We start from the raw sequence: 72089 nt of genomic DNA, 5'->3' as shown, positions 1-72089 counted from the left end.
GAGTAGAAGCCTTGAAAACTGATGAAGGAAAAAAAAGGGAAAGGGAAGGAAAACAGAGTAGAGAAAAGAAAAGGAAAAAATGAGGCATGTTTATAGTTTACAGAGAATTTTTATGACCATTTTCAAGTTAAGCCTTAATAGAGTCTGATAAGGGAAGATCCTCTGGAGAAGGAATGGCAACTCGCTCCAATATTCTTGCCTGGGAAATCCCACTGGCAGAGGAGCCTGGTGGGCTACAGTCCATAGGGTCACCAAGAATGGAACACGACTGAGTGACTAAACAGTAACAGAGTCGTATATATAATATAGGAATAATATTTCTATTTCATAGATGATGAAATTATGATTCAGAGAGATTAAGTAACTTGTTGAATTTCTCATATATAACTCATGGAAGATCCAGAATTAGACTCCAAGGATTCTAAATCCATTATACCTTAATTGGAAAAGAAGAAAAATAATTATGGAAATGCAGATAAGAGAAAATACTATTGTATTTTCTAAACTGAGAGGACAAGACAATGTGGCTCGGTCATTCATTTTTTTAAATTTAGATTTCTCCATAAACACCCTTGCCAAGTTGTCACTGAGTCCCTCCTTTCCAATTTTTGTCTCACTATACTCTTCCTGTCTATTATTGTTAAACGTTCCAGACAGTTATACAATGAGAGCTGTTATCCTGCATTCCTTATTCTATTTCTGTCAGTGCACTTATACATTTCATGAACTTTCAAAGCAACTTTGAGAACACTGTGATCTGAAATTGAATTATTCACATGTGAAGCTAAAAAGACGTTTTCACACTGGTTTCTGTTATTTAGTGCTGAAAACATTTTTTATGTCTTTTTTTATGAAAACACAGGTTCCTACATATATAATTTATAGGTGTCCAGTTTCATAGTTTTAGTATTCACCCATCACCCAAGCCTATCAAAACATCTTTGTGTATTTGGACTGTCATCAAAAATACACAATGCACTGTATTCTTTCCAGCATGCCCTTCCTTTAATCATAAGGTGTTGTATAGTGTCCACATTTTCATCTATATCCATATGGAAGATATTGGTAAAAGAAACTGCCTAAAATGGCAGTAAGTTTTTCTTTACTAAAATATTTGGATATATTATGTATCCTATTTCTGATCTAAGTAGGGAAGATATATGGATCAACTTTTATAATTCTTTCAATTTAACTAAATTTGAGTATTCTAGCTAGCATTGCACAAATGTACATACAAAAAATTCTTAAAACCTATGGATAAAGTAAATCACTGAAAATAAAGAATATTTCATAACATTCTGGAGAGGTTTTTTTTGTATTCTCTAAAAGAGATTCAGAAATAACAAATTTCATGAACTATCTGAAATAGGATATTTTTTGCTTCTGAAGCAACCATATGAAATCAGATGAACTTAATTTAACATCCTAAACAGTTTTTTTTAATATGCAAAGGGAAAGCAACTTTTAAGAGTAAAATCAAGACTAACATGTGTGATGAGTCAGAAATGAATCAGAAAAACAGATTATTAACTTTGAGGGATCCATCATACACACATCCTTCAGCTTTTTTTCTTCATTCCCTCAGGGAATAATAAGATATCTAAAATTTTATGATAAAATAAATCATAAAAGTTTATTTAGACCATGCCTTTTTTAGGGTTAGATTTTATTTTCATTGAAGTTTTGAATAAAAAGAATACGTTCTATTGATTCTATTGATTCAAGAGCAGAAAGGGGAAAGTTTTCAAATCAGAGAAGAGAAATTATAACACACAATAAAACAAAATTAGCAAATGTTTAGACATTGAAAAGACCCTCATTCCTATAATGCTAAATTATTCTCTTAATTCAACATGGTGGATGGTAGTGCTATTCAATGAAATATGGAACTAAGTGAATTATAGAATGAAAATCTATTTTTAAGGTAAATAATAGAATTGTTCCTGTATCTATTGACTTTGAGGAACCTATGGACCAAGCAATTGATGATGTCCAAAGTGGAGTTGAATGCATGACTCTGAAACCAAAGAGAAGTTCAGTGCTAAAGATGTAACCAAAAAATGGAAGATTGCTCCTTGCATTTAGGAAAATATAGATGAGTACAAAATATAGAACACAAGAGAGGAACTGGGAACACTTGAGAAGTCTAGGGAATTATGAATCCTGTCTTCATTCCTTCCCCTCACCACTCCTCACATTATTATCTGATTCCAATGTACTGTTAAAAATCAGTAAATTAAATAAATAATAACTAATAATCAGCCTTTATATCATTAACATATTTAATCCTCTTAACAACCATCTGTAGTAGTTGTATTATTATTCCCCATTTACAGAAGAGTAAACGGAATAATAATTTGCCACATTACTTACGATTGAAAATGAAAGTGTCTCAGAAGAGTAAACTGCATAATAGAAGATTAAATAATTTGCCACATTACGTATGATTACCAGATAGTAATTTCTGACACTCTCTCTCCCCGCCAAAATAGATCTGGTGATGTGTTTGCTAAGCATGAGTCACCTGATTACAGTTGGTCTATACTTATTTCTGAGTTTTTAAAAGTCTCAGTCCAGGTTTCATGTTGGTGAAAAAGAAGCCTCATACAGTTGTAAGGCTGTAAAGTGAGTCAGACAATAAAATGGATAGAAAAAGGACTATCAGGCTCAGTGTTTACTCTGTGTATAATAGCATTGAAGTGAATACCAGGAAATGACATGCCAAGCAATGTCAGTCATTTGAATGACTCTCCAGGGACAAGAACACTGTAAATATATTAAAGTGGTTATTTTTAATTTCTTCTCTCAAAATTCATGAGAACAGTTAGGCCAGCGAACAATTTAACAATCCAGGAGCCCAAATCGTAATGTTCTAATGAATAATTCTATGGCACAATTCCTTAACTGTATACATGTCTTTATTATCATCATACAAAGGAGAGCCACAGAGCAGACATATATTATAACTAATGCAGAGTAAATCCTACACGGCTAAATCTGGAAGGAGACAAAAAGACGAACTCAGTTTGTGTCTCAAATCGTAAATGAAAAAATAAAGGTCAAGAGAGGACAAACGCCCAATGTCTTAGATTCAGGATTAGAATTTAGGTCCAGGGTATGTTGTGGTTAATCTGAATCAGTTCTACTTAATCCCTTGACATCATTTTCAGCATGTCATGTCGGGGGGATGGGAAGGGAGATACACACAGACATACAAACACAGACACATATTTTTTCTGGGAAAATGTCCATAAGTATTCTTGGGTTCTTAAAAGGGGTTACAGCCATCAAAATGATGAGGAATCACTACTTAGACTAAACTAGAAAAATGACACACAATGTCTATGACTGAGCAGGGTAAGAACTAAGGTGAAACAAATATATTTGTGTTTATATTCCATGACAAAAGAGTGAAAATGTCTTAGCGTCTACTTAGAGCAAATGGGGAAAAAATAGAATAAGGAAGTTACATAGCAGAAAGGGCAGAGAGGAGTGAGAAAGTGATAGGAAAAGATATAGGGAAAAAGAGAGGAAACTATATGTTATAATAAACATGTAGGCTTATACCATCATAAAAACAGTGTTGTGATCCAGGTCAGTACAGTTTTACACTTCTCTGTTCTTCTGGTGCCTCTTATGGATGCTTTTATGGTCACCTTGTCAAGAAAGGATACAAACTGGCTTGATCCTGGGCTTTTTAGGCTTGTGGTGTTGCTGTGTTTCTGTCCTTGAGCTGGTCAGGGTCTGTGCAAATAGATTCCCAATCTAGAGCTCATTGAGTCATTGATCTTTTCTCTAGGTTCTAAAGCCTCCCTCAAGAGTGGGTATCAGAAGCTTAAATAGAACTGGCATCTCTAAGGGACCAGATTTCATGAAGTCTGTTTTAAGTCCATAAGGCTTACAGATAACATCAGATTTTTTCCTAATTAGTTTAAGGAATCTAATACTTTTTTTTTTTTTTTAATAAGACGTAGCCAATTGGTCTCTGTATTGAAGATGATGAAACTTTTGCCAAGGACCATTCTGGAAGAGCTACCAGATATGCTGGAAAACATTCAACTTATTATCTATGAAAAGTAAAGACCTAATGCTACATTAAAGTTTTCATTCCTGACATTTAAAGTCTCAATGGTTGGTTCTTCCTCAGAACAATTATAGTACCTCAGAACAATTATAGCTCATGATTGCTGCGTGGTACTTAAAGTGTAAGATTTTGAATCATAACATCTGGGTTTAAATCCTGACCACACAATGACTGGTGTGTGAGAATAGACAAGTTACTCAAATTGTCTGATGATCACCAAATTTCTTTATCTGTAAACCTGGGATGATAATACCTTTCACATTATAGATTTATGAATTTCACATGAGATAATGTATGTGCAAATTTGGTTTTGAATCATAAATCTTTCTGTAAATATTAAGAATTAGCACTATTTTAATTATTTTCACTTAAATAGTATGATTAAAAGTGGCTGGAATAATGTGTTAAAAGAACCTAGACTATTGACTTTTTAATAACAAATTTCTTGAGATATAATTCACACATCATAAAACCTATCATTTTAAAGTATACCGTTCAGTGATTTCACAGTTTTGCCACCAATACCACAATCCAATTTTAGAACATTTCTATCACATTAGAAAGATCCCTCATGCCTACTTGCAGGCATTGCTTCTTCCCATCCCTCACTCTAGGACACCATAATGTGCTTTTCTGCTGTTATGGACTTGTCTTTTGTGCACAGTTCATGTAAATACAATCATACACACAGATGCCTTTTGCATCTGCCTTCTTTCATGTGGCATAATGTTTTCAAGGTTCATCTACTTCATAGCACCTACCAGCACTTCATTCCTTTCATAGCCAAATAATTGTGCACGGTGTAGATATAGTACATTTTTTACTCGTTCATTACTTTATGGGTATATGGGTTGTTTCTGGGGTTATTAAGTTTACTGCCTCAGGAATGCAGATAACCTCAGATATGCAAGTGACACCACCCTTATGGCACCTTTATGGCAGAAAGCAAAGAAGAACTAAAGAGGCTCTTGATCAAAGTGAAAGAGAAAAGTGAAAAAATTGGCTTAAAACTCAACTTTCAGAAAACTAAGATTATGGCATCTGGTCCCATCACTTCATGGCAAATAGATGGGGAAACAATGGAAACAGTGAGAGACTTTATTTTGGGGGGCTCCAAAATCACTGCAGATGGTGACTGCAGCCATGAAATTAAAAAGCAATTGCTCATTGGAAGAAAAGCTATGACCAACCTAGACAGCATATTAAAAAGTAGAGACATTACTTTGCCAACAAAGGTCCATCTAGTCAAAGCTATGGTTTTCCCAGTAGTTGTGTATGGATGTGAGAGTTGGATTATCAAGAAAGCTGAGTGCTGAAGAATTGATGCTTTTGAACTTGGTGTTGGAGAAGACTCTTGAGAGTCCCTTGGACTGCAAGGAGATCCAACCAGTCAATCCTAAAGGAAATCAGTCCTAAATATTCATTGGAAGGACTGATGTTGAAGCTGAAGCTCCAATAATTTGGCCACCTGATGTGAAGAACTGACTCATTGGAAAAGACCCTGGGAAAGATTAAAGGCGGGAAAAGGGAACAACAGAGGATAAGATGGTTGGATGGCATCACTGACTCGATGGACATGAGTTTGTGTAAGCTCTGGAAGTTGGTGGTGGACAGGGAAGCCTGGTGTGCTCCAGTCCATGTGGTTGCAAAGAGTTGGACATGACTAAGCAACTGAACTGAAACTGAACTGAACTGGGTTGTTCCTACTTCAGATTATTATTAATAGTGCTCTTATGAAAATTTATATATAAGTTTCTGTTTGACCATATGTTTCCAAATCTCTTGTGTATATGCCCAGAGGTGAAATGCTGAATCTAGATTGTTGGTACTTCAACTTGAATTATATACAAACAGAAAAAAATATTCTTGTTGACTGCACTTTTTCTTAAGTATTGTTATCTCTAATTTGAAATTAGATGTGAAGGGTTGCTTTCAACCTTTATATAGAAACGAGCAAAATAAATGCAAAAAAATACTATAAAACGTATAAAATCCTAAATGCACTGATTTGATCTAAATGATATATGTTGTTTTATGTGAAATCAAATAATTGATACTGAATTTAATCAAAGAAATATATTTATATTTCTGAGTTTTATGCTTCATTTGTCAACCTGATTTTATTTTTTCTTAACTTTTAATTTTATATTGCTGTATAGCCTATTAACAATGTTGCAATATTTTCAGGAGAACTACGAAGGGACTCAGACATACATAAACATATGTCCATTCTCCCCCAAGCCCCTCTTCCACCCAGGCTGCAACATAGCATTAGGCAGAGTTCCCTATGCTATATGGTAGGTCCATGTTGGATATCATTTTAAATTTAGCAGTGTGTACCTGTCTATGCTATAAAGAGCAATATTGCATAGGGACCTGGAATGCTAGGTCCATGAATCAAGGCAAATTGGAAGTGGTCAAACAGGAGATGGCAAGAGTGAACGTTGACATTCTAGGAATCCGTGAACTAAAATGGACTGGAATGGGTGAATTTAACTCAGATGACCATTATAACTACTACTGTGGGCAGGAATCCCTTAGAAGAAATGGAGTAGCCATCATGGTCAACAAAAGAGTCCAAAATGCAATCTCAAAAATGACAGAATGATCTCTGTTCGTTTCCAAGGCAAACCATTCAATATCACCATAATGCAAGTCTATGCCCCAACAAGGAATGCTGAAGAAGCTGAAGTTGAATGGTTCTGTGAAGACCTACAAGACCTTTTAGAACTAACATCCAAAAAAGAGATGTCCTTTTCATTATAGGGGACTGGAATGCAAAAGTAGGAAGTCAAGAAACACCTGGAGTAACAGGCAAATTTGGCCTTGGAATACAGAATGAAGCAGGGCAAAAACTAATAGAGTTTTGCCAAGAAAACGCACTGGTCATAGCAAACACCCTGTTCCAACAACACAAGAGAAGACTCTACACATAGACATCACCAGATGGTCAACACGGAAATCAGACTGATTATATTCTTTGCAGCCAAAGATGGAGAAGCTCTATACAGTCAACAAAAACAAGACTAGGAGCTGACTGTGGCTCAGATCATGAACTCCTTATTGCCAAATTGAGACTTAAATTGAAGAAAGTAGGGAAAACCACTAGATCATTCAGGTATGACCTAAATCAAATCCCTTATGATTATACAGTAGAAGTGAGAAATAGATTTAAGGGCCTAGATCTGATAGACAGTGCCCGATGAACTATGGAATGAGGTTCCTGACATTGTACAGGAGACAGGGATCAAGAGCATCCCCATGGAAAATAAATGCAAAAAAGCAAAATGGCTGTCTGAGGAGGACTTACAAACAGCTGTGAAAAGAAGAGAAGCGAAAAGCAAAGGAGAAAAGGAAAGATATAAGCATTTGAATGCAGAGTTCCAAAGAATAGCAAGAAGAGATAAGAAAGCCTTCTTCAGCAATCAGTGCAAAGAAATAGAGGAAAACAGCAGAATGGGAAAGACTAGAGATCTCTTCAAGAAAATTAGAGATACCAAGGGAACATTTCATGCAAAGATGGGCTCGATAAAGGACAGAAATGGTATGGACCTAACAGAAGCAGAAGATATTAAGAAGAGGTGGCAAGAATACACAGAACTGTACAAAAAAGATCTTCATGACCAAGATAATCACAATGGTATAATCACTCACCTAGAGCCAGACATCTTGGAATGTGAAGTCAAGTGGGCCTTAGAAAGCATCACTATGAACAAAGCTAGTGGAGGTGATGGAATTCCAGTTGAGCTATTTCAAATCCTGAAAGATGATGCTGTGAAAGTGCTGTACTCAATATGCCAACAAATTTGGAAAACTCAGCAGTGGCCACAGGACTGGAATAGGTCAGTTTTCATTCCAATCCCAAAGAAAGGCAATGCCAAAGAATGCTAACTACCACACAATTGCACTCATCTCACACACTAGTAAAGTAATGCTCAAAATTCTCCAAGCCAGGCTTCAGCAGTACGTGACTGCAAACTTCCAGATGTTCCAGCTGGTTTTAGAAAAGGCAAAGGAACCAGAGATCAAATTGCCAACATCCGCTGGATCATGGAAAAGGCAAGAGAGTTCCAGAAAAACATCTATTTCTGCTTTACTGACTATGCCAAAGCCTTTGACTGTGTGGATCACAATAAACTGTGGAAAATTCTGAAAGAGATAGGAATACTAGAACACCTGACTTGCCTCTTGAGAAACCTATATGCAGGTCAGGAAGCAACAGTTAGAACTGGGTATGGAACAACAGACTGGTTCCAAATAGGAAAAGGAGTATGTCAAGACTGTATATTGTCACCCTGCTTATTGAACTTATATGCAGAGTATATCATGAGAAACGCTGGGCTGGAAGAAGCGCAAGCTGGAATCAAGATTGCCAAGAGAAATATCAATAACCTCAGATATGCAAACAACACCACCCTTATGGCAGAAAGTGAAGAGGAACTAAAAAGCCTCTTGATGAAAGTGAAAAAGGAGCATGAAAAAGTTGGCTTAAAGCTCAACATTCAAAAAACGAAGATCATGGCATCCGGTCCCATCACTTCATTGAAATAGATGGGGAAACAGTGGAAACAGTGGAAACAGTGTCAGACTTTATTTTTCTGGGCTCCAAAATCACTGCAGATGGTGACTGCAGCCATGAAATTAAAAGATGCTTACTCCTTGGAAGGAAAGTTATGACCAACCTGGATAGCATATTGAAAAGCAGAGACATTACTTTGCCAACAAAGGTTCATCTAGTCAAGGCAATGGTTTTTCCAGTGGCCATGTATGGATGTGAGAGTTGGACTGTGAAGAAAGCTGAGCACCAAAGAATTGATGCTTTTGAACTGTGGTTTTGGAGAAGACTCTTGAGAGTCCCTTGGACTGCAAGGAGATCCAACCAGTCCATTCTGAAGGAGATCAGCCCTGGGATTTCTTTGGAAGCAATGATGCTAAAGCTGAAACCCCAGTACTTTGGCCACCTCATGTGAAGAGTTGACTCATTGGAAAAGACTCTGATGCTGGGAGGGATTGGGGGCAGGAGGAGAAAGGGACAACAGATGAGATGGCTGATGGCATCACTGACTCGATGGATGTGAGTCTGAGTGAATTCTGGGAGTTGGTGATGGACAGGAAGGCCTGGTGTGCTGCGATTCATGGGGTCGTAAAGAGTCGGACACGACTGAGCCACTGAACTGAATTGAACCTGTCCATCCTAAACTATTCACAGTATATTCAATCATCCTACCAGCTAATTAATTTTAAAGGGATTATAGCAATTAGATTTTGGAGGAAATCTAAAGGGGTCTCCAGTTTATGATGAGGGGAGTCTCCACGGGATGATGATATTGGATGTTAATGTTAGATAACAATGTTGTTGGGTGACCATGGTAGGAATGGGTTACTTCCAGCAGACGTCGGGGCAGATAGAGTTGACCAAACACCATCACAGGTCACAGTACATATCAGAGGAGGCCACAGAAAGGTGTATCCAAGTGGAAAAATGGACATCCCTCTTTACCAATGCTGTAGCCTTGTAGTGGCAGAGCTCAGAATCAACCATGGGGAAATGAAGGATGAGGGTAGAAAGTTAAAAATTGACTAAGTTTGTAACTTGAATGTAACAATTTTGTAACTTGAATATAGTAAGTGTAACTTGAATCTCCTTGACTTCAATGTAACTAGGATATTTTTCCTACCAACCATTTGGCAGAAATGGAGGTGCAAGATAAAAATAAGCTATGCTATGCTATGCTAAGTCACTTCAGTCATGTCCGACTCTGTGTGACCCCATAGACAGCAGCCCACCAGGCTCCCCCGTCCCTGGGATTCTCCAGGCAAGAACACTGGAGCGGGTTGCCATTTCCTTCTCCAATGCATGAAAGTGAAAAGTGAAAGTGAAGTCACTCAGTCGTGTCACTTTTCAAAAATAAGCTAGGTATGAGAAAATAAAGGAAGTTACATTTTGTGCATCTGAGTTTGTCCCATGGGAACAACAGTTGCCCACTATATATCTTCTTTGTATGTTTGCATGAGTGCTCAGTTGTGTCTGACTCTGCAACCCAATGGACTGTAGCCTCCCAGGCTACTCTGTCCATGGCATTTCCCAGGTTATAATACTGGAGTGGGTTGCCCTTTCCTCCTCCAGAGGATCTTCCTGAGCCAAGGATCGAACATATGTCTCTTGCGTCTCCTCCATTAACAGGCGGGTTCTTTACCACTGAGCCACCTAAGAAACCTACTTACATGTTTGAAATGACCTTAAATTGTGACTCCCCAAGAGATACATAGTGATGTAAGTTATATACATGTATCTGGATGTGGTCGGGGACCTGATAATATGATGGCTAGGAATAGAATTACGGGTGGAAAATAATAGGCCTAATTATGTTCAATGGACTTTGAAAATTAGTCAGCCAGTGCAATTTTACTTGCAACATTTTCTCTGACCGTCAAGCTTACACCTCATTTCAAAGGGCTCAGCAAACCAGCTTTGGTCAGTCGCTGACTTACAGGGTCCTCTGGAAGGTTTCCATGGAAACCAAATGCAGAGCAGAAGGAGAGCATGGATAGCCTAACAATTAATTTCAAGCCTGCTGTTTCTCTTTTTCCTGACCATATAGCCAATGTTTTTAGCACGGCTTTTGCCAAATGAATATAAATAATACCATGCTACAAACATTTTAAATACTATAAAATACTATATTAACAGTATACAATAAAAATAGAACATGTTACTATATATATACACGTATGAATTATACATATATGTATAGTATACATTGTATGTACATACCATATTATACATAATAATAGCTGCTACATTATAAACATATAACATAATATTAAGGATTATATATTACTGATTTTTTGGGGGGGGACTAAAAAGGGAAAAAAAAAAACTAATGACTTTTCTATTTCTCTTGACATTTCTATGCCTTAACCACTCCTAGATTTTCCTCTTATGGCCATCCCCATTCTCAAATTTTTAAATCCTCCCAGCCAGCAATACACATTTCATATGTGATCTATTTTAGGCTCACCCTGGTATTCCCAGACCAAATAAATGTCTCTCATTTGAACCCACTTCATATTTTAATTACATTTTTGACAGATAATACTTAATTTGTTTCATAATTAATTACATAAAGACCTCTGCCTAAATCAGCTTTTCTTTCTCTGTAGCATCGAGTTAAGTGACTTAACAGTGACTCAATGAATGTTTGCTAAATTAATACATCAGTTAATTAAAATAAGAGGAAATCAACTTAGACTTCAGATCCCTTGGAGAATAGAACTCCCAGTTTAGTGCCCTCATTTCTGAGCACTCAGTAAGATACACAGACCTCTTTCCTCTTTTCTAGGAGAGGTATTTATACGAGGGATCTCTGAGGTCCCTTCCACCTCAACAGTTCTATTTGATAATCATGATCTAAAAATAAGATCTAACTATGTTGCATTTAGACTATCTTTTCATGTGGACCCTAGTCTAAATTTCTCTCTTTACTTCTGCTCATCATTTGCCTCCCAATAGATAGACTTAGCTCTATAAATAATAAACTGGCCAGAGAGTTGAGGACCAGGCTATGTAAAGGCATCACTTACTAAAGTATATACAATTCAATATTAAAAATAGTGATAGACTTTCAGCTGTGCTCAGACCCTGTGCTGAACCACTGCATGGGACACAAAGATGGGCTTAGTGGTACAAGATATATGAGACATACAGTACCTATTCTCAAGAATTCACCAGCTATGAGGTGGAGAAGACAAGTATAAAGATAAATATAAAAACTATGGAGGAGGATTCAGGAGGACACATGTATGCCTATGGCCAATTCATGTCACTCTATGGCAAAAAACCATCACAATATTGTAAAGTAATTATCCTCCAATTAAAATAAATAAATAAATTTTTAAAACTTATTCTAAACAGACAAACTCAGTATAAGATTTAGATCCTAATTTAGATACCAATCCATCCTTTTAAGTGAAACTGCATTGGAGAACAGAGTCCCTAACTTTTTTGTCACTTGTTCCATGTTATTTTATGTATGTTGTTTGGGCTCTCTGGATTCAGTTGCCTCATTATATATAAAATGAAATCACTGTTTTCATTTTATATTGAAATTTTCATTTATATTGGTTAAATTATAAAATTCATTTATAATTATAAAATTATAAAATTCATTTATAAAATGAATTTATAAAATGAAATTATAAAATTCATTTATATTGGTTAAATTAATTTATAATTTATAAATTATATAAATTTATAAAATTAAATTATAAAATTCATTTATATTGGTTAAATTAATTTATAATTCACAAATTATATATAATTTTCATTTATATTGATATGATCTTTAAGGTCTCATAAATTTCTATCTTCCTATATCTTACAGGACTTAAGAATGTAGCTCTTTGTTTTCATAGAAATGGTTTGTTTATTGGCATCCCTAAAGGACTTTTATATTCACTTTAAAAATAATGAATTTCATTCTGTTGGTATATTATCAGAATTATTGTCAGTTCCATTGATTGTATCATGTGTGTGTGTGCATGGGTTTTGTGTGTGTGTGTGTGTGCGTATTTAAGGAAATTAAATATTCCTTAGCTCTCTCAAAATAACTAAGAATGTAAAATACTTCTAAATTTTGGGTATCAAAACTGCAGGCAATAACATGAGATACAAATTTTCATAGCACCTACTGATGGAAAGAACTAGCAAGTATCGGATTGATTTAAGCCATGAGAACTGTCAGGGTTGATAAACTGAACCTTCTGCATTCTATCTTAAAATTCACTCTGAGTGTCAGATTGCTCACCCTGGCCCTGCTGTTTGGTCTAACTGCCTTACTTTAATTCTGCTTTTTATTAGGTGCTGGGCAAAGCCAGCTCTGAGCCCTGGAATGTGATTGAAAGATTCCAATGGTGCTTCTTTGAGATAAGAAGATTCCACGTTCAGAATATGTAGCCATTTGAAACTGAATTATTTTAACTGCTTTGTCTAGACCATTTAATTGCATCATAACTGGCAAGTGACATTTTTATCACTAACTCTCACAAAAAGGTAATCTCATAGAAGCTCTCTCTTTTAATGCAATAATTTAGGAAGAAATCAGTCTCACCTTAGAAATGCTAGAAAAACTGAGGTGAATGAAATTTTGCCTGAGCGTGTGTGGAAAGTAGGCTGTATGTTGTGTGTGTGTATGCACACATATACACGTGTATGTTACACTCACACTTAGTTCTTCCCTGGAATACTAATTGCAGAGAAAACCCAAACCATAAATCTAACAAGCCTTCTTGTACTTCCAGTATCAATTCCCAGTCTTACTAATCCACTTGGCCCTGATATGCAGCTCTGAAGTGAGAACTAAAAATTAGAGGGTAAAAATAAAAGCCAGAGTCATAATGAGCAGGAGAAGCATCTCATAAGAGTGAGTACCTTTGAGATTAATTAACTAGAGAATTCTCTTCACAATGATTCCCTTAGAGAAATCTTACAGCTTGGCGTAAGTGGTAAGAAAAGTTTTATAAATGTGTTTCTTATCTGGAACTTTCGATTACCTCCTTTGGGAAACAAAGACCATTTCTGAGTCTCAAACAGTGATGTTAATAGGAATGAATATAGAAAGTGCATGCTTTTATCAGCAGCACAAATCATACGTTGGATATGGGAGGCATTAGAACAGATCTGGGCTTGAAAGTCTCGGTTTTCTAGGACTATGGGGACAAAATACTGAACCACAAATTGGGTGGCATGAAAAACAGACATTTATTTTCTCCCAGTTCTGGAGTCTCGGAGTCTAAGATCAAGGAGACAGAAGGGTTGGTTTCCTCTGGGAGGACAAGGGCCCCTTTTCACGCTCTGTCCTTGATGACTTGCCCACGGCCACCCTCTTGCACATTCTCATGCCGACATTCTTCCGACTGTATCCCTGGTGTCTCTTTGTGTCTGCAGATTACCTCTTATAAGGACATCAGTCATGTTGAATTGGGGTCCACCCTAAGAGCCTCATTTTAATTTAATTACTGCTTTAAAGGTCCTATCTCCAAATTACAGCCACATTCTGAGGTATGGGGTCTGGCAGGGTACAGTTAAGACTCCAACATGTGAATCTGGGGGGAAAACACAATTCAGTCTATAACAGAGAGTAAGACAAACATAGGGCTGGACGGCAGCCAAGGTACACAGGACATGTATGGTTTTGAACAAGTTTCCCATGCTCAATCTCATATTTCTAAACTAGAATACAAAAATACAGTAATAACAAGTATTTAGCTCATAGGGTCATTGAGTGAGTGAAAGTCGCTCAGTCGTGTCCGACTTTTTGCGACCCCATGGACTATAGAGTCCATGGAATTCTCTAGGCCAGAGTAGTGGAGTGGGTAGCCTTTCCCTTCTCCAGGGGATCTTCCCAACCCAGGGATTGAACCCAGGTCTCCCACATTGCAGGTGGATTCTTTACCAACTGAGCCATTAGGGAAGCCCAAGAATACTGGAGTGGGTAGCCTATCCCTTTTCCAGGGGATCTTCCCATCTCAGGAACTGAACCAGGGTCTCCTGCATTGCAGGCAGATAGGATCATTACAAAAATAAAATGATATAAGAATGCAAATAAACTAGTATGTGCTTAGTACATGATAAATGCTCTATAAGTCTCCATTTATCACATTTTCTTGGTCTCTCCATTCCTGGTGTAGCTTCAGTTTATCTTTTTCTGTCTACAGTTATAATTTAACTATTGTATGTCTGTTTTCTCCAGCAGGCTATGACATCATTTAGGTAAGATCATCTGTGTCTTCTTTATCTTTGCCTTGCCCACTCCTAGCAGAGTTATCTATCAAATGACATCTGAATGAGTGAAAATGAAAAGGAATTTGATTCCATCTTTTATCATTACAAATTGTGCTAGGTTGACCCTCTGAGCTGTTACAACCAGGAAACTGAGGAATGGGAAGAGATCATGTAGACTCAGAGAGGCTTAGAAGGGTTGGAGGCTTAGAAGAGAGGCTGGAGTGGGTTGCCATTTCCTCCTCCAGGGGATCTTCCTGACCCAGGGATTGAACCCACATCTCTTATGTATCCTGCATTAGAACGCAGATTGTTTACCACTGCACCACCTAGAAAGATTTGGGATATATTAAATTTAGAGTCATTTGAAGTGTATTTGAACCTTCCCCTTTAGACTCTTGTTTACTGAGCAACAAAAAAATAAAAAGGTTTTTAAGAGTTTAAGAGAAGAGACCAACAAGAGTTTGTCTCTGATCCAGGAGTGATTGCTAGCTCACACCAGTGCCTGGAGGTACAGACACAACAGTGCTAGTCTGGTCTGGAAGTTTCCATGGCTGCTGTCTGATTTTGAGAAGTACAGAGGCAGGAATAAAGACTGCTCTCTGTCTCTGCCCCCTTCTCATCTATCACCCTTTTTCCAGTTTCCTTCCATCCCTACATCTCTGTTAGAATAAACTTCATAGTCACTAGATTCCCCAAGTGTGATAGTAATGCTAAATGAGTTCAGCTGTGAAAACAAACTGTATTGAAATAGCACATTTTTCAACCTTTCCATATTTCAGCCAAAGCAAAAAGAAATGTACGCATGGGGACCAAACTCAAATTCTTTCCATAAACAGAGAAGTCAAAGGTACAAAACAATGACATCTAGGATGCCACATTGCCTCCTGGCTGTGCTGAGGAATACAAAACCAAGTCCAGATTTTCTGAAACAGCATCACAGTGCAGTCACGGCTCTGTGGATTCTCCCCATCTGCCCTTCCCAGATTCCCCTTCACATGCTGCACATTTCCAACCAGGACTGCTTCCCAGCTGAGCCCAGCAGACAGGGTTTGTAGATGAGAAGTACACTAGTCCCTCTGCCTCACTCGTGAGAGACCTGCCTCAGGTCCCAGCCTCATATCCTTCTCTTCATGCAATGACTTTTTAGGGTGCTACTTGGGCTTCCCTGGTAGCTCAGATGGTAAAGAATCCACCTACATTATAGGAAACCTGGGTTCAATTCCTGGGTCAGGAAGATCCCCTGGAGAAGGGAATGGCTACCCACACCAGTATTCTTGTCTGGAGAATTTCATGGACAGAGGAGCCTGGTGAGCTATAGACCATGGGGTCACAAAGAATCTGACACGACTGAGTGACTAACACTATGAACTATACTTGTAGCCTTGGGGATGTAAGTCTCTCTTTTTTTTTTTTCAACAACTCCTAGACCAATAAAATGAGGACTTATTCAATGAAGACACTGGTGGAATCAAACACTGCGGCCAAGATGAAGAAGCACCAGGGCAAAGGGGGAAAGAAGAGGAGGAGGGGCTGCAAGAGGATGACGGAAACAGATCTTGAGAAGCTGAAGAAGCAAAAGGTGATCTCCCTCCTTCCCTTATCAGCAGCATAATAACACACACATCCCAGGGTCAGAAAGCCAGCCCTCGAGTCTTCTTTCTGCCATTCGCTCCGTATGTGTCCTTGCATACACGCGTGCATGCTAAGTCACTTCAGTTTGTCCAACTCTTTATGACCCCATGGACTGTAACCCACCAGGCTCCTCTGTCTATGGGATTCTCCAGGCAAGAATACTTGAGAGGGTTGCGGTGCCCTCCTTCAGGGGATCTTCCTGACCCAAGGATTGAACTCCCGTCTCTTATATCCCCTGTATTGACTGGCAGGTTCTTTACCGCTACGGCCACCTGGAAGCCCTGTGTGTCTTTAACAAGCCATTTTATCACTTCCAGTCTTAGTCCCCACATCGCAAAATGGATGTAATCATAATAGTATCTGTCCTCTCAAAGATGTTTGTGAATATTACCATACAGTAATATTCCATAAACTATGAAGTGCAGTTGAAGTAGTAGCTACTGATTTCTCTACCTCTGCTCAGGGAGGAAGTCCAGCTGATATAGGACCTTCCTCAGAGATGACTTCACCTCTTTATTCCTGAGGCTGTAGATGAGTGGGTTGAGCATGGGGGTGACCAGGTTATTCAGGATCTGAACAGTTGCATCCATCCAGGGGCTTGGGGTTGGCCGTAGGTAGATGAGGACCACTGGCATGTAGAAAAGCAGGATGGCAGTGAGGTGGGCGCTGCAGGTGGAGAAGGCGTGCTTTCGGCCGTCTGCAGAGCGGATCTGCAGGATGGAGCAGACTATGCGGCTGTAGGAGGTGAGGATGAGAAGGAAGCAGCTGAGGGGCATGAGGCCCACACTGATGAACCCCACCATCTCCAGGGCTGAGGTGTCTGCACAAGCCAGCTTCAGCATGACCGGGATATCACAGAAGAAATAATCCACTTCATTGGGGCCACAGTAGGGCAACTGGAAGGTGAGCGTAGTTAGAAAGGTGGCCTGAATACAGCCAAAAAATGAGGTGCCCATGGCCAGGATGGCACACGCTCTGTGACTCATGATTATTGTGTAGCGCAGAGGGTAACATATGGCAACAAAGCGGTCATAGGCCATTACCGTGTACAGGAAACACTCGGTACAACCCAGGAAGTGGTAGAAGAAGAGCTGGGACACACAACCTGTGTAGGAGATGGCTCGGCTGTTCCCTGCAAGGTAGAAGAGCATCTTGGGGGAACTCACAGAGGGGAAAAACATGTCACACACAGACAGTTTACACAGGAAGAAGTACATGGGAGTGTGCAACCGAGTGGAGGAGACAATTGCCAGTAAGATGAGCAGGTTCCCCGTAAGGGTGAAGATGTAGAAGGACAGAAACAGGACAAAGAGCATGGTCTCCAGGTCCTCTGTGTGCGGGATGCCCAGCAGAATAAACTCAGTCACCACCGAGGCGTTTCTCATAGCTGTGATGAAGTCAGACCTTGAAAAGGGATCAGGAACACTGAGGTCTCAACACCAATATCAAATTATTAAGCTTTTTGCCAATGAGCACATTGGCTGTGTTTTTAACAAGCAACAACCTGCTTTCCTATGAATGGCAGGTTAAAAATATGTATTAAATATATCATATATTAAAATATCATATATTAAAAATATCATGTATTAAGAAAAGGCTATTTTACAGCCAGTCTATCAATCTCTTGGAAGAAATGTCTTGAGAGGCTGATTGTTGTTTATGACAAGACCAGAAGTTCTGAGATATATTCAAATCATTTTCAGGTCAAGTTAGAAGCCACTTTACAGTTGTTTAATTCATGGATTCACTCTTTTCAGGCACATTTATATTTTTAAATCTCACAATATCTTTGAGAGGCAAACTCCCACTATGCATTACCCTCTGAAAAATAATCAGGAAAAAATTGTGTTAGGAATCAGAACATTTAATTTTAATTCTGGCTTTGCCACTTATTAGCTATAGGAGTTCAAACAATTTATACAATATCTTCCATAGACATAGTTTTGTCATACACAAAATGAAAATAATAATAACCTTAGCAAAAACATCAACAACAAAGATACTCTGGTGTCACAGTAAAGTTAATGCAATTTCTATGAAAGTATCTGGGTAAAACATAAATCTTAATGAAAAGTGTATTTTTATGTTTCTTAAATATATGTTTAAACACCTTTCTTCAATGTTGGCATTCTAAAATTGTTTGCAAATACATGTTTTATGAAATAATATTATTAAATAGACTTACATCACATCCTCTTCAGATTACATCCTTCCAGACTTGGGAGGTACAATGTCCCCAACTCTATCAGGAGATGCTGCTCTGGTTCTTCTAGTCCTTTTAACATTTTCTGAGTGGACTTAGAAATATTAAGTCCCAAGGTGACTTTGGAATATTAAGTAAAAGAAAGAATAGCAGCAAGTAGAGTACCAAATACTACAACAACTTATGGTTCTATAATACTGTTTGATTTTTAAAGTCCATTTGAGGAAAAAGAAGCCTCAAGGACCAGGAAGGTCCCTTTATGTGGTCCCCAAGTGTGTGGGGATGGGGCAGAAGTTAATGATAAGACATGGGCATGGGCAGAGGTTGAGACACTCACATAGTCCACCTGAGAATGGAGTCACATTCTCCGGTGTTATAACAGGACCTCATGTTTACTGCCTCTGAGCAGAGAACAGAGTGCTCCAGCCAAACACACTTTAGTTCTCCCACTTATAAAGAATTGAGTCTCTTAGGGTTTGTGCATTCGAGACCTGTACACACTCCTGCTTCCAGGAGTGCTTCCTTGGAAGTTGATTCAGATCCCCTGAAGCTCTATTTGGGAATGAGTGATAGCTCTGAGGGAGCAATTAGTCCGTCGATCTTATTCATCATCCAGCTATGAAATAATAGTAGTGCGATCATCAGAAAGGAATTCTCTGAAGTGGGAAATGTCTGTGTTCCTCCAGGAGTATTTGCATGGTAGCATGAGTTCCAATTCTAAGCTTAGATCACCTGCAATGCTATCTCTTTTTTTGGTTGTCTTTTACACCTTCAAACTTTTCCTTGTGATATCCTTTGTCTACTGTTTTTGAAATTATCTGTACATCCTTGCAACTGTGCAGTTATCTCTAATAAACATCACTTTTCCAGGTAGAAACTTCATCAGTTATTATTTTCTTTATTTATACTATTATTATTTGTCCTTCAGGTCAATACTCCTAAAGACAAATATACATTCATGGAGGGTGATCAGTGTAAATAAAGGGGTTGGCTGAAAACCTTCTCCAAAAAAAAAAAAAAAAAATGATTGACTAAATAGCTAACGTTCAGTTAAAAATTCACAGTAAGGAGAGGGAGGAGCCAAGATGGCAGAGGAGTAGGACGGGGAAAACACTTTCTCCCCCACAAATTCATCAAAAGAACATTTAAACATCGAGTAAATTCCACAAAACAACTTCTAAAGGCCGGCAGAGGACATCAGGCACCCAGAAAAGCAACCCAAGTCTTCAAAAGGAGGTAGGAAAAAATATAAAAGACAAAAAAAAGAGACAAAAGAGGGAGGGACGGAGTTCCGTCCCGGGAAGGGAGTCCTCTCCCAGGAAAGGAGTCTTAAAAAGAGACGTTTCCGAACACCAGGAAACCTTCTCACTGCCGAATCTGTGCCGAGCTTTGGAAGCACAGAGGGCAACATAACAGGGAGGAAAAATAAATAAACAATTAAAACCCGCAGATTGCGAGCCCTACGGTAACTCCCCACAGCGGAAAAGCAGCGCAGACGCCTGCATCCGCCATTAGCAAGCGGGGGCTGGGCAGGGAGGCGCGGCGCGGGCTGCATCGCTTAGGGTAAGGCCCTGGCCTGAATACCCTGAGTGCTATCTGAGAGAAATAATTTGGGCTAGTAAACCAGACCGTGGGACATCTACCACACAAAAAGCCAGCCCTAACCTAAGAAACCGCCAGGCCTGCGCAAGGAACAAAGGACTGAACAGAGATAGCCGGCTGCAGACCTTCCCCCTCTGGTGACAGGCAGCCAGAACCGGAAGGGGGTAATCGCAGACCCAGAGAGACATTATCTATAAAACTGTAAGCAGGCTTCTTTGCTAACTAAAACGTCTTGGCGGTCTGGACAGTCAACATCTGCCTGAGAAGGTGCGCCGGTTGTATACCTAGATAAACGAGCCGCGGGGAGGCGATAAGTCGCAGCAGTGGTGCTCGCCAAACACCTCATCACCTGAGCTGCTTGGACCTGGGAAGGGCACAAAACGCAGGCCCAACAGAGTCTGCGCCTCTGAGGACTACCGGAGTGCCTGAACCTGAGCGGCTTGGACCTAGGAGGTACAGGCAGCACAGGTCCAGCCACGGATGGTTCCTGGCAGAGCAACCTAGAGCCTGAGAAGTGTGGGCAGGGAGGCTACATGCGCTGTGAGCAGGGGCAGACCCAGTGTGGCTGAGGCACTGCGAGTGCACGCCAGTGTTATTTGCAGCATCCCTCCCTCCCTCCCAACAGCGTGACTGAACAAGTGAGCCTAAAAAAAAAAAAAAAAGTATCCTCCACCATCCCCTTTGTGTCAGGGCAGAAACCAGACACTGAAGAGACCAGCAAACAGAAGAAGCTATAACAGAGGGAACCGCCTTGGAAGCTACAGGCAATAGATTAAAACCCTGTGGTTACTACCGACTACATAGGAAGGGGCCTATAGATCTTGAGAAATATAAGTCGGACCAAGGAACTAGCCAAAAATGAACTGAACCCACAATACTCACAACAAAACCAGAGAAAGACCTAGATATATTTTTACTATTTTTACGATCATTCTTTCTTTTTTTTTAATTAAAAAAAAAATTTAAGTCCTCTATTATTCCTTTAATTTTCACTTTTATAACCTATTACTTTGCAAAAAAAAAAGCCCTATTTTTTTTTACAGCAAACTTCATATATATATTTCTTATAACTTTTTGACCTTGTTTTTTTTTTTCCTTCTTCTTCTTCTCTTTAACATTGTATTTTTGAAATTCCAAACTCTACTCTAGATTTTTAATTTTAGCTTTTTGGTATTGGTTATCAATTTTGTACCTATAGTTTTTTTTTTATAATTTCTGTGACTTTTTTGTTTGTTTGTTTCTCTTCTTCTTTTATATAACATTGTATATCTGAAATTCCAAACTCTACTCTAGATTTTTAACTTTTGCTTTTTGGTATTAGTCATCAATTTTGTACCTATATTCTCTTTATAATTTTCGCAACCTTGTTTGTTTTTGTTTGTTCGTTTTTTCTCTCTTTCTTTTCCTTCTTCTTTCCTTTAACATCGTATTTTTGAAATTCCAAACTCTACTCTAGATTTAAAATTTTTGCTTTTATGTATTTGTTACCAATTTTATACCTTTAAGAACCCAATCTTCAGTACCCATTTTTCACTAGGGAGCGAGATTGCTGGCTTGACTGCTCTCTCTCCCTTTGGACTCTCCTTTTTCTCCACCAGGTCACCGGTGTCTCCTCCCTAACCCCTCTCTACTCTACCAAACTCTGTGAATTTCTGTGTGTTCCAGATGGGGAGAACACTTAGGGAACCGATTACTGGCTGGATCTGTCTCCCTCCTTTTCATTCCCCCCTTTTATCCTCCTGGCCACCTCTGTCTCCTTCCTCCTTCTTCTCTTCTCTGTATAACTCCGTGAACATTTCTGAGTGGTCCAGTTGTGGAGTGCACATAAGGAAGTGATTACTGGCTAGCCCACTCTCTCCTCTATTGATTCCACCTCATCTCATTCACGTCATCTCTAAATCCCTCCTCCCTCTTCTCTTCTCCATGTAATGCTGTGAACCTCTCTGGGTGACCCTCAAGGTAGAGAAACTGTTCATCTTTAATGTAGATGTTTTATCAATGGTGCTGTATAGAAGGAGAAGTTTTGAAACTACTGTAAAAATAAGACCAATAACTGGAAGCAGGAGGCTTAAGTCCAAACCCTGACTCCAGGAAACTCCTGACTCCAAGGAACATTAATTGACAGGAGCTCATCAAACACCTCCATACCTACACTGAAACCAAGCACCACACAAGGGCCAACAAGTTCCAGGGCAAGACATACCAAGCAAATTCTCCAGCAACAAAGGAACACAGCCCTGAGCTCCAAGATACAGGCTGCCCAAAGTCACCCCAAAGCCATAGACATCTCATAACTCATTACTGGACACTTCATTGCACTCCAGAGAGAAGAAATACAGCTCCACCCACCAGAACACCGAAACAAGCTTCCCCAACCAAGAAACCTTGACAAACCACCTGTACAAACCCACACACAGCGAGGAAATGCCACAATAAAGAGAACACCACAAACTGCCAGAATACAGAAAGGACACCCCAAAATCAGCAACTTAAACAAGATGAAGAGACAGAGGAATACCCAGCAGATAAAGGAACAGGATAAATGCCCACCAAACCAAACAAAAGAGGAAGAGCTAGGGAATCTACCTGATAAAGAATTCTGAATAATGATAGTGAAATTGATCCAAAATCTTGAAATCAAAATGGAATCACAGATAAATAGCCTGGAGACAAGGATTGAGAAGATGCAAGAAAGGTTTAACAAGGACCTAGAAGAAATAAAAAAGAGTCAAAATATAATGAATAATGCAATAAATGAAATTAAAAACACTCTGGAGGCAACAAATAGTAGAATAACAGAGGCAGAAAATAGGATTAGTGAATTAGAAGATAGAATGGTAGAAATAAATGAATCAGAGAGGATAAAAGAAAAACGACTTAAAAGAAATGAGGACAATCTCAGAGACCTCCAGGACAATATTAAATGCTACAACATTCGAATCATAGGGGTCCCAGAAGAAGAAGACAAAAAGAAAGACCATGAGAAAATACTTGAGGAGATAATAGTTGAAAACTTCCCTAAAATGGGGAAGGAAATAATCACCCAAGTCCAAGAAACCCAGAGAGTCCCAAACAGGATAAACCCAAGGCAAAACACCCCAAGACACATATTAATCAAATTAACAAAGATCAAACACAAAGAACAAATATTAAAAGCAGCAAGGGAAAAACAACAAATAACACACAAGGGAATTCCCATAAGGATAACAGCTGATCTTTCAATAGAAACTCTTCAAGCCAGGAGGGAATGGCAAGACATACTTAAAATGATGAAAGAAAATAACCTACAGCCCAGATTATTGTACCCAGCAAGGATGTCATTCAAGTATGAAGGAGAAATCAAAAGCTTTTCAGACAAGCAAAAGCTGAGAGAATTCTGCACCACCAAACCAGCTCTCCAACAAATACTAAAGGATATTCTCTAGACAGGAAACACAAAAACGGTTTATAAAATCAAACCCAAAACAATAAAGTAAATGGCAACGGGATCATACTTATCAGTAACTACCTTAAACGTAAATGGGTTGAATGCCCCAACCAAAAGACAAAGACTGGCTGAATGGATACAAAAACAAGACCCGTATATATGTTGTCTGCAAGAGACCCACCTCAAAACAGGGGACACATACAGACTGAAAGTGAAGGACTGGAAAAAGATTTTCCATGCATATAGGGACCAAAAGAAAGCAGGCATAGCAATATTCATATCAGATAAAATAGACTTTAAAACAAAGGCTGTGAAAAGAGACAAAGATGGTCACTACATAATGATCAAAGGGTCAATCCAAGAAGAAGATATAACAATTATAAATATATATGCACCCAACACGGGAGCACCACAATATGTAAGACAAATGCTAACAACTATGAAAGGAGAAATTAACAATAACACAATAATAGTGGGAGAATTTAATACCCCACTCACACCTATGGATAGATCAACTAAACAGAAAATTAACAAGGAAACACAAACTTTAAATGATACAATAGACCAGTTAGACCTAATTGATATCTATAGGACATTTCATCCCAAAACAATGAATTTCACCTTTTTCTCAAGTGCACATGGAACCTTCTCCAGGATAGATCACATCCTGGGCCATAAAGCTAGCCTTGGTAAATTCAAAAAAATAGAAATCATTCCAAGCATCTTTTCTGACCACAATGCAGTAAGATTAGATCTCAATTACAAGAGAAAAACTATTAAAAATTCCAATGTATGGAGGCTGAACAACACACTGCTGAATAACCAACAAATCACAGAAGAAATCAAAAAAGAAATCAAAATCTGCATAGAAACAAATGAAAATGAAAACACAACAACCCAAAACCTGTGGGACATGGTAAAAGCAGTCCTAAGGGGAAAGTTCATAGCAATACAGGCACACCTCAAGAAACAAGAAAAAAGTCAAATAAACAACCTAACTCTACACCTAAAGCAACTAGAAAAGGAAGAAATGAAGAACCCCAGGGTTAGTAGAAGGAAAGAAATCTTAAAAATTAGAGCAGAAATAAATGCAAAAGAAACAAAAGAGACCATAGCAAAAATCAACAAAACCAAAAGCTGGTTCTTTGAAAGGATAAATAAAATTGACAAACCATTAGCCAGACTCATCAAGAAACAAAGGGAGAAAAATCAAATCAATAAAATTAGAAATGAAAATGGAGAGATCACAACAGACAACACTGCAATGCAACAACAATGCAAAGGATCATAAGAGACTACTATCAACAATTATATGCCAATAAGATGGACAACGTGGAAGAAATGGACAAATTCTTAGAAATGTACAACTTTCCAAAACTGGACCAGGAAGAAATAGAAAATCTTAACAGACCCATCACAAGCACGGAAATTGAAACTGTAATCAAAAATCTTCCAGCAAACAAAAGCCCAGGTCCAGACGGCTTCACAGCTGAATTCTACCAAACATTTAGAGAGGAGCTAACACCTATCCTGCTCAAACTCTTCCAGAAAATTGCAGAGGATGGTAAACTTCCAAACTCATTCTATGAGGCCATCACCACCCTAATACCAAAACCTGACAAAGATCCCACAAAAAAAGAAAACTACAGGCCAATATCACTGATGAACATAGATGCAAAAAGCCTTAACAAAATTCTAGCAATCAGAATCCAACAACAGATTAAAAAGATCATACACCATGACCAAGTGGGCTTTATCCCAGGGATGCAAGGATTCTTCAATATCTGCAAATCAATCAATGTAATACACCACATTAACAAATTGAAAAATAAAAACCATATGATTATCTCAATAGATGCAGAGAAAGCCTTTGACAAAATTCAACATCCATTTATGATAAAAAAAAAAAAAACTCTCCAGAAAGCAGGAATAGAAGGAACATACCTCAACATAATCAAAGCTATATATGACAAACCCATAGCAAACATTATCCTCAATGGTGAAAAATTGAAAGCATTTCCTCTAAAGTCAGGAACAAGACAAGGGTGCCCACTTTCACCATTACTATTCAACATAGTTCTGGAAGTTTTGGCCACAGCAATCAGAGCAGAAAAAGAAATAAAAGGAATCCAAATTGGAAAAGAAGAAGTAAAACTCGCACTATTTGAAGATGACATGATCCTCTACATAGAAAACACTAAAGACTCCACCAGAAAATTACTAGAACTAATCAATGACTATAGTAAAGTTGCAGGATATAAAATCAACACACAGAAATCCCTTGCATTCCTATACACTAATAATGAGAAAACAGAAAGAGAAATTAAGAAAACAATTCCATTCACCATTGCAACAGAAAGAATAAAATACTTAGCAATACATCTACCTAAAGAAACTAAAGACCTATATAGAAAACTATAAAACACTGGTGAAAGAAATCAAAGAGGACACTAACAGATGGAGAAATATACCATGTTCATGGATTGGAAGAATCAATATAGTGAAAATGAGTATACTACCCAAAGCAATTTATAGATTCAATGCAATCCCTATCAAGCTACCAATGGTATTCTTCACAGAGCTAGAACAAATAATTTCCCAATTTGTATGGAGATACAAAAAACCTCGAATAGCCAAAGCTATCTTGAGAAAGAAGAATGGAACTGGAGGAATCAACCTACCTGACTTCAGGCTCTACTACAAAGCCACAGTCATCAAGACAGTATGGTACTGGCACAAAGACAGAAATATAGATCAATGGAACAAAATAGAAAGCCCAGAGATAAATCCATGCACATATGGACACCTTATCTTTGACAAAGGAGGCAAGAATACACAACGGATTAAAGACAATCTCTTTAACAAGTAGTGCTGGGAAATCTGGTCAATCACTTGTAAAAGAATGAAACTAGAACACTTTCTAACACCATACACTAAAATAAACTCAAAATGGATTAAAGATCTAAACGTAAGACCAGAAACTATAAAACTCCTAGAGGAGAACATAGGCAAAACACTCTCCGACATACATCACAACAGGATCCTCTATGACCCACCTCCCAGAATATTGGAAATAAAAGCAAAAATAAACAAATGGGACCTAATTAAACTTAAAAGCTTCTGCACATCAAAGGAAACTATTAGCAAGGTGAAAAGGCAGCCTTCAGAATGGAGAAAATAATAGCAAATGAAGCAACTGACAAACAACTAATCTCAAAAATATACAAGCAACTCCTACAGCTCAACTCCAGAAAAATAAATGACCCAATCAAAAAATGGGCCAAAGAACTAAATAGACATTTCTCCAAAGAAGACATACAGATGGCTAACAAACACATGAAAAGATGCTCAACATCACTCATTATCAGAGAAATGCAAATCAAAACCACTATGAGGTACCATTTCACACCAGTCAGAATGGTTGTGATCCAAAAGTCTACAAGCAATAAATGCTGGAGAGGGTGCGGAGAAAAAGGAACCCTCTTACACTGTTGGTGGGAATGCAAACTAGTACAGCCACTATGGAGAACAGTGTGGAGATTCCTTAAAAAACTGGAAATAGAACTGCCTTATGATCCAGCAATCCCACTGCTGGGCATACACATTGAGGAAACCAGAAGGGAAAGAGACACGTGTACTCCAATGTTCATCGCAGCACTGTTGATAATAGCCAGGACATGGAAGCAACCTAGATGTCCATCAGCAGATGAATGGATAAGAAAGCTGTGGTACATATACACAATGGAGTACTACTCAGCCATTAAAAAGAACACATTTGAATCAGTTCTAATGAGGTGGACGAAACTGGAGACTATTACACAGAGTGAAGTAAGCCAGAAAGAAAAACACCAATACAGTATACTAACGCATATATATGAAATTTAGAAAGATGGTAACAATAACCCGGTGTACGAGACAGCAAAAGAGACACTGTTGTATAGAACAGTCTAATGGACTCTGTTGGAGTGGGAGAGGGTAGGAAGATTTGGGAGAATGGCATTGAAACATGTGTAATATCATGTATGAAACGAGTTGCCAGTCCAGGTTCAATGTACGATACTGGATGCTTGAGGCTGGTGCACTGGGACGACCCAGAGGGATGGTGTGGGGAGGGAGGAGGGAGGAGGGTTCAGGATGGGGAGCACATGTATACCTGTGGCGGATTCGTTTTGATGTTTGGCAAAACTAATACAGTGTTTCAGGTTTAAAAATAAAATAAAATTAAAAAAAAAATTCACAGTAAGCATTTGCCACATGCTAAAGAAAAGTGAAAGTGTTAGTTGTTCAATCATGTCTGACTCTTTGCAACCCCATGAACTGTAGCCAGCCAGGCTCTTCTGTGCATGGAATTCTCCAGGCAAGAAGACTGGAGTGTGCTGCCATTTACTTCTCTAGGAGGTCTTCCTGACCTAGGGATTGAACCCGGGTTTCCTGCATTGACAGGCAAATTTACTGTCTGAGCCATCATGGAAGCTCTGACACATTCTAAGTGTTACGCTAATTCTTAAAATTTATTATTACATTTAATCTCCCAAAGAAACCACATAACAAAGAAACTGAAAAGCAGATTAAATAACTGATCACACAACTAAAAACTGACTGCACTGAGACTGTAATTTTAAAGCCAGTGTTTTTAAGCTCAACACTATGATGAACTCCAGAGATTGGAATTTTGTACCCAGACAGATTTGTGAGAATGGCATTGAAACATGTATAATATTATATAAGAAATGAATCGCCAGTCCAGGTTTGATGCAGGATACAGGATGCTTGGGGCTGGTGCACTGGGATGACCCAGAGGGATGGTACAGGGAGGGAGGTGGGAGGGCGGTTCAGGATGGGGAACACGCGTACACCCGTGTCAGATTCATGTTGATGTAGACATTACTTTGCCAACAAAGGTCCATTTAGTCAAGGCTATGGTTTTTCTAGTGGTCATGTATGGATGCGAGAGTTGGACTGTGAAGAAAGCCGAGCGCTGAAGAATTGATGCTTTTGAACTGTGGTGTTGGAGAAGACTCTTGAGAGTCCCTTGGACTGCAAGGAGATCCAACCAGTCCATTGTAAAGGAGATCAGCCCTAGATGTTCTTTGGAAGGAATGATGTTAAAGCTGAAACTCCAGTACTTTGGCCACCTCATGCGAAGAGTTGACTCATTGGAAAAAACTCTGATGCTGGGAGGGATTGGGGGCAGGAGGAGAAGGGGACGACAGAGGATGAGATGGCTGGATGGCATCACCGACTCAATGGACATGAGTTTGAGTAAACTCCGGGAAATGATGATGGACAGGAAGGCCTGGCGTGCTGCAATTCATGGGATCGCAAAGAGTCGGACATGACTGAGCGACTGAACTGAACTGACTGATGGCAAAACCAATACAATATTGTAAAGTAATTAGCCTCTAATTAAAATAAATAAATTTAAATTAAAAAAAAGGCTTCCAGGGCTGATAGATAAACTTTGTATGCACTCTTTCTTGTGATGATTCAGGAATCATGGGCATATCTGGTAGAAAGACAGATTTATTTTCAATGCAAAGGTTTAATTATTAGAAATTATACATCAATGAAGTAAACAATCCTTATGATATAGTTATTTCCTTGTCTGGAAATATCCAAGAAAAATGTAAAACAAATCATCTTTCAGTTATGTCGTTAAGGCTTTTCTGAATTTGAATTAATCAGTCAGTTCAGTCGCTCAGTTGTGTCCCACTCCTTGAGACCCCATGAATCACAGCACACCAGGCCTCCCTGTCCATCACCAACTCCTGGAGTTCACTCAGACTCACATCCATCGAGTCAGTGATGCCATCCAGCCATCTCATCCTCTGTTGTCACCTTCTCCTCCTGCCCACAATCCCTCCCAGCATCAGAGTCTTTTCCAATGAGTCAACTCTTTGCATGAGGTGGCCAAAGTACTGGAGTTTCATCTTTAGCATCATTTCTTCCAAAGAAATCCCAGGGCTGATCTCCTTCAGAATGGACTGGTTGGATCTCCTTGCAGTTCAAGGGACTCTAAAGAGTCTTCTCCAACACCACAGTTCAAAAGCATCAATTCTTCGGCGCTCAGCTTTCTTCACAGTCCAGCTCTCACATCCATACATGACCACTGGAAAAACCATAGCCTTGACTAGATGGACCTTTGTTGGCACTTGAGTTCAAGTTCTTACTAATTTTGAAATTATTTTTTTTATACTGGAAAGTTTATGTCCCTTGAATTGGTAATGTTATCTAACCATCTCATCCTCTGCCGCCCTCCTTTCTTTTTGTCTTCTTCTTTCCCAGCATCAGGGTCTTTTCCAATGAGTCAACTCTTTGCATCAGTAGCCAAAGTATTGGAGCTTCAATTTCAGAATCCATCCTTCCAATGAATATTCAGAATTGATTTCCTTTAGGAAGGACTGGTTTGAATTCCTTGCTGCCCAAGGGACTCTCAAGAGTCTTCTCCAGCACCACAATTCAAAATCATCGATTCTTTGGCACTCAACCATCTTGATGATCCAACTCTCATATCCATACATGACTACTGGAAAGACCATAGCTTTAACTATGTGGACTTTTATCAGCAAAATAATGTCTCTGCTTTTTAATATGCTGTCTAGGTTTGCCATAGCTTTCCTTTCAAGAATCAATAATCTTTTAATTTCATGGCTGCAGTCACCAGCCATGATTTTGGAGCTTCCACACCCCGAGAAAAGAAAATCTGTCACTGCTTCAACCTTTTCCCCTTCTATTTGTCATGAAGTGATGGGACTGGAGGCCCTGATCTTAGTTTTCTGAATGTTGAGTTTTAAGCCAGCTTTTCACTCTCCTCTTTTACCCTCATCGAGACTCTTTAGTGCCTTTGTGAATATACCACAGTTTTAATAATAACTAATATTTATTGTGCATTTCCTATATGCCAGATCTGCTGAGTGCTCTCCATTAAGTAAACAATATTATTTCCCTCATTTCTAGTAGAAAATTTAGTCTCAAAGAGTTTAAGTGACTTACCTAATGTAATCGAGTCAATTAATGGATCCAGAATGATATGACTCTTCCCTTTGAGTTATAAAGAAAAAAATAATTCAATCCTGAAGGAAATCAGTCCTGAATATTCATTGGAAGGACTGATGCTGTTGAAGCTACAGTACTTTGGCCACCTGATGCAAAGAGCCGACTCATTAGAAAAGACCCTGATGCTGGAAAAGATTGAAGGCAGGAGGAGAAGGGGATGGTAGAGGATGAGATGGTTGGATGGCATCACCAACTCGATGGACATGAGCTGAAACAAGCTCCAGGAGATGGTGAAGGACATCACCATCTCCTTGCATGCTGCAGTCCATGGTGTCACAGAGAGTCGGACAGGACTGGGCAACTGAACAACAACAGCAATTCTGATTTTCATAACTAATATCACCTTACATTTGTGGTGGGTGAGGTTTTTCAATGCAATTTCATGTTTTTAAAGTTAATTTTCTCAGTAACTATGTAAGGTAGTTCTTATTAACTGCATTTTACAAGTAAAGCCATTGGACTCAGCACCTGTGACTTTCCTAAAGTTAGACATCAGAACACAGTAATGTCCAAGCTTAGCCCTCTTTCACTGCATTATCACTGCTTCCCAAGATGACCCCGTGCAGAAAGCAGCTGGCCCTGTGCGAGAGAATTAATAATAGATTCACTTGAGGGTTTTGGAGGAGTGTTGTGTATGCTCTTAGTGTATGCCTTATTACCATTTTTATCGTGTATTCTATGGCAAGATGATATGAGAGAGAGAAAGAGAAGAAAACCTGTTCAGAATATGTCTTGTTTCATAGGAATCGAGTCTCAGAAATTTCAGTAGGTATTTCTCAAGGGAGCTGTCTTGCTATAATTTATTTGTAGGAAATCTTGCCTTATTTGGATCACTCTTGTTTTAATCAGAAAAAAGGCCCTGCCTTGTTTAATGCCTTTTTTCCTATACTCTGAAATTCAAGTAAGTCACTAGCACATTCTTGCAACAACTGATTTCTCAACTAATTACTCAGCAGAACTTTCTGATTATAAATAGCAGGGCTAAGTCCAGGCATTCTCGGTCCAGTGACAGGTGCTTTATTGTTTGTTGGTAGGGATGGGGTCTGGCATGAGTAACCAAGTGAAAGTTTCTTCTTTCATCTGCAAAAACTCAGCAGTGAAGAAGTGGACTGTGAGCCAAAACGGAAGAGTAAGATATGGCTACTTACTGGGTCATAAATTTCTTAATCTGTTTTCCCCCTCCTTTATTTTTCTTTTTTTCCTTCTGGTAAGAAAGTGTTCATTTGCTTTACTGGGCTTCCTAACAATTTAATGGTTTCTATGGAAGAATTGGAACCCAGTTAATGGAGGAATTAAGTTAATAAATATAGGAATGAAACATACTTTCTGCATTTTTGTTGGGGAGAGATGGGTATGACAGAAATATCAGGGACTTGAATCCCAGGAAACTCTCTTGAGTGGCTTGGCATCCTTAGTTATTACCAGTTCTTAAGCAATTCCTCACATTTCTTTGTGGTCCCCATTCCCATGATGAGAGCCGGTCAACTGCTGGGATATGGTTCAGGTACCCTCAGCAGGCTACAGTACTGAAACAGCCCCTGTGTGTGATGGAGCAGACCAGGTGCTAGCAGAAAGATGACTGATCTAGCAGGTTTGAGATATAGCCCAGTCTGTCAAGCAAACTACAGTATCCAGTTTCCATGGCACAAGCAGACAAGTAGGCCATGGTTCAGAAAGAACAAAACTTTCAGTAACAGCTACCCTGAAAGATACAGTAGAGCATCCTTACAAAAGAAAAAAAAATATGTATAAAAAAGATGCATCTTTGTGTCACATATATGTAAATATATGTGTGTGTAACTATATATATTCAGGGTTTAATTTCTTAGCTTTTTATGTTTATATTCATTCCTGTTTTGCTCTCATTCATTCTAACAATATTAAATCCTGTCTTCATTCACATATTTGTATTTCTAGCCCAGTTTTCCCCCCTTGAATTCTAGACTTGTTACTGAATATCTCCGTGTAGGGGTCTGGATGTTAGGCATCTCAAACTCACTGTAACCAAAGAGGCACTCTTGTTTTTCCATTCCAAGCTTTCCCACAACTGTCTCTAGCTTAGTAAATAAAACGCTACAAAAAACAAAGACAGAGAAAATCTTGAAAAAAGTCAGAGTCAAGCAAAACACTTTATCCACTAAGGAAAAAGCGTAAGAATTACATTTCTTGCCAAATATTATACAACCAAGGAAAAAGTAGAGTGAAATATTTAAAGTGTTGAAATAGTTAAGCACAGCATATTGAATTCAATAGCCAGTAAAACTATCCTTCAGAAGTGAAGGAGAAATAAATACTCTCAGACAAACCAAATCTGAGGAAATCTATTTCCAGGATAACTATTCTGCTAGAAATGTTAAAGGAATTCTTCAGAAAGAAGGAAAATAATGTAGGTCAGAAACTCAGATCTACATAAAGACAGAGTGTCAGAGAAGGAATAAATAAAGGTGAAAATAATCTTTTATTTTTCTTAATCTAAAAGATAACTTTTTAAAGTAATACTAATGCATTGGATAATTATAAAGAAATGAACAACAATGCCACAATGAATGAGATGAAAGAATTATGAAAACTCTCTAACTCATCAAGGTACCAGAACTACATGTAAAGTAAGATAGTGCTATTTGAAGGTGGACCTAATTCGTTTTAAATATATATTGCAAATTCTAGGGAAACAACTAAAAATACATATAAAGAAATACAACTGATATGTTGAGAGTGGAGATAAAATGAAATCACATATAATGCTTAATTAAAACCAAAAGAAGTGGGAAAATGTTTAAAAACAGATGTAAGAAATAGAAAGCAAACTTAGTAAATATTAAGCCAATTATATCACTGATTACAAAATGCACTAACTAAAACTCAAAGATGGTCAGAGTAGCTAAAAACACAAGTGAAGTCATTCAGTCTTGTCTGACTCTTTGTGACCGCATGGACTGTAGCATACCAGGCTCTTCTGTCCATGGGATTTTCCAGGCAAGAATACTGGAGTGGGTTGCCAATGGTTAAGACTCCATGCTCCTAATGCCGAGGGCACAGGTTCACACTAAGATCCTGCATGCTATACAGTGTGGCCCAAAAAAAAAGTGTGTGTGTGTGTGTGTACCACTAGAAACCCAATTTTATTATAAAGACTTATGTTAAAAGTTGGAGAAGGCAATGGCACCCCACTCCAGTACTCTTGCCTGGAAAATCCCATGGATGGAGGAGCCTGGTGGGCTGCAGTCCATGAGGTCCTGAAGAGTCAGACACGACTGAGCGACTTCACTTTCACCTTTCACTTTCATGCATTGGAGAAGGAAATGGCAACCCACTCCAGTATTCTTGCCTGGAGAATCCCAGGGACCGGGGAGCCTGTTGGGCTGCCGTCTATGGGATCGCACAGAGTCGGACACGACTGAAGTGACTTAGCAGCAGCAGCAGCATGTTAAAAGTAAAGGAATAGAGAAAGTTATATATCAGGCTAACACTAATCAAAAGAAAGCTGGATTAACTGTATTCATTTTAAACAAAGCAGATTTCAGAAAAAGGAAAATAATCAGAGATAAAGGTGCATATTACAACATAATCATTATGTATTTTTATGTACATAGTGTACATCATTACATAATGATAAAAGGTGCATATTACATAATGATAAAATCCAAAATGTGTATGGGCCTAATAAGAGAACATCAGAATGCATGAGGTAAAAACTGATAGAACTGAAAGGAAAAACAATATATGGGGCATTGCATGGAGTTTTTCTTCTTGTCAATCAGATACTTCAAGCAGATGGACTGATTTTAAGGGAGCCATGGCTGAGTTGGGAGAGAAACAACAGATGCTAAATAATCTCCAACATGACTGTGTTGTTGTTGCTAAGTCGCTTCAGTTGTGTCCAACTCTGTGTGACCCCATAGACAGCAGCCCACCAGGCTCCCCCGTCCCTGGGATCCTCCAGGCAAGAACACTGGAGTGGGTTGCCATTTCCTTCTCCAATGCATGAAAGTGAAAAGTGAAAGTGAAGTCGCTCAGTCGTGTCTGACTCTTAGCGACCCCATGGACTGCAACCCACCAGGCTCCTCCATCCATGGGATTTTCCAGGCAAGAGTGCCAGAGTGGGGTGCCATTGCCTTCTCCAAGAGGATCTTCCCGACCTAGGGATCCATCCCGGGCCTCCTGTATTAGCAGGAGGATTCTTTACCATCTGAGCCACCAGGGAAGCCCTTGGTGAAAATAGCAATGGGTTTACTAATAAGTCTCTGTAGAACAGCGTACCCTGCCCTGAAGGCACTGGACTCAGTCTGAGTGGGAGAATCTTGAGGCCATCTTATCTGCCTTCCTTCTGGCCAAGTCTGCAGCAGCCAGGAAACAACTACAGGAACAGGGTGAGGAAAATCAATATGAGAGCAGCTTCCTTCCCAGGCTCCTTGCCCAGATCATCAGTTCCTGACAGCACAGATGGTGTTTGATATTTTTCTAAAACATGAAGCACCAGCCTTGAAAGCGGGCTTCAGGGCAGGTGATGAAATATCTTTTTTGGTTCTGAAGATAGACACTTGTTTAGATCTGAGGAATTGATAGTTGGTACAACATTCTATAACACAAGAGCACAACTAGAAAAATAAAAGCATGGGCATTTATAATTTATACTTTAAAACGGGAGTTGATTCTGCAATTTAAAGAAGACATAAGTAAGATTATCCTTTGTTTTTTGATTTTTGCTCGGTTGCTCAGTCCTGGCTGACTCTTTGCAACCCCATGGACTATAGCCCAGCAGGCTCCTCTATCCATGGGATCTTTCAGACAAGAATACTGGAGTGGGTTGTCATATCCTTCTTCTGTTTTTTTGTTTTAGAAGTTCCTAAGTCTCAAGTCTGGAAGCTGAGGGTGACAAAAGAGAGACGAACAATGAATGGAATAGTCAACGTCCTGCATGATAAATGTTAAGGACTGTCATTTTGTGGAAGAGGGTAATTGTGCAAGAGTCATGGTCCTTAAGAACCTGTCTTTTCTGTCATTACATTGATAGGGACTATCTAGATCAGGGGTCTCCAGCTTCTGGGAACTAATGCTTGATGATCTGAGGTAGAGCTGATATAATAATAATAGAAATAAAGTGCACAATAAATGTGCTTGAATTATCCTGAAACCAACTATCTCCGTTCCCATCACCCCAGGTCCATGGAAAAATTCTTCCACAAAACTGGTCCTTGGTGCCCAAAAGTTGGGGGACCTCTGATCTAGATGACAAACTTGAATGCAAGCCTATTTTATGAAAAGACTAAGCCCTTATTTCTCTAAGTTCAATGTGTGTACAAATCACCTGGTGAACTTGTGAAAATGCAGATTTTGATACTGTAGTTTCTGGGGTTGCTTAAAATTCTGCATCTCTAGCAAGCTTCTCGGGGATGTCAGAGCCATATTGTGTGGGTTGCACTCAGCCATAGTAAACTTGGAAGAAAGTCTTGGGAGGTGAGTCACCACTGGCAAATCTTCCCAATGCTAGTTCATGCAAGAGCCAAACAGGACTCAGCTCTAGGTCATTCTCCACCTAAGTGAACAGACATTGTGGTCTTGCTCAGAATGCTTGACTATTCAAGATGAAAGTAATAATAGAATTCTAGTTTAATCCCTTAGTTATAGGATGGGAATTCTAAGATCCTGAAGGTAAAATCATTTGTCCCTCCTCACATGACTATTTAAATGTATGGTCAGGATTCCAAAAGTGGTTTTCTGGCCAGTGCTCTTCACCTGCGTCATATAAGATAGGAAGCCAGGGACTCCCCTCGTGGTCCAGTGGTTAAGAATCCACTTGTGGTGCAGGGGACGCAGGTTCAATCCCTGGTCAGAGAACTAAGATCCCATATGCCTCAGGGCAACTGAGCCCACGCACCACAACTAGAAAGTCTATGTGCTGGAACAAAGATTACACATGACACAGTAAAGACATGCATACCACAGCTAACACCCAATGCAACCAAAAAAAAAAAAATATATATATATATGTGTGTGTGTATGTGTGTGTATATTTCTCATTAAAAAAATGATAGGAAACCAGCCTACAACAGAAGATAGGAGGGAAGGACACAGCGTAAACAGTAGAGGCACCAGAAAAGTTGGCTGGAAAAAACAAGGGATAATAAAAACTGATGCAGGTTCAGTGAGTAACTCTATAAATAAAGACCAAATACAACAGAGTGCAGGGTAGAGATGGCCATTTTAATATTGATATGATAGCATTTTAGAAGGCAACACATCAAAAAGAGTTATTTCCACAAGGATAGAGTATACGGGACGTAAGTTTCAGAAACACAAGGAGCTTCTTTCTTCCTCATGGGGTGAGTGGTCTAGGTTGAGGTCTCAGAGAAAACTGCCCTTCAACTTGTTTTTTCCTATATTATATGGGGTCAGATCTGGACTTAGAAGCCTCATGAGTTCAGACTAGGACTAAGGAGTCCATTAGTGCTTTCTTACTAAGATGTTTAAGGATTAAAGAAAAACAGGTCTCTAACAGACATAACTCAACCCAAGTCACCAAGGCAGTGGGAGGAAAGGCATGTAGCGAGGCGAGCAAAGCCCAAGCAGGATCAATCAAGAAAGTCCCCAAGAAATAAAGGGTGGGATGAACTGGGATAGTAGCGTTAAAACATACATATTACAATATGTAAAACCAATAGCTAGTGGGAAGTTGCTGTATAATGCACGCAGCTCACCCTGGTACTCTGGGATAAGCTAGAGGGGTAGGATGGGGTGGAGGGTGGGAGGGAGGTCCAAGAGGGAGGGGCCTTATGTATACTATGGCTGATTCACATTGTTGTATGGCAGAAACCAACACAACACTGTAAAGCAATTATTCTCCTAGTTAAAAAAAAAATTTTTTTTAAAAGAAGCTCCCCAAGTGCCAGACCTCACAGTGGACCCCTGAGTCTCCCTCTTTGTGATCTTAAGCTTATATTCATCCCAGTGTTGGCTTTCTACCTCCCCTCCAACTCTTATTCCTGTCTAAAAATAGAAAACTGCAAACTCCTGGTCCAGTCTGGTCCTGATGAGTACCTAAGAACAAAAATAAACAGAAAAAAAGTGCAGAGAATTCTCTAATTCAAGCATTCCCTGAACATCATTGCTTCAATCTTTAGTCTGGAGTCTACATCACCTGTGTTCCATGTGGTCATTCTGGAAAACTGAGGAGGAACGTTATAGCCTGGGAATGCTTTGAATTCCTCCAAGAAAGGGAACAGATTCTGGGACCCGTGACACTCAGCTGAGAGTATGAGCTGGGGAAGGAAAAGCACATTCGAAGAGAACCTGGCACTGAGAGGCAAGAGGGTGTGGCCACCCACTGTTCGTGTGATAAGAAGCTGCCAGGATAGGTGTAAACTATAGAAACATCAGAGCAGAAGAGACGGTGAAGGCAAGGACTGTAGCATAGCAGAGGCACTTATTCTTCTGGACGGTCTCTTCAGGGGCCAAAGATGGCAGGATCCGCAGAAGATTTCATGAAAGCAATTGCAGCTTTCACAAGCTCGTGCCTGATGGACCCTGGTAGAAGGAGGAAACAAAAATGAGGGCTGAGGGACAGCGATGAGAGGACAGGCTCTCCTCCCAGGCTCCCCTAAACTCTTCAGCATCTTCTCTGAGCCCTACTTAGCTGTCTTCAATACCCCTGATTTTTTTCTCTCTACTGCCCAGGCTCCCTTTACTCTTCTCTGGCCCCAGAAATATTCAGCAGCAGTGAAACAATAAATACCCAAGGAATAAGGGCTCCACATCCAGTCCTGCACTCAGTACAGCACACTTTCACTTCACGTCCTTCTCACAGCTCACACTCCCCACCCATGTCCCCTTCCCTCTGCACCTACCTCCTCCACTCCCCCAATTTCAGACTGCACCCTCATCCAACCAGTTAGGGCATCAGGAAAGGTCTGAACCAGGATGGTTGGGAAGGGAAATATGGGGACCCTATCTTGGTAACCCTCTATTAGGCTTGGAGGCTCAATGCCTGGGATGATGGCTAGCTTCCTAAACACGGGGAAAGATGGGGTCTTAGGACTGGGTTCCTACCTGCGTGGATGTGAATCCAGGCCACTGCCTTCCTTTCCAGAAGTTCCCACTCACAATCCATGTCCTTAGCATTGTCATGCAGCCAGAGCACTGCCAGGACTGTGGCCCAGCTTGAAGAATTTGCATCCTGTACCACAGACAGAGATTTCCCTGAGGCCCCCACGTTAAGTTCAGGGACTCCCCTCATGGCCCAGTAGTTAAGAACCTGCCTGCCAATGCAGGGGATTTGGGTTCGATTCCTGGTCAGGGAACTAAGATCCCACGTGCTGCGATTCAACTAAGCCCGTGCACCCTGCAGCTAGAATCTGTGCACTGCGATGAAAGATCCCTCATCATGCAACTAAGACCTGACACAGTCAAATAAATAAATATTTTTTAAAAATTCAGATTCGTCATTGAAGGACTCTTCATTCCCCTGATTTATTGATCCAGTTACCATGAGAAGGAAGGAAATATTAGTCAGACAAGTCTTGTTCTCAATGAAACCAAGTTAGAACTTCATGATTCTCGTATCTTCTTCCACTTATTTGTAAATTATCCCTTTAATTATTTGTTTTAGAATAGTTATTTCAAGAGAAATATAATGCTAGACACATATATAACTTTAAATGCCCAAGCAGCCACAAGTAAAAATAAAGACGTAGAATTATTTAATATATTAAATTTAATATATTCAAAATATTATTTTAACATGTAATCAATTTAAAAATAAATATCAAGAACGGTTTACATTTTTATGTTGTCTTTGAAATCAGTTTGTCTTTCACAACTATAGTACATTTCAAATCAATGGAAAATTTAATTTCTCACTTGCAATTGTCATATTTCAAGCTCTTAGAGGCCACAGGTGACTAGTGGATACTATATTAGATGAGGCAATTATAGCATATTTAAAATTTATTTAATCACCTTCCACATTTTGAAAATTCAGAATGATGGGTGTCCTTCAAGTTTTTGGCATTTGTCTCATATGTCTCATTTGGTGTATATCTCAATATTCAACAATTTCTCAATTAGAAGATTCAGTAAGTTACCTTGAAATTCTTGAACATAATTTGTCCTCATCAGCATACTTGAACACATTTGAAATAACTAAGTTGTCCCTATTGATACTTCACCTATCCTAACTTTGGTTAGGATAACTTCACCTATCCTAAGTTCTAGACCACCCTGTTTAGAAGAAAGAACATAGATTCTAAAGACAGATAGTCCCAGATTGAATCCAGCTCTGCCACTGACTAGCTGAGTACACTCAAAGATATTGTCATACTTCTTTGAACCCTGGTTTATTCATCTATTAAGCACAGCATGAGTAGGATTTACCATATTTAATTGATTGATGAATAAATAAGGTCATGAAGCGCAGTGCAATGCACAGGGGCTGGCATAGAGTAATTGCTCAATAAATGTAAGTAATTATAACTAAGATGACTGGCAGAAACTGTAGTTAAAGAGGATTTTTGCTTTCCCTCTGTTATCCATCAACTCTAAACCATCAACTTCTACTAGCAGACTAATTCCTTGTTCTTTCTGCTCCAACACAGCCAGAAAAATCTTCAACTTCTATTTCTCAGAAGTTAATTTAGTCTATGACTTCTTGTATTCTCCTTCCTCCGGTGAGTCATGATTCACCCCAATTCTCATTACTCACCTCAACCTCACAAAAATATACACACTCTCTTTTCTTCTCTGAATCTCACCTTGTCAGTAAGTGCAGCCTGTATGTCTTCCGACTTCATACCCAGGACCAAAGCCAGACCTTCATTCAGATCCCAGGAACCATCTGCCTTTTGAAGGGAAATCAACTCTACAAGACGATTATCTTCAACAACTGTGGGGGAGAAGAAAAGAGAGGATGGGAAATTATGGCGCTAGTGGCCCCTGAGCATCCTGAGAGACAGGTCTGAATTCAGAGACAGGATGCAGTGAGAGCCCAGCACTAAACAGATACCACAAGATCCTCATTTTAGTCGTGTCCCCTAGGACACATGCCCTCTCTCTGTGACAATGAGGCCACTCAGGTGACAGACTGACTGCACTGAAACATTCAGTAACAAGGGAAAGACACAGGCCACTAAAGAACCCACCAGATGGTGCTGTTTAGGTCTTACCCAGTCCTGTTTATTTTATCTTTATTTTTTAAATTAATTTTTATTAGCATGTGGTTGCTTTACAATGTCATGTTACTTTCTACTCTACAGCAAAATAAACAGGACTGGGTAAGACTTAAACAGCACCATCATGTGGGTTCTTTAACGACCTGTATCTTTCCCTTGTTGAATTTTGAATTTCCTTCCCATTTAGGTCACTACAAAGCATTGAGTAGAGTTCCTTGGGCTATACATTCGGTTCTCACTAGTTATCTATTTTATACACAGCATCAGTCATGTTTAAATGGGTTTAACTTTAGGTATATTAAAAAAATTCTAGACAAATGTAGCTTGGGTTTCAATTATCAAAATTTCCAAAGAAAGCAGATATAATGGAAGCTGTCAACAGTCTATCTCAAAGAACAGCCTGGTGTCCAATCCTGGTGGTATGAAAATTGCTTAAAGGCCACAAAATTTTCACAGAAAGTATCTCACATCTGGCTATCAATCCTATGAGATGATGTACTTACAGTATCTTGGAAAATTAGTAGGTAAGAAAAACTGTAACCAGAGAAACAGTTCCACTCCAATGGAAAAAGAAAAAATACCTAAGGCTCTGATTTCAACAGTTTCAGTTTGAAACTCAGCACTGTTAACACTCAAAATTAACAGTTCTTTAACAGGAATCTCAGCCTTCTCTGTAAATTCAAAACAATAGAGCCTAACACATGACAAAGAATGTAAAGTACTTGGAAGGCCACTAATTAGCTCTCTACAAATAGAAATTGCTAATTAATTCATAAAAACCAGTACCTTATCTTCCTGGGTAATTTTTCTTTCTACTTTGGTAAAAGGATTCATAAGTTAGAAAGCTCAGAGTGGGGATATTCTAAGTTACTGAGATAGTATGACACTACAGACAACCAACACAAACTATGGGTTTGTCCAAAAAGTTTTTCAAAACATCTTATGGAAAAACCCAAATGAACTTTTTGGACAACCCAAGGAGGTTCTTGTGACAACCCAAGGAGGTGAGAAGCTGTGCAGATGAGCGAGCTAAGGCGCTAATAATTGAACTAATTTGCCTAAAACTCCACAACAAATGGGAGTACAGAGCTCTGAATCCACCTTAGACCCTGAAGCTGTGATAATCTAATGAGAATGAGTGCCAAATAAGATTTTAAAGAATGAAATAATTGTACAGCACACACTCTGGCTACAAAACCGGCGAGACTAGAAAGAAATGTCCTATAGGCCTATTTTAATAGAAAAGACCTCCCTTCATGGTGAAATGTACTTAGATTCCATTTGTTATGTACATGAAAAGCCAGCTACTTGAAACAAAAGGCAGCGACCAAGGAACACTCTTTGGTGACAGACAATCATCAGACAGTATCAGGAAGACCCATTTGTAAACCCAGTCTGTACAAGAATGGCAGTGTAGCAGGGGCCCACGCATGGTGGGTTGTGCAGGAGGAAGGCCCCAGCCCATAGGCAAGGAGTGTGAGCTGAGATGGCAACATGGTTTATTTATCCAGGGCTCAACTCAGACTCTACTGGGTAGGTTTCAGGGTCATAAGCTGTAGGAACTGACCCTGGCAAATATAGGGACTGGACAAATCTCACCCTCTGCCTGCTGCTTTTCAAATAGGTAACTTCCTGGTAGAGAAAGTCACAGGGCTCCCCAGGTGGCTCTGGTGTAAAGAATCCACCTGCCAATGCAGGCGACACAGGTTCAATCCCTGGGTCGGGAAGATTCCCTGGAAAAGGAAATGGCAACCCGCTCTAGAATTCTTGCCTGGGAAATCCCATGGACAGAGGAGCCTGGCAGGGTACCATGCAAAGAGTCAGACACAACTGAGCGACTAAATAACAACAACAAAGAAAGCCACAAGATAGCAGAGAATTGAAGCTCTGTTCTTCAGTTCCCATAGAAAAGAGGATAAGACTGAGGCCCATCTCACCTGGACCATGAGTTTCCACGTTGGTCTTTTTGGCAGAAGCACGAGACTTTGGCTTCTCAAGACAGGCCTCTGATAAGGAAGTGCATTTCTTCTCTTTTCTATGACCAAGACTCAGGTGTGTTCTTCGTCCTATACAGGTGGTAGACAAACATTGGTCAGAAAAAGTCCCTGGAAAGATGCTCACGTAGAGAGAACAGGCTCTGTTTAATCACAGGCTTAAAAGGATCAGGATCACAACTATTCTGCTGGTGAGACACCCCTCAGTAATGAGTGATGATCAGTGGGACAAGAAGGAGGATGGAAGTGGGACAAGGCCTCTGAATGAGCTAAAAAACACCAGTGTAGCTATAGAGACCAAGGCGCCCTCTATGTTCGGGTGTAGCCAAAGGCCCTGGATAATTTGAGACCCTCCTATCCAGATCAGTTCAGCCACTGTCTCCACTGTGCATTTTTTTCTTCTATGATGAGCCCACTTACTGCACACAACATCACCCTCTGAACGCTTTGTACTTTGTCTTCTGGAACTCTTGACACAGGACAAAGACCTCTTCTGCATCTTAAGTTTCATCACAAGAGGCTTCTTTTGACTATTTATCTTAACTTAAACTGTTAAAACCTGTTCTTGCCCTACCCCCTCAAATTGCTCGAGGTGCCATATCCCAAGTTCCCAGGTTTGGGAGGTGTGGGTGGAAACCACTTCAGTCCCAATCACTGCAGCCAGGTCACCAGTCTGCCAATCTCACCTGGGTTACCCTCCTCATATCCTTGCTGCTGGCAACCTCCAACCTCTCTGTCACTTCCCATCACCCACTGGAGTGTCTGAAAGATCACAGACTTGCACTTCATTGCAGGCTGCATCACCTTGAGAGATGTCAGCACCTATCTATGCAGATAACCTGTCCAACACCCTAATTTAAAACTTCTTGACTTCTTCAATCAAATGGCTTCAGCCTCCCCTTTACTTCACCACTCCCTCCCAAGTCAGAATCTTATTATCAAGCAAATTGTTCCACTTATACAAAATAAACTTTAAAAATATTCTACTTTTAAAATACAGGATCCAGTTCTTCCAGTTTCTTTTCTTTTTAATTGATTATGTTTTTTAATTGGAGAATAAATGCTTTAGAATGTTGTGTTGGTTCCTGCCGTACAACAATTCAATTCAGTTGTAACCGCGTGTGTATACGTATGTATCTCCTATATGTATCTCCTACATCTGGAGCCTCCCTCACCCACTATTCCACCCCTCTAGGTCATCGCAGAGCACCGGGCTGGGTTCCCTGTGCTATGCAGCAGCTAGCTATCTTACACATGGTAGTGTATATATGGCAATGCTACTTTCTCAACTTGATCCACACTCTCCTTCCTTCCTGTGTCTATTATGTCCATTCTCTACGTCTGCGTCTCTATTCCTGCCCTGCAAATAGGTCCATCAGTACTATTTTTCTAGATTCCACATATATGCATTAACATAATGATATTTGTTTTTCTCTTTCTGACTTACTCCACTCTGTATAACAGGCTCTATGTCTTTGACCTCATCTGGATTCTAAATCTGTTTCCTCTATTTTTTTTTTCCAATGTAACACTTCCTTCTATCTTTACTTTCTTCCCTATTTAGCCTAAATCTCAGGTCCAACACTATCCTACTCTCTTATCAATATCAACTCTATGTCCCTAATTTCCTTTTCATCACACCCATCTGACAAAACCCCAACTGCAGTATTAAGCCAACACTCTACCTGCTTCATTCTTATACCAAAGCTCCTGATTCCTTTTAGTAGTTCGATGCCACTAAAAAAGTCAAGGAATCAAAACTAAACTGGACCTTCAACACCATGCTGAGTCTCCATTGCTGTGTGTAGGTTTTCTCAAGTTGCAGCACGCAAGCTTCTCATTGCAGTAGTTTCTCTTGTTGTGGATTCCAGGATGAAGAGGCTTCAGTAGTTGCAGCACATGGGCTCAGTAGTTGAAGCTCCTGAGTTCTAGAGCACAGGTTCAGTGGTCGCAGCTCATAGGCTTAGTTGCTTCACAGCATGTGTGATCTTCCTGGACCAGGGATCAAACCCGGATCTCCTACACTGGCAGGTGGATTCTTAACCACTGAGTCATCAGAGGAGCCTCACTTATACCCTTTGTCATCCTGTAATATGGACTGCTTCCTGATCCAAGCCAATAAAACTGTTCTTCATTAGATTGGCAAGGGCTTCTTTGATATTTATCCAGTAGCTCTTTTTCAGCTTTTACCTTGACTTTTCTGCAGTATCTAATATTTTGATGACCCCATCTGAATATCCTTTTTTTGAATACACATTCATTTATTGTCTTCCCACTTCATTTCTTCTTAATTTCATTTGGAAAACCCTCTGCCATCTATCCCTAGATACTTGGGATACCTAGTCCATGGGATTGCAAAGAATCGGACATGTCTCAGTAACTGAACAACAAGGACCTTTCATAAACTTTTTCTTTAAATGCTGTGTTCAGATGTCCAGAGGCCCTTCTTTTGCATGAGTTTGAATGGGGTAAAACTTACCAGTTCCACACCTCGGTGGTGACAAGGATTGCATCACTGGGGCAGCATACATCAGCACTGGCCTTGGAACATCCCGAGGAGCCAGTGGCCCCTGAATTGGCTTGTTGAGATCCTTGTTGACAGCAATGAAAGCTGTGTGGGAGCTTATGACTCCACACTCCATGCTAACTTTCAACACATCTTTTTTATCACCTGCTGCAGTTTCCCTGAGGCCCATGTCCTTGGTCTGCAGAAAGGATTTGGCTGCAAGTCGGTGAATGGTGAGGCTAAAAAAAAAAAAAAAAAATCCTGTGATTTAGGGACAAGCACACAAAAGTCAGTTGTACAGGACCCTCAAAAGTTAAGGCTGAAAAGGAGGGAAAAACCACATTAGGGGAAGAAAAAGAGACAAATGGGTTAGGAAGAAGAAGTGATGGTAGGGCCACTACTGAACCCCAAAATAAGAGAAGGAAATCAACCCTGAAGGATGGCAGAGACCAAACAAGAAAGAAAAAAAATAGCAAAGGAACACTGAATTCTCACTTGGCATCAAGCTTGGGTTGTAGGGAAAATGTCACTTTATTCTCCAGACTCTCTCCTTGGAGTGTGTACTTGAGGCAAACTGCTCCTGTTGCCTCTGCTGGCTACAAATTAGAGAAGGGTAAAAATGGCAAAGGAAGAGATTACCAAAAGAAAGGATAGATATGGGGCAGCTCCCCAACCCAACCCATTAAATTTCTGACAGGGAACCAGGAAATTCAAGAAGTCAGAGACTTGAAATAATAGAGAAGGGCCGGGTTGACTCTACCTGGCAAGGGAAATCTCTTGATGAAACTCTACCAGCTTTCATGGACTTGCCCAGAGCAGAGTTTAGGACAATAGCTACTCTGACTAGAGGAACACACAAGAATGTGAACTCACCGGCATTGTCCCAGTCAACTGGGCATAGAGGATTAATCTCTGACCCCTAAAGAGGACAGTCTGTTCTGGGGAAAGCATTTTAGCAGACAGACCATCAGGCAAATCCCAGCTCAGAGAAACATCGTCTACCACGGGCTGCAGAGAACGTTTCAGGGCTCTAAGTGCCTGGTGAAGGAAAAAGACCAGAATAAGCACAAAACATAGAAACAGCAACAATACTACTACTAACTGAATATCACATGTCAAGTGTTATGCAATGCAATACATGATACACCTATTCCTTAATACCATCTACACCAGGAGAGGACATGGGCATTATTACTCTTTCTTTACAAATGAGGAAACTAACATTGAGAGATTGAATGACATAATTATGAAGGAAGGAAGGAAATGTCTGGGAAAGGAGACCCAGGAGAGGTAGGGATTAGATAAGAGATCTGGGAAAGAGGAATTTAGAAATATAACCAGAGGTGGAAGATGCCTTCCTTTGTGGATATGAAGCAAATGGACTGTCAATCTACCACCTCTTCCAATCTACCAGACCTATAACTGCTGTTCCTTCATCTTTACTTTGTAGTATTTGTACAAAGGATGGGGTACAATACCACAAGAGGCCCTAAAGCAAACACCTAGAATCTCAGTCATGACATTCAAAATTCAATTTCTCTTAAATCTAAAGCCCTAACCTATTCCAGCATCTTGGCTCTGGGCTTCCAACTACTAGAACCAGATGCCATTTCTCCCAAAACTATATACTGGGCTCCTTCTGCATAAGGCTGAAAGTAATCCCATTAAGTATATAGCCCAAGTCCTTGGGGATATAAGAAAACGAATGCTGGCAGGGAGTTGTTGCCCCACTCTGCTCCACACTCTGCTTATATTGCCACCTCTAGACACAAGGCCTGTCCCTCACCTTGGCCTGCATTCTCTCCTTGCCTGTGATAAATTCTGAAGTGCCCCGTGACACCCGGGCAATGCCTTTTACGAGGCTGGTGGAGACTCCTTCACCAATACCAAATGAAAAACATCTGGAATTATAAAATAAGATGTTAGAGACAGGCACTAAAAAGTGAATTTATAAAATTAACACAAAATGATGAAAAATACATAAAGAGATAGTTTTCTTCCTTGACCAAAAGTATGAGCTACCATTTATTGAGCATATGTCAGGGGACCAGATGCCTTAAATTAATGATGCAATTTAATCATCACAATGTTCCTAAGAGATAGGCTAATATCTCATTTTTGCAGGTAAGGAGCTAAGGCCCGAAGAACTTAAAAAACATGTCCAAGATCACATATTTACGAAAAAGCAGAAATTGCATTGAGCACTATTCTGGTCATATGATGCCCCTGGCAAACCATTGTATATTACACTGATTCTAGAAGCAGAAAAAAACAAATAGGACTGCATCCTCATCAATTATTTTAATAATCAATCCAAAGAATGAATCAGAAATCAGAAGTTAGGAAAAATAGACACTGCCATCAGTGCTTGACTAACACTGTACCGAAACCACACCTGCCCTCAAAAGGCTAGTCTTACGAGAAGTGAAAGTGTCAGTTGTTTGGTCATATCCGACTCTTTGCAACCCCATGGCCCATAGCCCGCCAGGCTGCTCTGTCCATGGAATTCTCCAGGCAAGAATACTGGAGTGGGTTGCCATTCCCTTCTCCAGGACAGCCTCCTGATTCAGGAATCAAACCCTGGTCTCCTGCATTGCAGGCAGATTCTTTACCATCTGAGCCACCAGAAAAAAAGTGCCTCCTGCTCTTTTAACTGGAGGGTCCTCTCCCCACCCTTGTCGATGTGCAACAAATAGCTTTTAAACCACAAACAGATTTCCAAATAAGACTGTCTATAAACAGAGATACTACAAATATAAGCATTTTTAAGGGCGTGACAAAAAAAGTTATCATTATATGAAATTAATGCACTATAATTTTGGCCTATGTATCCATCTCTTTTTAATCAGGTTAATGTGAGTCATCATCTATGCATATCTAGTCATATCAGCCTCAGGATTAATGCTCTAAACATGGAGATCTAAGAACCCGACATCCAACTGTAGGAACCTAACTGTGATCAAGCCCTCCAGAGACCACAGCCTTCCAGCATACTGGTATTATCTTCTTCAAATTCTCAACATGATCTCTAAATTGGTTTTTTTTGTTGTTGTTTTTGGTAAGAAAGAACATATTCACAAACCAGAGACATGTGAAAAAAGACAGAGGAGCAAGTTAAAAGGGCTTCCACTGACCAAACCTAGAAATTCTGAGAATCTAAATAGATAATGAGAGCAATGAATCTTTAAAAAGTGAAAAATAATAGAAGAATCCAAAAGTACACATTGATACAACAACAACAAAAAAAGTTGGGGGGTGCGGACGGAGGTAGTCAGGAAGAGAAAAATCCTCTTTACAGTAGGATGCCAAGTAATAAATATAGAAAACTTGACAGAATTGAAAAAATCACCATTTTGTAACCACTAACAGCAATCTGGACAATAATCGTTAGTGAATGCTAAAACTACTGGGTAAACATTGGCTGAAACCAAGATGTTTACAAAAATGTCAAAGTTATATGTCAGAGACCACCTTTAACTAAGTGACAAAATTTACAGCCAGGCCCAAATTCACTTTGGAATATTTTTTGCAAAAATATTTAATATTAATCTAAACATAAACTTAAATAGTCAAACAAACATAATTGAAATTTTACAAAAATAACTAGCTAGTACTCTTTTAAAATATCAGTGTCATTAAAGATAATGAAAAGCCAAGAAACTACTCTAGAGGAAGAGAGATTAAAGAGGCATAATAACTAAATAAAATACTTATTATTGGATTTTCTCCTGAACAAAAATAAACAAACAAACAAAATTCTATATGACATTATTAAAAAACTGGCAAAATGACCTATATTTCAATAATGGATTATATAAAAATTAAATATCCTGAATTGAGTATTGGTTTTTGTAATTTACTTATTTCTTTTTGGCTGTGCTAAGCCTTTGTTGCTGAGTGTACTCTCCTCTAGTTGCAGTGAGAGGAGCTACTCTCCAGCTGTGATGTGTGGGCTCCTCACTGGAGTGGCTTCTCTTGCTGTGGAGTGCAGGCTCTAGGGCGCACAGGCTTCAGGAGTTGCGGCATGTGGGCTCAGGAGTTGTAGCTCTCGGGCTCTAGAGCACAGGCTCAAGAGTTGTGGCCCATGGGCTTAGCTGCTCTGTGGCATGTGGGATCTTCCTGGATCAGGGATTGAACCCATGTCTCCTGCATTGGCAGGTGTATTCTTTACCTCTGAGCCACCAAGGAAGCCCAAGTAGTTTTATTCTGGCTATTTGTCAGATACTCTTAGTTCTTAGAAGATGAATGCAAAATGATATGCATAAGAAAGGTCATGGCATCTGTGGCTTGCTTTCAACTATTTCAGACCAAAAAAATTAAGTGAAATCAATATGTTAAAACATTGATAACTGGTGGATGTGGGTAAATGGTAGATGAACATCTATTGCTTTATTCTTGCGACTATTTGCTAGATTTGGTAAATCTTTCAAAACAATATATAGGAAATACATATTTAGAAAAAATGAAGAAAGACCCAAATGAAAGGAAGGACATATCATATAGATAGAGGAAATGTTTGATACAGCAAATACTAAAGTTCTCCCAAAACTGACTTATAAAGAGAATACAATTCTAGTCAATATCCAAACATGTTTCCTCTTTTGGTAAAAACTGACAAGCTAATTATAAAATGCAAAAAATCCAAGAATGACTAAGTCTTAAAAAAGAGTAAAGCTGAGGACTTACTCTACTAGAAATGAAAATTTATCAGAAAGTAACATTAATTTATACAGTGTATTGCTGGCACATGTCCAAATAAACAGACCAACAGAAGGCAACGGAGGATCCAGAAACAAGCCACACATGTATAGATGTTTGTTTGTGACAAAATGGCTCTGTACATCACTGAGGAAGGACAAACTTCTAAATAAAAGATACAAGGTCAACATAATATCCACATGAAAAAAAAAAAGAGAAAGAGAAAAGAACCCTGACCCCTGATTCACACAATTCACAAAAATAAATTTCAGATCAACTGTGATTCTAACTGTGAAAGAAAATACAATAAATCTTCAAGAAAATGACAAAGGCAAATAGCTTGAAGACCTTGGATAACAGAAGACTTTTTAACAGAATAGAAAAAAATACTAACCATAAAGCAAATTACTAAAAGGGAAAACTATATCAAATTAAGAACAATTATTAATCAAAAGATACCCTCTTGAGGGAAAGCCATAGAACAGAACATGTTCTGTTCTATATTTCTAGAACATGTCAAAAAGTGTTTGCACCTAGACCATAGAATGAACTCCAGATGGCTATTCAGTGTGCCAGATCTCTGCTTGCATTTGGCTGACTTAAGATGTATTAAGTATCATTTGTGATGTAGCCTGAAAGAAGTAGGTAGAAGGTCAAAAATGTATCTGGTAATTTAGGCAAAACATCTAGTCATTCCAAAGTGAATTTAAGAAATGTTTGCTTATCCTGATTTATTTTCTGTAAACATTAAGGAAAATTTGCATTGACAAAAACTAATAAAGAATTTTGTGCTAAAAAAAAAAAAGAAAATCTAATAGAAAAAAATTGGAAAGAGACTTGATCACAAAAGGACATCCAAGTGGTCAATAAATATGAAAATGTGCTCAACTTCATTAATTAGGAAAATGTAAATTAAAATGATGATAAGATAGTATTATACACACCCACAAAATTAGTTACAGTTTTAACAGACAAATAATGCCAAATTTTGGATAAGTAAAGCAGCAACTGGAACCCTGATACAATGCTGCTATGTATTATATTAGCACAATAACTTGGAAAACTATTTGGTATACTCCCAAAATTTCACAATTATGTCAGTGTGTTTGAATTCTATATTATATGAGCATAGATATGTATGTATGTATTCATATATATGTATACACATGTTCATGCCCAAAAAATGCATGTACAAGAATTCAATGGTCACAGAAGTATAATTTTTAGCAACTAAACCAAAGACTATCAGCAGTAGAATCAACAAGTAAATTATGGTATAATCACCCTATGGAATACTATATACCAATGAAAATTACGGCTCCGTGAAATATGCATGAATCTCAACATACAGCTGAGGGAACAAAGCCAGATACACAGAAATAAAAAACATACATGGGGAACACGTGAATACACCTGTAGCAAATGCATGTTGATGTATGGCAAAACCAATACAATATTATAAAGTAAAAAAAAAAATAATTAAAAAAAGGGAAAAAATATATATACTGCATAACTCATTTATTTTCATTCAAAAACAAGCAAAAATAATCCACAGTGTTATTTTATTTCCTCTTTGGAGAGGAAAAAAATGAGTAGAGATTAAAATTAGGATGTGATAGAAATGGATAGAGAAGTCGGATCCATTCTGGTTCTAGACTTGGGTGGTGGTTACATATGTGTGTCACTCTGATAATTCACCCAGCTGTACATTTAAAGTTGTATAGTTTTCTGTATTATTTTGATTACAATGTTTATAGTAAAGAAAAATCGTACTGTTCAGTTCTTGTTTCCATTGTGGTTTAGAGACACCACAAGATAATGATTTCATTGTGTTGTTGATATTATTTAGAAAACTAATTTTTTCTTTTAGTAGGAAGTAGATTATATAGAAAAATATTTTCAGTATTAAAACTAAAATACTTGAATCATTCTGTTGTCTGAAAGCAATATGAATACTGTTAATAGGTGTCACTAGATTGCATGTGACATTATGTGGGTCCAGGCACATTAACTCATACCTGTGCCTTAGACGGTGGCTCTTAACTTCTCTAACGACAGTAAATGTATCAGTAACTTCTCCATCTGTGAAGACAAAAACCTGTAGAAAGAAAACATCCATCAAGTCTCTGAAGTATATTTAAAGACACCAGAACTTGCCCTTCAAAAACCTCAACTATTTCATTCCAGAGACTCATGTCACTTCAGACGGGTCAGTTCAGTTCAGTTCAGTCGCTCAGTCATGTCAGACTCTTTGCGACCCCATGAATCGCAGCACGCCAGGCCTCCCTGTCAATCACCAACTCCCGGAGTTCACTCAGACTCAGGTCCATCGAGTCGGTGATGCCATCCAGCCGTCTCATCCTCTGTTGTCCCCTTCTCATCCTGCCCCTAATCCCTCCCAGCATCAGGGTCTTTTCCAGTGAGTCAACTCTTCACATGAGGTGGCCAAAGTATTGGAGTTACAGCTTCAACATCACTCCTTACAATGAACACCGAGGACTGATCTCCTTTAGAATGGACTGCTTGGATCTCCTTGCAGTCCATGGGACTCTCAAGAGTCTTCTTCAACACCACAATTCAAAAGCATCAATTCTTTGGCACTCACCTTTCTTCATAGTCCAGCTCTCACATCCATACATGACCACTGGAAAAACCATAGCCTTGACTAGACGGACCTTTGTTGGCAAAGTAATATCTCTGCTTTTCAATATACTATCTAGGTTGATCGTAGCTTTCCTTTCAAGGAGTAAGCGTCTTTTAATTTCATGGCTGCAACCACCATCTGCAGTGATTTTGGAGCCCCAAAAAATAAAATCTGACACTGTTTCTGCTGTTTCCCCACCTATTTCCCATGAAGTGACAGGACCAGATGCCACGATCTTCGTTTTCTGAATGTTGAGCTTTAAGCCAACTTTTTCACTCTCCTCTTTCACTTTCATCAACAGGCTTTTTAGTTCCTCTTCAGTACTCCCATCTCTTTCAGAATTTTCCACAGTTTATTGTGATCCACACAGTCAAAGGCTTTGGCATAGTCAATAAAGCAGAAATAGATGTTTTTCTGGAACTCTCTTGCTTTTTTGATGATCCAGCAGATGTTGGCAATTTGATCTCTGGTTCCTCTGCCTTTCCTAAAACCAGCTTGAACATCTGGAAGTTCACAGTTCATGCACTGCTGAAGCCTAGCTTAGAGAATTTTGAGCATTACTATACTAGCGTGTGAAATGAGTGCAATTGTGCAGTAGTTTGAGCATTCTTTGGCATTGCCTTTCTTTGGGATTGGAATGAAAACTGACCTTTTCCAGTCCTGTGGCCACTGTTGAGTTTTCCAAATTTGCTGGCATATTGAGTGCAGCACTTTCACAGCATCATCTTCAGGATTTGAAAGAGCTCAACTGGAATTCCATCATCTCCACTAGCTTTGTTCGTAGTGATGTTTTCTAAGGCCCACTTGACTTCACATTCCAGGATGTCTGGCTCTAGGTCAGTGATCACACCATCGTGATTATCTTAGTCGTGAAGATCTTTTTTGTACAGTTCTTCTGTGTATTCTTGCCACCTCTTCTTAAAATCTTCTGCTTCAGTTAGGTCCATACCATTTCTGTCCTTTATTGAGCCCATCTTGGCATGAAATGTTCCCTTGGTATCCCTAATTTTCTTGAAGAGATCTCTAGTCTTTCCCATTCTCTTGTTTTCCTCTATTTTTTTGCATTGATCACTGAAGAAGGCTTTCTTATCTCTTCTTGCTATTCTTTGGAACTCTGCATTCAGATGCTCATATCTTTCCTTTTCTCCTTTGCTTTTCACTTCTCTTCTTTTCACAGCTATTTGTAAGGCCTCCTCAGACAGCCATTTTGCTTTTTTGCATTTCTTTTCCAGGGGGATAGTCTTGATCCCTGTCTCCTGTACAATGTCACATAGTTCATCAGGCACTGTCTATCAGATCTAGTCCCTTAAATCTATTTGTCATTTACACTGTATAATCATAAGGGATTTGATTTAGGTCATATCTGAATGGTCTAGTGGTTTTCCCCACTTTCTTCAATTTAAGTCTGAATTTGGCAATAAGGAGTTCACAATCTGAGCCACAGTCAGCTCCCGGTCTTGTTTTTGCTGACTGTATACAGCTTCTCCATCTTTGGCTGCAAAAATATAATCAATCTGATTTTGGGGTTGACGATCTGGTGATGTCCATGTGTAGAGTCTTCTCTTATGTCGTTGGAAGATAGTGTTTGTTATGACCAGTGCATTCTCTTGGCAAAACTCTATTAGCATTTGCCCTGCTTCATTCCATACTCCAGGGCCAAATTTGCCTGTTACTCCAAGTGTTTCTTGACTTCCTACTTTTGCATTCCAGTCCCCTATAATGAAAAGGATATCTTTTTTGGGTGTTAGTTCAAAAAGGTCTTGTAAGTCTTCATAGAACCATTCAACGGCAGCTTTTCAGCATTACTGGTTGGGGCATAGACTTGGATTACTGTGGTATTGAATGGTTTGTCTTGGAAACGAACAGAGATCATTCTGTCGTTTTTGAGATTGCATCTAAGTACTGCATTTCGGACCCTTTTGTTGACCATGATGGCTACTCCATTTCTTCTAAGAGATTCCAGCCCACAGTAGTAGATATAATGGTCATCTGAGTTAAATTCACCCATTCCAGTCCATTTTAGTTCACTGATTCCTAGAATGTCGATGCTCACTCTTGCCATCTCCTGTTTGACCACTTCCAATTTGCCTTGATTCATGGACCTGACATTCCAGGTTACTATGCAATATTGCTCTTTATAGCATTGGACCTTGCTTCTATCACCAGTCACATCCACAACTGGGTATTGTTTTTTCTTTGGCTCCATCTCTTCATTCTTTCTGGAGTTATTTCTCCTCTGATCTCCAGTAGCATACTGGGCACCTACTGACCTGGGGAGTTCCTCTTTCGGTATCCTATCATTTTGCCTTTTCATACTGTTCATGGGGTTCTCAAGGCAAGAATACTGAAGTGGTTTGCCATTCCCTTCTCCAGTGGACCACATTCTGTCAGACCTCTCCACCATGACCCACACAGCATGGCTTAGTTTCATTGAGTTAGACAAGGTGTGGTCCATGTGATCAGATTGGCTCGTTTTTCTGTGATTATGGTTTTTGTGATTCAAACAGGTATGAAGTTCCTAATGTTCACATCCCTCACATGGTCTGATCAGAACCCTGAGAATATTCAGCATCTCCTCTGCTAGTTTAATGCAAGGCTTCTGTCACACTTCCCAAAAGAGCTTCCTTCATCCATTGTCCATAGCATGGAGCTAAGGGAGAGGAATTCCATCAAATGCCTCTTGTCTTAGTCTCTTTATTATAGGACATAAAGCTAAATTTTGTTGTTGTTGTTTAGTTGTTAAGTCGTGTCCAACTCTTCTGTGACCCCAAGGATTATAGCCAGCCAGGCTCCTCTGTCTACAGGATTTCTCAGGCAAGAATACAGGAGTGGGTTGCTAATTCCATCTCCAGGGCATCTTACTGACCCAGAGTTTGAACCCAAGCCTCCTGCATTAGCAGATGGATTCTATACCACTGAGGCTATACCACCAATGATTCTATACCATTTCACCTGGGAAGCCCACGGCTAAATGACTACCACTTTTCAACAATCCTGTGATGAAGCCCAGAGCTATGGATTCTTGAACAGGGATTCCATTCCATCCCTTTTTTGATCTCTGTTCCAACTCTTACCTGCAGGGGGTGGCCTGGGACAGAAGGCTGCTTGTAAATGTGTTGGAGTGCCATCAAGATTTCCGTACCCCTGAGGTTAGCCCTCATAAGCTTAACTCTCCGCAGTGCCTCCTCCACGGTACTCTGAGCATACTTCACACTATTCCTGAGAAAAACAAACACTCCCCAGTGAAATGAAAGCTAGTGGACATAGCCCAGTATTAAGTCCCTGAATTGTAAGCAACTTTAACTTGAAATCTCCAAAGCCAAAGTCAATCCTGCAGCAACCCCTTTAACAACTTAGTCCTTTCTTTAAAGTAGCCTTTCTAAACTTTTTATTTATTTTTTAATTGATGGAAAATTGTGTTGATGTTGTGTTGGTTTCTGACATATGACATGAATCAGTCATAGTTTTATATTTATATATATATATATATATATATATATATATATATATATCCCCTCCCTCCCCTGTCTCCATACCACCCATCACAGAGTGCCAGGCTGGGCTCCCTGTGTTACACAGAAACTTCCCACTATCCATTTTACATGTGATGTTGTATATACTGTCAATGCTACTTTCTCAATCCATCCCTCCCTCACCTTCCCTGACTGTGTCCACAAATCTGTTCCCTACTAGGTTCATCAATATCATTTTTCTAGACTCCATATGTGTCAATATATAATACTTGTTTATCTGACTTACTTTACTCTGTGTAAGGGGAGAGAGGAGTCACAACAACTGACTCAAATCTGTTCCTTTTCATGACTCAGTAATATTTCATTGTATAAAGTAGCTTTTTGAATTCTCTATGGACTTTCTGGAAACTTACGGAAAGAATGCCTCATAAGTAGATCCAAATTCATAGATGTTGAAATAACAGCCTAGAGGCAAACTCTTCAGAAGCAAAATCAGTGTTTCCTGAAGGAAGACCATGTGAGAAGACAGTGAGAAAGGATTCTCTCAATCACATGACCCTGCTAATCTAACTCAGGAATGGGTCTTCACCCTTTCATTCCCCCAGAGCCTTCTATTCCAAGGCTAACCTCAGAGTAGTCATGTTAACTGTAACTCAGATGGGGAACAGATCTATAGCTCCAATGGACCCTAATTTAATCCCCAAGATTCACTCCCACTTGAGCAAGTGACCAGGAAAAGAAAGAAACTACTTTTACCCCCTAATTTAATCCCCAAGATTCACTCCCACTTGAGCAAGTGACCAGGAAAAGAAAGAAACTACTTTTACCTTGGCTACATCTATGCGCAGCTGAGATTTACTCTGTTTACTTATGGGGCTCTGCATGCTTCCTGAGCAGTCCATGAGGAAGATAAATTCTCCGCAGGCAATTGATGGCTGAGCTTCTGGGATATTCGGGTAGAAAGTCACCATTACAGCTGGATCTCCCAACACACCATCTACTCAAAAAGAATAAAGACGTGGTAAGAAAAAGGGAACTCAAGAATCAATTGTAGCGAGTTACCTAAGGAGCTAAGAAAACACAAATCTAAAACAGCTTAATCTTTATACCATATCTGCTGGCAAAGAGTTTGAGGTGAGTTACAAACATATAAAAGATACAGATGTATTACAGATATGAAAGAGAAGAAAGAGGGTAGAATTTACTATACACAAGCAATATTAAAATACTATATCTGGATGTTAATAGCCTAGCAGTTGGGAATGAAATACATCATTAAAATGTCCCAGGATTTGTCAGAGGAATCAAGCTAATTTATTTGATGTCTTCACATCAAATCAAAGGGAAATTTATTTACATGGGGTCCTTAATTCTATTTTTTCTAAATAACTTTTTTATTTATTTTTGGCTATGATGGGTCTTGGCTGCTGCACGTGGGCCTTCTCTAGTTGTGGTGCATGGACTTATTGCCATGGCTTCTCTTGTTGCCCAGCATGGGCTCCAGGGTGTGCAGGCCCAGTAGCTGCAGTTACCAGGCTCTAAAGCACAAGGTCAATAGCTGTGGCACATGGGCTTAGTTGTTTTGTGGCTTGTGGAATCTTCCTAGACCAGGGATCAAACTGGTATCTTCTGATTGGCAGGTCGATTCTTTCACCGAGCCACCAGGGAAAAGAAACTATTAGTCGCTGAGTTGTCTCCGACTCTTGCCACCCCACGGACTGTAACCTGCCGGGCTTCTCTGTCCGTGGAATTCTCCAGGCGGGAATACTGGAGTGGGTCGTCATTTCCTTCTCCAGGGGATCTTCCCAACCAGGGATCGAACCCAGGTCTCCTGGCATTGCAGGGGGCTTTACCATCTGAGCCCCCAGGAAAGCCTGTCCTTAATTCTTAATTACAGCTTTGAAAAAAAACAATGACGACTGTGTGGATAATTTTTATGCTACAATTTACAAGAGCTGAGAGTGTAATGAGTGTCATACAGGACAAGGAAATCCATCTGTGCTTCATTTGGGTACAAAGCACTTATGATACTCTCCAGAACAAAGAAAGAGAGGTACGTAAATGTGTGTTGCACTCTAATACTAGCATCATCCAAATAATGGTATGGAAGAGATCATGGGCGTCTAGCCTATGTTTCCAAGTTGCAAAAGCCAGAGCTGTGATTCTATTTTGAGAAACAAGTGAAAACAGATACAGGAGATGAAATAAGAATGGGTGGGTTATACCAACTCTAGTTTTACTGTTCAGAGAATATAAAAAGACACAGAATTAAATTCCAGTATCCCATTTTTATAAAGTGATTCTAGGATTACAGTTTTAAATTATCAGTACCCCTGGGATTCAGAATGATAACAAGATCTGGTTCAGTTTAACCTCTTACCTCTGAGATATCTCAATAACCAAAATGGCTTCCAAATAAAATGGGTGTGGCTCAGCAAATATTTGATAGAGCACTGATTCAAAAATAACTTTTCTACAATCCAGGATCTCTGGATATAAAGGAGTAGCTTTTTTTTTTTTTTTTTTTTAATGAGCAAGGTAGATTACTTTCCATTCTGAGAGACAACTCTTTACAGTGGGACTGGCACTGTACTAAGAGGTCAGAGAGGTTACCACAACAATGAAATGAGTCAATATATAACTTTAGAACAATGCCAGACACATAGGAAATACTATATATGTTTCATTTACATTATTCTTTTGTCATGGCTCAAATTATTTTCATCTCCAGAGTCTCAACTTCCTCTTTTCTAAATGAGGCATTTCAAATCCTAGCTCCTCTGCTTGCTATCCTGTTTCCTGTGAAATCAAAGTAGTAATACCTGCCTCAAGATTATTTTAATAAACATGAGTAGAGTCATGGATGTAGAAAACAAACTTATGTCTACCGGGGATAAGGTGGGGGAGATGGATAAACTGGGAGACTGGGATTGACACATACACACTACCATATATAAAATAGACAGCTAATAAGAACCTGCTGTATAGCACAGGGAAATGTGCTCAATACTCTGTAATGGCCTATATGGGAAAAGAATCCAAAAAAAGAGTGGATATATGTGTATGTGTAACTGACTCACTTTGCTGTATACCTGAAACACAACATTGTAAATCAATTATACTCCAATAAAAATTTTTTAAAATATTGTTTTAAGAGTTAAGTGAGGGAAGTCTGATATAATACCCTTAAGGAATTCAGTCTATGGTTCAACTTAGATTAAGAATAGTTTTATAAAATTATTTATAAATTGTTTTATGTGATTATTTTTATTAAATTATACATACTATTTTTTTTAATATCATGTTCTTAATATGGAAAGTACAGCCTAAGTTTTTGAGAAACAGGCTATGCATTTCTGTCATCTAGTGGTATGCTTCATTTGGTGGAACGACAAACTGTTTTAGTGAGTCAACCAGTCAGTTGTCATTTGCTTCTTTATATGGATGGAAATAGCACGTCATCTTGATCAAATACATGATCTAGAAAGCAAGATGTGAATGGCCCTGCTGGACGGGATTCTCTAGACTTGTAAAGGGTCCCCTGAAGTCCTCCTATGGCTAATAGAGCTTGCAAGAAGAGGGCTTGACATTTCAATCCTTACCACTTGAGATTCAACAACATAGAACTTTCTCCAGGGGATTAAAATAACTGAGTAAAGATGAGGTCCAGCTTCCCAGGTGGTTCATTGGTAAAGAATCCCTCTGTCAACACAGGAGTCATGGGTGGGTTCAATCCCTGGGTCAGGTAGATAGCTTAGAGAAGGAAATGAATTTCCCAGTATGCTTGCCCGGGAAATTCCATGAACAGAGGAGCCTGGTGGGCTACAGTCTCTGGGGTTGAAAAGAGTCAGACACAGCTGAGCATATGAGCATACACATACTCACATAAAGACCAGGTCACTGTTGCAGGAGAATTTCAGGGGCACTCGAGGGGGAACTCCCCAAAAGGAAAGGACAAAGCCAGGCAACTAATGTACAAGACAGAGCACAGGGCTTCCTGGAAGAGGAGCCTCTTTGAGGTCCCTGCAATCCAGTGGCCTGGCAGCCCAAGAAGGCCCCACAGAACAGGAGATGGATATGGGTTATACCAGTTATAATTATAAGGAAAAGTACACATATATTAAGAAAAATTTAGAAAATAAGATAAATTGCTATCAATATTTTTTAAAGATTTTTTTTTTATGTGGACCATTTTAAAGACTTTACTGAATTTGTTATAACATAGATTCTGTTTCATATTTTTGTTTTTGGGGCATAAGGCATGTAGGATCTTAGTTCCCTGACTAGGGGTCAAACCCACACCCCTTACATTGGAAGGCAAAGTCTTGGTCTTTGGGGGACCAAGGAAGTCCCCCAAAGAAGACACGTTAAAGAAATTACAATAATAATTTGTATATAATATATTATAATAATAATAAGCTAAGCAGTAAGAAACTAAACATAGTCTCAGAAATTAAGTAACTAGGACAAGATGAAAATTATCTGCAGATGGATGGGTGATGGTTGAACAGCAAGGTGAATGTATGCGAGGCAATGGGATTTTATACTTAAAAATAGTTACAAAGGTAAAGTTGATGTATATAAATTTACCACACAAAAAAAAAGAATTCTAGGTGAGATTACGTGAAGGTATATGAATCAAAACCAACAGAAATTGTTAGATCTAAAAGGTAAACTTACTTTTAAACTAATCACAATTACTTCTTGCATACTTTCTCTGTTTTAAAATGGTTTTTCCTCATGCACAGATTATTTCCTAGTGGTAATCTACTTCTACAACTCATTTTTACTTTAACAATGTTTGGAAACCTTATTCGCATATTATTTCAATCTGTTGATGTATATTATTTTAGTAGTTACATGGTAACTCATCAAATATACCTAGCATAGTGAATTTAACCACTGTAAGACATTTTGATTGCTTACCAGTCTTTGATATGATTAAATTAAAAGAGAAGAGAACTTTTCAATCCATATTTTTACTTATATTTAGATTTATTTTCATATGTAAGATTCCCAAACCTAGAATTACCAAAATAAACATTTATTTTGACGCATATGGCCACATTTTCCCTCAAAAGCTTGATATCAAATTATTTTGGTTCAGGCAGTCTCTGAGTACCAAATTCACCACACCTTTTAAAGCATTATTTGGAAATCTCTGATAACTTGAAAAGTGAAACTGTCACATTATTACTTTTATTTTTATTTGCCTTTGTAGAGACTGATCATTGTCACATGTTAGTAAACTAGTGTTTCCTCTGGTGAATTATTTGTTCATGTCCTTGGTTCAATTATCTACTGATGCACTTAGATTTGCCTAAAAGATATAACCACAAGATATTCATTGAACTTAACCATTTCTTTCACATCATAACGTAAGCTGTTTCAATGTTTCACCCACTACTAGATAGAAGGCAATAAAACTGAGGATAATTTGAAGATAATTCCAAATCAGAAAGTTACTCCTCAGGAGGTAACCGCAGAGGGAGAAAGACAATACCTGACTTTGTGGTAGATTCTCCCATCTCCACGACTACACTAGGGGTGTGCACTGCTCTGTAGTAAATCAGGAACTCCACATCCCTATCAAACTTGTGTCCATCAGCCAAGGAAACCTGAATTGGGAACAGACAAAGATGCCATGTTAGGACTATCGCTGCCTCTGCCCAGGGCTGAGGTCAGTGCTGAGGGCTACAGGCTTCTTCCACGAAGGAGAACAACACAGAGCAGGAGCAAGAACAGACAGAAGGCTAGGGAGATTAAAGGAGGGTGGTGAGGAGGGAGCGCAGTGTGATCCCCTCGGGGTTAATAAGAAAAAATGAGGAGGAAGAATTGAGTGAGGACCAAGGTCAGGATCTAAAGGAAAAGGGTACCAGCAATGATAATGCTCTCTTGTGAATTACCTGAGCAGAAGTCTTGTTATCTCCAAGGTACTCAATAGGACTCAAGGAGCAGTTGGATTGAATCCTGTCAATGCCATGCTGGGAACTGATGGTCGCCACCATGCTGATTGTGTAGGGCAGGTCCTCCAAAGAGACTACAGGAGTCTTCATATTAAGGCAACTGTCCTCAGAACATCCTACAAAAAGTTATTTTAGTTCTGTGTTCCCTCCCCACACTTTCTAGCACTCTACAGCCTTGAAGGGGTTTCCCCAGTTACATCAACTCCCCCAGGAGTATTTGGAGGGAGAGGAGACTGACCAGAGAGTTGGTACCGAGGATTCAGGACAGCAGGGAGCACGTAGCGCAGAGCCCCGTCTGCTTCCAGGGGCAGCTCCTGCACGTACTTCAGGGTGACCTCCGCCTGCGACCCAGGGAGGAGGTTCCCCACGTTACAACAGAATACATCCCTGGAGCACATGTCCTCCTCTAACAGAAAGGCTTGGTGGCCACGGATGATGGCATTCTCATAGTTGGTGTGTGCCTGAGGACAGAGAAAGAAAGCTGACACAGTCAGTGGAGGTACACAGGGTACAGAAAACAAAGACTAGCGGGGAGAAACTGTGACTGGTATTGCCAAGTTCACACCTCTACTTTGTTTTTAAATTTTGTTATTTGCTTTTATTTTTGGTTTCAGTGGGTCTTTGTTGCCTGCTCGGGCTTTCTCTAATTGTGGTGAGTAGGGACTACTCTTCACTGTGGTGCTTGGGCTTCTCAGTGTGGTGGCTTCTCTTGATGTGGAGCGCAGGCTCGCATGTGGGCTTCAGTACTTGCAGCTTAAGGGCTTAGTTGTCCCGTGGTGTGTGGAATCTTCCCAGACCAGGGACTGAACCCATGACAGTGCATTGGCAAGCAGATTGTTATCCACTGTGCTGCCAGGGAAGTCCCCACAGCTGTACTTTAAGTGACTCTGATTGACTTTCCCTCCAAATGATTTTAGGAAAATAGCAGTTAGAGGGGGATAGAGGAAAGAGCATTCAACATCAGCACTTTTTGTGAAGTTGCATTTGCTAGAGATGCTGAAGAGTATGCATTAGGGAAAGGAGGAAGGAGGTAATGTATTTATCCACAGTACCGTCATCTTGTCCTGTAATTCTGCTTTAATTTTCTTTCCATCCACCATGGCCTCGAAGCTGTAGACAGCTGAGTCTTCATCCATGGGGAATATAAAGAAAGCCTCCAAAGGAACTTCCTCCTCATTCTTGTAGTTTAAGGTTGCAGACACACCAGCCACAAACTCACAGATGGACAAGGTCACAGAGATGCTCTTCAGTGGCACTGGAGACAGACCAGAGTTCAAGAGTTCAACAAAATGTAATTGAATGCCTCCTGTGGGCCAGGTTAGGTACAAAGGCAAGTAAGACTTATGAGTCAGACTTACCTGGCTTTTCCTTGGGGGTTAGGAGGCCTCCTGGGTGCACCATGGTGACACAGGGTTACTGTGGAAAAAACACATGATGAACAGAGTAACATGCTGGGAACTATTCACTCAGAAAATGAAAGTGAAAGTCGCTCAGTCGTTTTTACTCTTTGTGACCCCATGGACTATATAATCCATGGAATTCTCCAGGCCAGAATACTGGAATGGGTAGCTGTTCTCTTCTCCAGGGGATCTTCCCAATCCAGGGATCGAACCCAGGTGTCCCGCATTGCAGTCTGATTCTTTATCAGATGAGCCAACAGAGAAGCCCAATCACTCAAGTACCAGCATTGTATTTGCTTCTCTCTGGCATAATGGTGGAGGAAGGAACCTAGAAAAAAGACTGGATAGGTGAAAAAGTTGCTAATAGTAAGAAAAGAGTCAGTTGCTCAGTTGTGTCTGACTCTTTACGACCCCATGGACTATAGTCCACCAGGCTGCTCTATCTATGGAACCCTTCAGGCAACCCCTTCTGGAGTGGGTTGCCATTCCCTTCTCCAGGGGATCTTCCTGACCCAGGAATGGAACCCAAGTCTTCTGCATTGCAGGCTGATTATCTACCATCTAAGCCACTGGAGAAAACCCAGTAGTAAGGCTCCTTCTAAATGTCAGACCCAGGTGGGGAACCTGTAAGGTTCAGCGCTGCTCCTGCTAAGTCGCTTCAGTCATGTCTGACTCCGTGCGATCCCATAAACGGCAGCCCACCAGGCTTCCTCGTCCCTGGGATTCTCCAGGCAAGAACACTGAAGTGGGTTGCCATTTCCTTCTCCAGTGCATGAAAGTGAAAAATGAAAGTGAAGTTGCTCGGTCGTGGCCGACTCTAGCAACCCCATGGACTGCAGCCTACCAGGCTCCTCTGTCCATGGGATTTTCCAGGCAAAAGTACTGGAGTGGGGTGCCACTGCCTTGAGTATATACTAAATAGGAAATCTCTGAAAAACCCTGAGGCTTGTTCAAAGGCTAGCTCCAGTTTTTTCAAAAACATATTTAATACACCACTTGTTAGATATATTGAATCAGTGTAATTAGTTTAACCCCTCTGAATCTCAGTATTCTCTTGCTAAAATGAAAACCATAATACCTGTATATCATATATGCACATATGAATTAGTATGTGTGAAGTTCCTAGAACAGTGCCTGACTTTTAGGAAACAGTTAATCAATGTTAATAGACATAAGTATTGTTTCTATTATTCCTTTTACTACATTAAATAGACCTCTGCTGTTACTTTGATCATGCTATTGGAAGCTGCCAAATTCAAAATGGACCCCCTTACAATTTGGGGCAATTACCTTATAGCTTTTCTTTCGTGGCTCATCATTGAAACTGCTGATGGATTCTCCTGTTGAAGATGTATTTGTATGTGTGTGTGTGGTTTGTACATATGTATGTGCCCAGTTGTGTCCAGTGCTTTGGACTGTAGCCCGCCAGGTTCCTCTGTCCATGGAATTTTCCAAGCAAGAATACTGGAGTGGGTTGCTATTTCCTTCTCCAGGGGATCTTCCCCACCCAAGGATCAAACCCTTGTCTCCTGCATCTCCTGAATTGATAGTGGTGATCCTTTACAACTGAGCCACCTGGGACTCACCTATTTGTAGTGTGTGTGTGTATATATATAGTATATATATATATATATGTATACATGTATGTATATTACATGCTACATGTCGCATGTCCTCTATTTTAAATCAGGCCATTCTAAACATATCTTCCAAGTTTTACTATAACCTTAGACAACCATTTCATGTGACATGTTAACAAAGAAATCAATGTATTTACATATACTGTGATTTACATTATGATTCCTTTATGCAGAGAAGTAACAGGTGGAGCTGGTTCTACCATTGAAGATACCCTGGAACTTTTCTGAACCCAAGCATTTGTGAGATTGCCTGTAAGTATTCGAGGCCATCTATGCTCATCCCAATCACCATTTAAAATATATCACACACTATCCACAATCCAGAGCAAAGTCCAGGTTGCTCCTCCAGATGATGGCAATCCTGTTTCTTATCATGGTGCCCCTCCTCAAAAATCAGAGCCAATAAAACCTTCCGTGTCTGTTTTTATTTTGAGCAACTGAGTAAAAACTGAGCGTGGTAAAATAGCACACTATCTGGCAGAGAAACACAGAGCACAGTAGCAGCTATGAGGGAGGAGAGGTTTCCAGGCAGACTCCTGACTGGGCTAAATTCCCTGGTAGAACAGGCTGGAGCTGGGGGCAGGAAGAATTTCTAACCACACCAGCGGGGAGCTTAAAGCAGGAGAAGGACACAGACACCGGGTACAACAGCTGAAGAAACTGCGTCAGATGTCAGGCCACCCATGCTCCAAAATTAGGTAATACTCACCCAGGGTGGTTTTCAGATGGGGTGAGAGAAGCAGAGGGACGTCTCCTATAAAGAAACAATCCTATTTTCAGATTATGACCCCAGAACAAATCCCTCTTTGCCGGACATTCGATTTCCTGAACCCTCTCCCCCACCCTTCCCCAAATAAATGATGCTGCGTCAGAATTAGTTCTTCCTTCAAGAAGGCACTTCAGAAATGCACCCAGCAACAGGTAGGCAGACTGGCCACAGGGGCTGGCCAAGGTCAAAGCCTTGAATCCCAGGCAGCAGGGAGAGCAGAGGATGGCTCACTGAGCCGGGGGCGGGGGGCCTCAGGCTAGGCGGACCCTCTGGAATGTAGGAGCCCCGGCAGAGCGGGGGCGGGAAGGAGCAGCTGGCGGTGGCGCAGTGGGTCACACCCCTGCAGCCTGCTGCAGGGGAGAAGTGGAGAACCCGGAATCCGGGGGAGTGGGTGAAAGCGGGACTCCTCTAGAAACGGAGAGTGACTGAGTCCTTATTCAGGCCTAAAATTTCAGCATCCAAATACTAACGGAAGATATCTGAGTCAGTCCTGAATTTTTATATAGAAAGCTTTAGCCGCTGCAGTACGACTGGGGAGGGGGTTGGGGGTGGGGGGTGCGGGGTGGGGGGACTTGGAGAGAGAGGGCTTGAAGCTCCATTTCCCCAGCATAAAATCACATAAAATTGAGAAAGCATCAAGTGTCCACAGGAAACAAAGGAAGGAAGAAAGAACGAAAGAAGTTGATCAAAAGTAAAATGAAGTAAAAGAGAGTGAAGTAGAAAGAGGGGTCTTCGGATTATCCGGAGATGGCTACATCCCCCTTCCACATTCAGCAAGATTCCCCAGAACCACCAAACCCGCAGATACCCTCAAGGCATCGCACTCCAGGACTAAGTTCCCTACCCTGGGCTTGCAGTTAAAACGAGCCCCGAAAGATTTAAAGATGGGGAAAGGGAGTTGGAAGAGGCAGGTCTCAATCCTCCGGAGCAAGGGTGCCATTCAGCGCCGGCGCGGGCACCCTAGTCACTTACCTCCAGCTGTTCCCAGCACTCTGCGTCGCTGCAGGCAGAAAACAGCTGCAGACAGAATTTCCAGGAAGCCACGCCCCCTCCTAGGGACCGGATGTAAGGTAGAGACTACGTGACTAAGGGATCGATGGAAAATTCTTACACACAATATTGAAAATTTCACTTCTCTCTGGTTCAAGTCCTCAACCCTGGAACGTTTGTTTTCTTTTCTTTTTCCTTTGTCTGGTCTCAGTTAAGGAACAATCAGAGGAGAGGCAAAGGGAAGGGATTTTTCTTTTTTTTTTTTTTTTTTTAATGAAAACACTGTTAGAAACTATATTAACATGAAAAATTACATGTTTTTGTAATAGACTGAATTAGCATTTCTTCATTCTTACTGTGCTAGGCCCCAAACTATATTGGTTTTATATCATTGATTCATTTTTCATTTGAGTCGTTTGTTCCAAGATTGTATCCCCTCCTACAATATGTGGGGGAAATGAGGAGCCAAGGAAAGGCACCCACAGACCAAGTCTTCCAGTCATGAGTCACTTGTGGGTTTTTCATTCTGACTATAAAATCAAATAATGGGGACTAACAGTGCAAATAACTGAGAATATTTGTGCTCATTCAGGCCTTAGGTACATTTTGGAATTCAAAAGCAATTTAGCAATTTAAAAGCTATGTTTTTAAACATTTCCATGTACTACATACTACTATTAAAACTATGAGAATTGAAAAGTATTTTTTCAAAAGTGAAGTCTAGATCATGATTGCTCAATAGAAAGATAATGCAGGGTCTTTCCTGGTGGTCTAGTGGTTAAGACACCACCCTTCCAGTGTAAGATGTGCAGGTGTGATGTGCCAGGGCCGGGGAACTAAGATCCCACATACCACATGGCCAAAAAACTAAAAAGAAAAAAAAAATTTAGAAAAGAAAAGATAATACAGTCACATGAGTGATTATAATGTCCTAGAAGTCCATTTTTTAAAAGCAAAGAAAAAAAAAAAGTAACAAATCAATTTAATGCTGTATTTAATATGGTATATACAAAAACTTATATTTTAACATATAATGATGTAAAACTCCTTATGAAGCATTTTGCATATTTTGTACAGATTTTTGAAATTAATAATGTATTTACACTACACCTAAAATCATACTACATTGTAAATGCTCAGTGACCACACTTAGCTAGTGGCTATAATATCCAACAGCACGGGTCTAGAATATAATTTTTTAAAAACCAATGTTGACTGTCAAATAATTGCCCCCTTTTAAAGAAGGGAACCATTAACACAGAAGTGGCAGAAACAGCACTGAATCACTAGTCAAATACATTTTGTTTCAGTACACAGGGTACCATCTGATCCATCAGAGAGGCTCTCTGAGCTCATGTTTTAACCTGTAAAAAATAAATAATAAATACTTCTAGGAATTGCCATACAAATTAAACAAAACATTTTGGGCATTGTCCATTGTGTATAAAAATATTTCTAGTATTAAAATTTCTATTTTAGAGGCTGATGATGTCACACACTAATTCACACATTAGACACTATGTGACTTAACTAAGCATTAAGTGGACACTATACATCTGAGTTTAAGATAGGTGTCCACAGGCTCTTCTCTCCACTTCTGTGGCTCGGTGGCCTGCAAACATCAGAACCTCTAGCTTACAAGAAAATCAGGAGTTAATTTAGAATCTTTTTGTTTTAATTTCTATACAACATGAACATTGTTACTATGAAACTCACCTTCCTCCTCTGAAACTAGCTGAGTATCTTTTCTTTCCCTAATCTCATCATTTTAAGAGGAAAGATGTCAGTTATTCCTTTTCATCTTTTCATTAAGAAGAAGCAGGTTTAAAAGAATGTGACTTCTGTTCTCAGTTCAAGTATTTTATTCCGAGAAATATAAAAGCAAGTGTCCCTCAAGGAATTCTGATTTCTGGGGTTTAGTGGCCTGAATATTTATAAGAATATATCCTCTAATATTCTTTTTACAAGTGGAAACCTGTGTAATATCATATTTCCTGAACAATGCAATTAATATAGCCTAATATCAGATACATATTTAGAACACAATGATGAAGAAATAGAATGTGTAAAAGAAAGAATGTAATATTCTCTTAAGTGTTTTAAACTATAGTGGTAGATTTCCAGTCATATTTTTAAGTAAGACATGAATAAAGTTTTAATTTAAAAATATAAGAATAATTCAAATATTACATAAATTTATTCCTACCCCAAAATTATATAACTATTCTTTCTCCCTTAAAAATTTTTGTTGACATGTAGTTAATTTGCAATGTTGTATCAGTTTCAAGTATACAGTAAAGGTATTCAGTTATGTATGCTTCCTTTTTCACATTGTTTTCCTTTATAAATTATTACAAGATATTGAATATTGAGTATAGTTCTCTGTGTTATATGGTAGGTCCTTGTTGTTTATCTATTTTTATATGTAGTTCAGTTCAGTTCAGTTCAGTCGCTCAGTCGTGTCCAACTCTTTGCGACCCCATGAATCGAAGCACGCCAGGCCACCCTATCCATCACCAACTCCCGGAGTTCACTCAAACTCACATCGATCGAGTCGGTGATGCCATCCAGCCATCTCATCCTCTGTCGTCCCCTTCTCCTCCTGCCCCCAATCCCTCCCAGCATCAGAGTCTTTTCTAATGAGTCAACTCTTTGCATGAGGTGGCCAAAGTACTGGAGTTTCAGCTTTAGCATCATTCCTTCCAAAGAAATCCCAGGGCTGATCTTCAGAATAGACTGGCTGGATCTCCTTGCAGTCCAAGGGACTCTCAAGAGTCTTCTCCAACACCACAGTTCAAAAGCATCAATTCTTCCGCGCTCAGCCTTCTTCACAGTCCAACTCTCACATATATGTAGTAGTGGGTAGCTATTAATCCCAAACTCCTAATTTATCCCTCACTTTTCAAACCTTTGGTAACCATAAGTTTGTTTTCTATGCCTATTTCTGTTCTGTAAATAAGTTCATTTGTATAGTTGTTTTCGATTTCACATATATCTGATATCATATTTGTCTTTTTCTATTGGACTAACTTCACTTAATGTAATAATCTCTAAGACCATCCATGTTGATGCAAATGGCATTTTCATTCTTTTTTAATGTATGAGCAATATTCCATTGTATATATTATATATACCACATCTTCTTCATGTAGTCATCTGACAATGGACATTTAGGTTACTTCCATGTCTTTTTGTTGCTGTTGTTTAGTCACTAAATCATGTCTGACTCTTTTGTGACCCCATGGACTATAGCCCACCAGGCTCCTCTATCCATGGGATTTCCCAGGCAGGAATTCTAGAGCAGGTTGTTGTTTCCTCCTCCAGAGGATCTTCCTGACCCAGGAATCGAACCCACATCTCCTACTTGGCAGTGGAAATCTTTACCACTGAACCACGTCTTGGCTACTTTTAATAGTGCTACTATGAGCATAAGGGTGCATGTATCTTTTCAAATTAGTTTTTGTCTTTTCTGAATATATGTCCAGGAATGGAAAAAATTCAGTCATATAATTGTAAATGACAAATGATGGAATCTTTTAAATTCATTTATTAAATATTTTAGGGAGTCCTCTCACATTCCAGTGATTAGGACTTGGTGCTTTTACTGCTATGACTTTGGGTTTCAATCCCCAGTTGAGGAACTAAGATCCCACAAGTCACAGAACATGGGCAAAACAAGTATTGAGGATATCTACTACAGATGAGCACACTGAAAGATGATGCAGCATCATTCTCTTCACAACCTTGCAGTCTAGTGAGGAGAGGACTGGCCAACACATGCCTCATCCTGATCAACTGCTGAATGAGTGAATCACCATATTCAGTGCTCTCTTTGACTTAGAACCATCACTCCTAATGTATCAAACCCATCCCTGAGGAGACCAACAAGTCATTATAAAAAGTGGTAGGAACTGGTTGAGTTTCAGAGGTGAGGCAGACCACCACTGTCTATAGCGATAACAGCAGTCTTTAGGGAAGGGTAGATTTTAAACTGTCTTCAGAAGTAGGGAGAATTCACTTAGGCTGAAGGACACAAAGGGATATTCAGATGTAAGATAAAATAATCACCACCAGATACCTAATTCAATCAGAATACTTTGTTTTTCTCCAGCTTAGAAATTCATGGCCTGAAAAAGAAGTAAGATACACTAATTTATACAAGAAATTTTTCGTTTCCTAGAAAAATCACAAAATGAGATTGGGTGTATCCCCTAGATTTACTGACAAAAAAACTGACAAATAAATATTGTGTATGCTTAAAGTGTAAGCTTCCCAGGTAGACCAAGTTTAAATGTATCCACTTGCCAATGCAGGAGATGCAAGAGTCAAGGGTTCAATCTACAGGTTGGGAAGATCCCCTGGAGAAGGAAATGATAACCCACTTCAGTATTCTTGCCTGGAAAATTCCATGGACAGAGGAGCCTGGTGGGCTATGGTCCATGGGATCTCAGAAAGTCAGACAAGACTGGGCAATTGAGTACACACACACATACATACTTAAAGTGTACAAACTGATGATTTGATATATTTTGAGATGATTATCACATTAACACATCAACCACCTTATATGGTGACTGTTTTAAAAAGTTTTAAGTTATAAGATAAATTCCTGGAATCTGATGTACAGCATGTGAATTTTATTCATAATACTATTTTTTATACTTGAATTTGGCTAAGAAATCAGCTCTTAATGAAAAGAAATGAGTCCTCAAAGATATGATTTATGGTACTAGAAAAGTAGATATTTGACACAGTATTCTTGTTATCCTTAAAATAAAATATTACAGATAAACATCTGTTCTCCTTATATATCTTCTAGCAAAATTATTGTATAAGGTCTACTGGAGTCAATATTTTATTTTTTATTTTCATTTAAAAAAATTTTTGTGTTAAAATACACAAAGCTTCAAGCATACTCAAGACCTATATGAGCCCTCTACCACCCCATGAATCACGCATATTGTGAATAATGTTTAGTAAAATAAACCTCAAATCAGACTATTATGATCCCGTGTGAGTGTGTGTATGTGTCACTGTCTCACCATGCAAGTAGTTTGTT

The 72089-nt window shown here is 39.5% G+C and overlaps 2 protein-coding genes across 3 annotated transcripts; both read right to left on the bottom strand.

Moving 5' to 3' along the window:
• Nucleotides 1-16929: 16929 nt before the first annotated feature.
• LOC102400965 (olfactory receptor 149-like) lies at nt 16930-17936 on the bottom strand. The gene has a single exon (XM_006056093.3). It carries the CDS (start codon nt 17882-17884, stop codon nt 16949-16951), a length of 936 nt encoding a protein of 311 aa, XP_006056155.3. The 5' UTR covers nt 17885-17936; the 3' UTR covers nt 16930-16948.
• Nucleotides 17937-36970: 19034 nt separating this feature from the next.
• On the bottom strand, nt 36971-67093 carry VWA5A (von Willebrand factor A domain containing 5A). 2 transcript variants are annotated; one of them, XM_006056041.4, is made up of 19 exons: nt 67013-67093; nt 65981-66025; nt 63590-63647; nt 63284-63486; nt 62470-62692; nt 62172-62347; nt 61769-61883; nt 57093-57262; nt 56679-56767; nt 55867-56011; nt 52167-52246; nt 47237-47351; nt 46324-46488; nt 45946-46046; nt 45424-45689; nt 42888-43016; nt 40534-40664; nt 38834-38960; nt 36971-38311 (listed from the first exon to the last, which is right to left on the bottom strand). In XM_006056041.4, exons 3-19 carry the CDS (start codon nt 63630-63632, stop codon nt 38232-38234), a joined length of 2358 nt encoding a protein of 785 aa, XP_006056103.4. In that variant the 5' UTR covers nt 63633-63647; nt 65981-66025; nt 67013-67093; the 3' UTR covers nt 36971-38231. The 2 variants fall into 2 exon arrangements, with proteins under 2 accessions (XP_006056103.4, XP_025142110.3); XM_025286325.3 differs by lacking the exon at nt 67013-67093 and adding an exon at nt 66885-66906.
• Between the last annotated feature and the right edge of the window lie 4996 nt (nt 67094-72089).

Source organism: Bubalus bubalis, chromosome 5 (assembly GCF_019923935.1).
Source record: "Bubalus bubalis isolate 160015118507 breed Murrah chromosome 5, NDDB_SH_1, whole genome shotgun sequence".
Lineage (NCBI taxonomy): Eukaryota > Metazoa > Chordata > Mammalia > Artiodactyla > Bovidae > Bubalus > Bubalus bubalis.
This window is presented reverse-complemented; position numbering and strand designations above follow the sequence as displayed.

Excerpts from the sequence above, each read along its gene's own strand:
- LOC102400965 (XM_006056093.3), bottom strand. The coding sequence starts at position 17,884 with ATGAGAAACGCCTCGGTGGTGACTGAGTTTATTCTGCTGGGCATCCCG.
- VWA5A (XM_006056041.4), bottom strand. The coding sequence starts at position 63,632 with ATGGTGCACCCAGGAGGCCTCCTAACCCCCAAGGAAAAGCCAG. Across the intron at positions 56,768-57,092 it reads TGCGCATAGATGTAGCCAAG|GAAACACTGATTTTGCTTCT; the intron begins GTAAAAGTAGTT and ends GTCTTCCTTCAG. Across the intron at positions 38,961-40,533 it reads AGGCTGCACTTACTGACAAG|GATGCAAATTCTTCAAGCTG; the intron begins GTGAGATTCAGA and ends TCTGTGGTACAG.